General features: G+C 43.0%; 2 protein-coding genes across 2 annotated transcripts; both read right to left on the bottom strand.

The window, feature by feature from the left end:
* Nucleotides 1-304: 304 nt before the first annotated feature.
* Nucleotides 305-19,958, bottom strand: LOC144937998 (calcium-activated chloride channel regulator 1-like). The gene is made up of 14 exons (XM_078865694.1): nt 19,803-19,958; nt 13,790-13,927; nt 12,920-13,070; nt 11,354-11,459; nt 10,472-10,649; nt 8,365-8,583; nt 7,680-7,901; nt 6,197-6,374; nt 3,813-3,919; nt 3,160-3,384; nt 2,633-2,903; nt 2,113-2,283; nt 1,703-1,936; nt 305-710 (listed from the first exon to the last, which is right to left on the bottom strand). Exons 1-14 carry the CDS (start codon nt 19,956-19,958, stop codon nt 334-336), a joined length of 2,733 nt encoding a protein of 910 aa, XP_078721820.1. The 3' UTR covers nt 305-333.
* A 12,143-nt stretch (nt 19,959-32,101) lies between these two features.
* Nucleotides 32,102-54,734, bottom strand: LOC144938021 (calcium-activated chloride channel regulator 1-like). Its single transcript, XM_078865718.1, has 15 exons — nt 54,594-54,734; nt 52,307-52,447; nt 49,129-49,279; nt 46,350-46,455; nt 43,443-43,620; nt 42,268-42,492; nt 41,056-41,280; nt 39,586-39,763; nt 38,503-38,609; nt 36,090-36,311; nt 34,412-34,682; nt 33,966-34,136; nt 33,552-33,785; nt 32,579-32,860; nt 32,102-32,112 (listed from the first exon to the last, which is right to left on the bottom strand). The coding sequence occupies exons 2-15, from the start codon at nt 52,442-52,444 to the stop codon at nt 32,102-32,104; spliced, it is 2,499 nt and encodes an 832-aa protein (XP_078721844.1). The 5' UTR covers nt 52,445-52,447; nt 54,594-54,734.
* Nucleotides 54,735-72,089: the final 17,355 nt, after the last annotated feature.

Consider the following 72,089-nt stretch of genomic DNA (forward strand, 5'->3'; position numbering starts at 1 on the left):
AGTGAAAATTCACAATTTTTATTGTCCCAATTTTTTAAAAGCGATTTAAAAAGTGTTATTGCATTTTTTTTATTGTTTACAGCATATACAATTTATTTTCATCAAATGTAAAGTCAGTGATTTCTAAATACTAGCTGTATGATACTTTTTGTCTGCATGGTACTTTTTTTATTACTTGCAAAAAGTATCGAAAACAGCAGCAAAATTATATGGTTAAATTATGCATTTTAGCTGTTGCAAAAAAATAAGTAAAATCATTAGTATTACAAATTGCGTATTTTCTGACAACTTTTCCATACACACATTAAGTGTCTGTGACAGATCACAGGCTGTTTAAGATGTAGGGAACACCGACACTATTAGAGTGATGATGGTTACCATAAAGTACACTGTGCATGCGGGTTTAGATATTGTTGGTGGACCACCACCGTTTGGTGCCTTGGTTGGGACAACAATCAACGCAGGTGCCACGGACGCCACGTTGGAGTTCTCTCCTTTGTTGTTGTTCTTGTCGATGGCTCGTACAGAGAAATAGAGGCTGTTTCCTGGCTGGAGCTCAGCTATGGAGATGGCAAATGTTTCAGTGGAACCCGCGACCGCCGGGTCACTTGTGTTTCCCAGTGTGACGTTGTCTTCAGGCACGATCATTTCCTCTGTGCTATTCAGCAAGCCTTCGATGCTGTCGCTCGTGATGATCTCATATTTTGAAGCTGTGAAGGGGATCCAAACAACAGCATTTAACTGTCACATAGGAAAACAGCGAATAATGTTTCGTAATCATATAATTTAAAGTATGATCTATGAAATGGAGTATTAATGGTGTAAATTCATGGCTAATTGATAGTCAGTCATGTCACGAAGGACATTGTTGGCTATTCAATTCTACCACTGAATGAAAATACCATGGGATATTACCAGAGGTGTGGACTCGAGTCATGTGACTTTGACTCGAGTCAGACTCGAGTCATGAATTTGATGACTTGCGACTCGACTTGGACTTGCATAACAATGACTTTGTCCCACCTATGAGATGTGGACTCGAGTCATGTGACTTGGACTCGAGTCAGACTCGAGTCATGAATTTGATGACTTGCGACTCGACTTGGACTTGCATAACAATGACTTTGTCCCACCTCTGGATATTACCATGCTATAAAGTGGATGTTGAACATCCTAGAAGGTCTGTGTGATGAAGATAGTGAGTGAGTGAGTGAATGCCAATGTGCCTGCTGGAGGCAGTTTGTGAGTGCGACATGTATGGCTGACAGAGGTTGTATGTGCGTGCCATGTTTACATGTATGTATGTATGTGTGAATGAATGTATGTATGTGTGAATGCATGTATGTATCTGTGAATACATGTATGTATCTTGAACTTACTTCACACCGTACATAACCAATCGTGCTAATCGGAGGTGCAAGGGAAGGATAACAAGCTAAACAAAGAGCAGTTCTAAAGAAATTCGTTTTCAATTTAGCTCCAGTGGCTTCCTAATATCAGAAGGAAGAACATTCCAGACGGCCGCAGAAGTGCACCTGAAAGGGCGCGATACGGTGATCGTCTTTGTTCGATGGCCAGCCAAAAGCCGCTGCGAGGATTATGGTTTATGTTCCTTGGCAAGATCAGCAAGGTATGGTGGTTCATGTGTGGTCAGCTGTAAGCGCCGTGCGTGTGAGGCTGTGTGGCTGTGTGTCTGGGGCACCTTGGCCGAAGTCGGCGTCGTCCCCGGGCGCCGTCCAAGCCAGGTTGACGATCCCCGGTGCCAGCAACTCGGCCGTCAGGTCGAGCACGCGGCTCGGAGGGTAGATGTCCGGGGGCCCGCCCGGCGGCACCGTCGCCTGGAAGGAGCCTCCCGATGCCACTCGGCTGAAGTCCTCGCTCGGCACCAGCACCTGCCCACCCGCCGGAGCTGGCACCTGCGTTGCCACCAGCTCTCCTGGTGGGACAGAGCAGAGTTCAATATGACACAGAGCCACGGTAATTTATATTTTGGTAGAGATAGAGCGATTACAACGATTATCCTGTTAAATCTAAAATTTAATTAGTATTTACTTTCATTGTACTTCTACTTAGAGTGTAGGCACATGTTGCTGGCTGTTTAGCAAGGATCACCTTTCCCGTTTCGAATTCCCGGAATGAAGATGGCCTTGGAGCCTCTGCGTGGAGCCAGCCTCGTTGTCCCTTTACTTCCTGCCACTCTGACCTTCAGGCTGTAGCGGCCACTCGACGTGTATTGGGTGAAGTATCTGGAGTACACTCCGTCGTCCTTCTTTATGTCAGCACCTGCGCACAAGTGGAAATAATTTGTCATGTGTACGATTGGAAAATTAAAGCAAGGTTCTATGAGTAAAGGGTGGCCCCGAAATTGAATAGAGCAAGAAAAGACTGACCATTAAGCTCAGAGAAAAAAACATAAAATTACATTATCTCTACATAAAATATAGAACGGCATAATATCACTGTTAAAATAAGTGACATCAGCTATCTCAACAGAAACATGACCATTGTTTAAATATTTGATGATGCTATATTTTCAAGATCAAGTGGATGACAATGAGGTTGGCAAAAGCTGACAACATCTATCAAACAGCACCACCATTTTGTTTGGGAGCTGCTCACACCCACAACGTACCCGCGCCATTGTCCAGCAGCTCAATCTCGAGCGTTGCGCTGCGAGGTCTCTCGATCAGAGCGGTGACGTTTGCGCCGACAACAGGCGTGGTCCCACGCTTCACCTCGGCGTAAATGGTGAAGGCGCTCAAAGAGATGCCGCTGGAGGACCGCATGTGTGCCTCCACCGTGATGGGAGGCGCCCCCTTGCTGGACGCCATGCTGGTGACCGTCAGGGTAAGGGTGTCCGTGCTGGCAGCTTTATTGACTAGCCAGTATTTCCACGTCCCAACCTGAGAATGAAAACATATCTTTACTAGGGAAAATATGCATGATTTATTTAATGCACTTAATTGTACGGGAAAATCTTGTTTGAAAATATGACATTCACCGATTTTATAACAACGTTTAGTGTCTGTAAACTTCCATTCATCTAGGCCCATGAAATAGGGTAATTGATGATGCTCCATTTTAACAGTTGCTGCGCTGACGTGACATACTGGCTTTCCAAACATTTTCAACCATAAATAATTGTTGTACAAGACGTACCTTGGCACTTCCTGGAATAATTAGTCTTGCAGTTTTAAATGCTCGGTCAATGTCAAATTTTCCATTTTGGTAGGTAAAACTATTTGGATCAGTAATGTTCATCTCTGGGACAGTTGTTGACTGCCAGGTGACCACGAACTGCGTGTTGTTTCCAATGGAGGCATCGATGTTGACGTCTCCATCCATCCACTGATTCATGGTGAGAAGTTTACCCGTGCTCTCCAGCTGCCAAAGAAATCAGTCAGAATATGTATTCGGAAATTAATTTTTTTTCTATTGATCATTGATCATATATCTAGAAATATTGTTAATGTCCTACATGTGAGTGTCTTGTGGGTGACTGGCAGTGGTGTCAGGTAAGTGGTGAGTATCTGGTGACAGTATCAGGTGGTGAGGAGTGGTATGTTCCTGGTGAGCGTGGCCAGCAGAGAAAAGTCGGTGGCAATGGCAGAGAAACCAGTGGGGGGAGAATAGTTAAGTGAAGGGGACAGAGTATTTGGAGAAGATAACATTGTTTGTAGGACGGGCAGCGAAGTAGTAACCTGAAATCCCAGTTTTGTAACAGTTCGTTTCTATGTAAATGATTAATGTAGTCGACAATTTGTTATAACAGTGTATATTACAAAGATAGTAGTAATGTTGTGCTCCATTACCTGTATGACCAACACATCTGAGTCTCCACTGTCTTCAATGATGGATGTGAACGCATCCACAAGAGCATTGGTGCTCTCGTTGTCACTTGCATAATAGTTCAAACCACCTATAAAAGCAGAAACAATGGGGGGGGGGGGCGTTACGTCACAGTTCTTCCCTTAGTCTGAGACACTGGTTAAACTCCAAAATAGAGGGGAGAGTATTATTATGAAGCATTATGATGCCACCCTAAATGATACTAAAATTGTAGTTACACCCACAGCATTGGCGAGTGGTCAAAATAAAATGCAACTGAATATGGTTCAGGCCAAAGGCATGTTTTTTTTACTTTTGCATTTGCCAAATGTCCTTTTGGCATCTCTGCCATTGCCACCGACCATGGAGAAACAACCCCCTGAGACGCCGATCAAAACCATCACCTTACCATACATAGCAGGCGTTACCAAAAACATTTCCAAAATCTTAAACAAACACAAGATCCAGGTCCGATTCAGTACAGTACACAATCCGTGATCTAATCCCATCTGTGAAGGATGGCATTCCTTACATGCAATATCCTGGAGTCTACAAATTAAGTTGCACCTGTGGTGGGTGTTACATTGGGGAAACGAAACGACATATCTCGGACCGTGTTCGCAAGCACAAGTCAGATCTGAAACACGGCAGAACTAATACCTCCACCGTGGCTGACCATTGCTATAACGCTGTGGGCTCTCATGATATTGTTTTTTTCCGAGACCAAGGTACTCTGCAAACCTTCGGGCTACTATCAAAGGGTTGTTCATGAAGTTATCCAGATACATAAACATAGACATAACTTCAACCGAGAAGATGGATACAAATTGAGCAATCATTGGAAGGATGTTATTAACCAGGTTAAACCTTAACTGCTATATAGTTTGCCTTCATTTTTCCGCATCTCCAGCTTCTTCAGCTTCCCACTGCCAGCTCCGCTCACTTCAGCACTCCCCTACCCCACCTTCCCCCTCTCTATCCCTCCCCCTTGCTGCTCCCCCCTCTCTTACATATATAGCCTCCTGTTACAGCAGCCCTTTTGCCCACTTCAGCAATTGTTTCTTGCTGTGGTTGTCCCACCTGATGACGGACGCTTGTGTTGCGCCCGAAACGTAGTGATTTAATTTATTTTATTTTATACTTACGTGACTTTACCGAAAGAACCAAAGAGTATGTTTGAACGTCTTCAAACACGTGCCTCTCTTTATCATGCATCATTGTGATGGGAATTAGTTTTTTTAAGATCATCTTTACCATCGTCATGATCCTTAATGGAATTGCCCTTGCTACCCCTCCCTTCACGTGCTCTTTTTGTTATGGCAACCATAGCTCGTATCAAAACTGGCAATTGTGCTTAATGTTCCCATTTCCTTTGGCCATTCACAATGCTGAGATAATTACTACTGCGGTGTCGCATGCATTTTAGGAGTAGTTATTGTGCGCATCTCCTATAATCTGCAAACAAATGCGGACTACACCTACAGACGTTGTTCAAATCATGGCATGCGATGCAAGGTTTTCTTTTCGTAGATATTTTGAAGACGGATTATTGGGGTTTCACTGTACTATATAAATGTAGAGGTGATAACTACTCGCTGTTCGCAAGCTGAGAGAGCGGATCGTAAACAAGGTTTTCCCGCTCAATCAAACGGTCAGGGTCAAATGGGGTGAGGTAGGATCCAAACGCCAGATTGGGAAGGACCAATCGGAGGGTTCCACAAGGTGGCTGGGGACTGGACAACCCGGCCACGAACTAGTATAAAAGCCGGAGCGCTGAGAGCTCTGGGCCAGTTCTGCTACACGAAGACCCAAGTCGGCCGAAGACATCTAAGACCCTGGACCAAGCCCTCCAGCCCTTATCAGGGCTAGGGCTCAGTGTAACCAGTGGTCGGGGAGAGATCCCCTAGGTCCAGCCAGAGGACGCTGGGATAGCAGGGAGATTAGATAGCCTGCAAGGTCCGGAGGCTGCACCTCCTCAGGGTAACGGGTGAGGGGACCATATACCCCTTTGTGTGATAGGGACTGTGTATTAAGACAATAAACAGTGTGTGCCATGAAGAAGTTTAGAAGTCAGTCCTTTACAACACTACATAAGGATCAATTCGTTATGTAATGCATTCATACTAAATGTATTTGCTTTCTGAATTGCATTTACTGATACTCATTTGCATTGGTAGTCTTAACCCAGCAATGGTAATTCCACATTCCTATGGTAAAGTTCAGTCTCCCTATCGGATGTACTATGTTTCAGGCGTAACCTTAATCAAGCGTTATCACTTGGATTAATTGATTGTAGTACATTTGGAAGTGGAGGAGGGGAAATTAACACAATGTGTGTGTGTTTTTTAATCGAGCTAATAAAAGTCACCTGTTAATTTTGCGAAATTAACGAGGCCCTCCTCTGCATTTGGTCCCAAGGCGATGGTGTGAATGGTGCATCCACTATCGCGTGCAGCTTCAAAGCAGGAACTGAGGCTAGGATCCTCGCCATCGGTCATTAAGATAATTTCGTCTCCAGAGGCACTGCCGTCATCTGCAGACAAAACCTGTCCAGAGGGCATCAACATTGCAGTGTTTATGTTGCATCATGCATCCTTGGTTTAAATTTTTTATTCATATTGCTTTCATTTCCCTTGGTATTGTTTTTTTAAGATGTCTTATTCTCAGTAATAATAATGCATTTAATGACATTGCAATATCGGAAAATACTTCTCATGATGTAATTCCAATATAATGAGTTTTATTTATTTGAACAATTATTTATTTTCTCTCTCCAAATATAACATGCACTATCATACAGCATCATGGGTGATAAATAAATAAGCAAATACACAAACACTGCTGTAGTTTGTCCCTGGAGTTAGCAGTCCCTAACGAGCAATACAGCAGCATTTGTATGATCATGTCTAACTGTTGAAGGAACTGAACGTTGAAACTAGTCCAAGATTTGCCAGATTAAACAAATGCTGTTGGAAAACATTATCCCAAAAATATCAATTTTAAAGATCCACAGGATACAAAAGTACACTTGATTTGGTTTAACACGTAGGCTTTCGCGACCAATATCTATAATAGAGGTTTTTTGGGTTAGATCGAGTAAATATAAAAATGTGTCGTTAAATCCGCCACCACCCGGCCATACAACTAGTAAGGGTTGTCACGTGAACAGAACGTGGCCAATTCGTCACTAGTACAGTACTAACCAGTGTGTTGGACAGCCAAGCCACGCCATTTGCAATCTGAGTATAACGCATAATCAAATAATCATCAAATACTACATTGTTTCAATGCATGCCTATACAGGCCACCATACTTCAATAGGGATTATCGTTGGTAAGGCTATTTTATTACACACAATGGACAGGAAGGATAAGATCAATGGGCTCGTATAATGCACATGCAAAATGTACGTTGACTCATTAATCCCTCCCCCCCCCCCACTTTTCACAAGAAGAGCTCACAAGTGTGGTCACCACATCTACGCCTCTATATAAGGAACGAAACAGGTGGACTTCTCCACAAATCTGGCTATCGCCTGATGAAGCTAGTTGTAATTACTTGCGAAACGTCGTACTCAGATTGTAAATGTTGTGGCTTGGCTCTCCAACACTTGTGTGCTGTACTAGTGACGAATTGGCCACTTTCTGTTTACATGACAACCCTTACTAATTGGCTGTGTCGGGTGGTGGCGGGTTTAACGACACATTTATATATTTACGCGATTTAACCAAAAAAACATCTATTATACATTTTGTTTTCATGGTGAGTCATACTTCTGTTTATTACTAATGTGGCATCTATATTATGAAGATCCAAAAAATAAACACATCAACCTTAAATTATTAATTTACCTGAAATCCTCGTGCAAGACCTGCACATATATTTGTCCCGCCACCTGCATTCCTGGGCAAGAAAGACTTTAGTGTCTCCCGACTTGCGTTATTAATTTTGGTCAATTCACATTGGGTTTGGGCTCCACTATCGAAAGTGACAATTCCAGCCATTTCTCCTTCCTGTAAAATCTGCATGATAAAAATGTCGGCTGCTTGCCGCAGTCTCGGCAGACGATTTTCCTGCACGCAAAGGGAGAGAACAGGAGATTTGACCATGAGTACGTTTATACAGTACAATATATTTGTATTATAAAGAATTCAAATGTGACCACATCCCAAAAAGCTGTGCAATTAGGGGGCACTTGGCCATCCTGAGAGTTTTATTTCGGAGTGAGGTTAGAGAAGGAAATTAGAAACATTCCATACGAATTGCTATTATTACATTATAGAAATGTGAATACAGACTTAATAATCAGCAGAGAAGCATTGACAAAACAATCATTCGCATAATTAACTTCGTGATGCATGCATATCCGTGCATAATATCAATAGAATGAAAGAGGCACTCAATAAATCTTAGGATCAAAGTGACTTTCATTTCGTAGACGTGCTAGAGACAACTGTAACTGCTTGCATTAATGGTGACGCAAGATGTCTTGCCTCTGAGAACAGGAGAATGGGCATGTGAGTAGAAGTAACTCACCGCACTCATGCTGCCAGACTTATCCAGGACAAGCGTGATGACTCTGGCAGAGGGCTGCAGAAGGCTAAATGTTGGCGGTGTGAGGCCGCTGGCAGGGGTGTTGTTATTGAAATCGTCATGCTTAAGCATGACCTCCCAGGCGCTACTCAAGCCACACAGACGATTTTGTCGATTCGGAGCCAGTCGGTTGTGCGTTTTTGCAGTGCAGAATGTGTTTACCTGGGGTAATTCAAATACATAACGAAGAGTTTCATGAGGAAGAGTATAGTTTACCAACTTGAAATATTATTGCATAACACTAAAACATGTCAATTTTAATACATTTGTAAGTTTTAAGGTAAGTTAAACATTATTTTGAAGCAAAACTGTACACGTTTGTGTTTTACTATAATTTTGCATGCCATGCAAAAACTGTCGTGTATTGCATTTGGAAAAGTATTACCAATTATGTGCTTTAAAGTGAATAGTGTTTCAATCTACAGCCCACAAATTGTGTACATATATTCGTACATGAAATCATGGATCACATCCTGATTTAGTGAGTTCATGCTGATCGGATTGATCTAAATTTGTATCTTGCGTAAAATTTGTACATTTCAGAATATAGAACTCTTGCACGTGCGTGTGATGTCATGAAGGAGTGGAGCTTATGAGCGTGTGCTTTAACAGTTGATTTACAAAAATACGGTTATGGTGATTAAAAGGTGGTGTTTGTTGTTGCTCCTTTAGTTGTTTTTTGTACAAATCACTATATATTTCTACAAGAGTATCCTGAGTGAAATCATCTTAGTCTACATAATTTATAGGGTGCCCAGGAATAAATAAAAATAGACAACTATAAAAAAAACTAGCTTGTTTGCCCGTCCAAGGACGGGTGTATATTGCAGTAAATCTGAAATATTCAATAGAAAAGTGACGTCACCCGCTAATAGTTATTGTGGAGGGGTGCGGCATGTGGAGTGACGTCACCCGCTCATGATTATTAATGAGAAGAGGGGTGTGGCATGTGGAGTGCGCGACCTTGTGCATTAGTGTAAATTTCCACGCGGGCATGAATATTAATGATGGGGGGGGGGGCTCTTTTGCAGTGACGTCACGCACGGATGCAACACTGTGCTGCGTAGATTTATTTTTTACCGTCACTTTCTGTAAAGAAACGTCGTCATATTTGAAGCGATTTTGCGTAATAAATGATTTAATTCAGCTGGACCTTCCTCTGCGCTAGTGTAAAAATTCACCCACTCATGAATATTAATGAGGGGGGTTGGGCCTCATGTGGAGTGACGTCACGCGGGGGGGGGCCTCATGTGGAGTGACGTCACGCGCGGGACGGACAGACATTTCTGGGTGATTATAGTACGTAATTCCGACTGGTATGCAGGTAGTTCTACGAGGCTATACAGTGAGGCCCATTATTGTGTCGTTTTATTCCAGAAGGAGGAGCACTACTTATTCCAAGCAATTTTATATAGCCAATAAGCTCACCAACCGTGCGCTCAAAGCTCTCAGCAAGAAACCCTGAAGTGTTCCTCTCATGGCACTTCCAAAATTCCCTGGCTTAATATCTAAACAATTGTTGGTAAGATCTCAACAAGAAGTTGCTTCTCCAGCCATGGTGAATTCCTCTCTACACTAAATGTTCTTAGTTACCTGGCTGTTGACCAATGTTGCCAACATACCCATGAAGGGTTATTTTCCACAACTCTATAAATACTTCCTCTGCAAAGGTCCAACTTTGTTATATATATATACAAATATTGCAATGTATATGGGAAAATATGAATTGCAAGATTAAATGGATTGGGGAATTAAAAGTTATGTAAAACGTAAAAATTACGCATTTTTACGATTCATAATATATTTTAGGTCAGATTGCATAAATAAAATGTGTCAAACCATCCTCACGTGACAACTTTTTGTTCACGTGAAAACTTTATTATTCGGCTGTGTCGCAAAAGCCTACGTATTAAACTTGCCACATTATTTTGGATGCTTTTCCTAGCATGCGGTGTAAGGAGGATTAAAACAAAGAACGCACACAGACTTGTATTCTCACGTATATTACATGTGTAAAGCGCGCACCCTTTAATACAGAATGAACACTTACACTGTTGATCCATTGCAGACCCATGATGGACTCTTTTGCTGTCTGAACTTCGTCTGGGAGGAAGGAGCAACCCTTTTCAGGTAGGCCCGTGCTTTCTATCTTACACTTGTCCACCGTGCATGTACCATCCACTCTGCAGGTCACCTTGCCAATGCCGCCCGTGATGTCTTTGGAGCACCTGTAAATCAAAAACATGAAATGGCAAACATGCAATATATAACTGAGAAATGATATTACAGTGCACATTCAAACCTCGATGTGTGTTCTGGTTATCAAATGTCTCCAAAGTGGCTCGTTGAATGTGTGTTGTCCTAAATAAAATTGTATTGAGTGATAGGTGCATTGTGGGTAATAAATGAACAGGAATACCACCGTCTGCCTCCCTGCATACATTTTTAGACAATGGCACCATTGACCTTCTAGAATTATGCTATCCACCAGCATTTATTTAAACAAGAAAACTCTGGACTAGTGTTGACCGTTTGGGTATATGATCAGAGTTATGCTTGTTAATACAAATGTTGTTTGATTGTCATATGTTATCCGCAAGAGCACTCCCTCTTCATCTCTGTTCCCTGATGAGTGCTGTAACATCTTAGTGTTTGCGTATCACCTTCTCTGGCCATTTTATCAACACCTTTTCAATGATTTTAGCGTCAGAATTTCACAAATATTTAGGAGTGTGCCCTTTTGCAAATATTCAGGTCGGTATTTGGCTTGGTATAAGTACAATCCTGGCCACATCCAGTGAAATACTGATTTAAATAGCTTTGGTAAGCATACGGTAGTGAAATAATTAATAAAAGGTACAATTGCAAATGTAAGCCAAATCTATGTTGAATTCTAATTCAATGCATACAGTTTTGAAGCATTGATACCCACCTCGTGAATTCTGGATTTTTTCCATCCACGTAAAAAGGTTCCTCTTCACTGTACTCATCAAATAGACCCCAGCGAAAGTGGCCCCATTCATGGACAAAAGCCCTTCCTGTGAAATAACACACATGCGTTTTCTTCCAGTTTTGGAAAATTATACAGGGGGGGGGCGGGGTGGGGGAGAATATGCAATGTGGATAACTGTCTTTCAGAACCTGAAAGTGAACGTGCTGCTTTAAAATAATGAGAGGTCATCTGTAATATTATTCTGAATGGGTGGATGTGGTTTTCTGTCCTCTGGGCAGTAATGTATTGCTATGAAGAACTGTCTTCCATTTTATATTATGCGCCCCCAACTGATGCTTCAAAATACAGGGGTAATGTGCACCTTTAACAAGGAAAAAACGGTGTATCTAAGGTCTTAAGCTGTCCTTCCATCCAACTGCATGTCCTTTCTAACTCTCGATGCAAAACTGTCATGTTAACCTTTTTGGTAGAGATGTCAAAGTGATGGTCTCTGGTGTGCTGTCAATACACTTGTATGGTAATTTTTAGCATTATTACATTTCACCACAAGATAAAGTTGCAGACATGAACTTGTCTGTTGGGAATACAAGGGCTATTGAGGTAGAGTGAATGTGTGGCAACTCTGATTTATTTAGATGAGGTGACTTTGGTGAAGACCAAGTAGCACTCGGTAATATTACAGTATTTGTTTGTGATAGTGCACGCGTGTTGATGTGTTGTATGTGTGGGATTGTGAGAGTGTGTGGATGTGTGTATTTATGGTTGTCGTATTTGTAAGATACCAGATTTGTAAACGTAGGTGAGCATCTGGTGCGGTGTATAAACATCGCCACTAGGGAGACAAAGGTGGCCGGGCATAGTGTTGGCCACCCACACTCTTGTGTGCTGTGCCAGCCCCAGCACTTTCCCCAAAAAGTCTGTTAAAGCTATATGGAGGATCTTTGTTGTTGTTTGCTGTATGCGGACGTGAGTAGTAGTGGACTTACGACTGGGCCCTGTCGTCTTTACGTTTTCACAAAAATGTACACAATCCCATTGGTAAATCCTGTAGGGAATCGGAAATGGGCCAAATCTTGACCTATGCAATTTGGAATTGCGTAAGCCACTCGGTACTCGGATCACAGATTAGTTTGACTGAGCTGCCTGGTCTGCAGCATCTAAGCTGGTCAGAATGTTATAGGATTGGGCATTGAGCCAAAAACTTGGTCAGTAGAGAGGGTTGCCCATAAAATGAATGAGATTTTGGGAGGGGAGGATGCCACGCACGTTTAAATGGTTACAGAACAAATTTTGCCCCTCCCTGCACGACGGCTTTCATGGAGGATGAGGAAACATGTAGTGAGATGAGGGTGGTGAGTAATGGATTTGTGAGTGCATTGAGTTGACATCTCTTGGGGTGAAAATTTGAGATTTCACAGGTGTGGGCTAATATTTAATAACAGAAGATACCAATAAATAAGTACCCATGTATTACACATCCCTGAGTTGATTCAGTAGGTTAAAACAAAGCGCTGCGCATTATTCCTAAGCAGAGGTTTTGCCTACCTCGTGGTCCGTACGCTTTCAGGTTTTCGTCATCCAGGAGGAAGTTTGGGGTGAACTGAATGTATTGGCCGGGTTCACCGCACTGCCCGTACTGGTGAGTGTACGGCGAGTCATCCTTAGGGTCGTCCCACGGATGAACAAGCACATCCGCCTTCGTGAAAAAATGAAAAAAAGCGATTATGCAGATTTTGTAAAAAAAACTAAAATTCCAGAGGTTTCTGTTTGGGATATTTGCCCAATTTATATACATATCTGTTTTTTATTTGGAAAACTTTTAATATCCGAATCTGTCTAAACATAAAGTGGCTGAATCGTGTAGTATTTTTTGTATTACAATGCATGCAGGGGCCATTAGACTCTTATAGGTACCCACTGCATTTTTTTACCATTTGGGGGGCATGGCTAATTCATTGAGCTGAGAAGGCGTAGTGTCCCATTCCACGCGATTGATGTAGTGGTTTTGTTGCCACTATTTCGCAAATTTGTAGGTGGGGAGTCTGCCACATTTTTTGGGAAAAATTATAAATTTCAGTGAGTGCTGTATCTCACATAACCCTAACCTGAGGAACAAATATGAAATTATCGCATATTGTTTAATCCGTTTTTAATAAATCCAATCTTCACACCACCCCCCGGTACAGCTTTTCGTAATTACCAACCCATCAGGTGCATGCGGTGTGTATTGTTTAAACGGTATATGAAAGGGAAAGATTGGTAACCATTAATCTACTTGCCAGGACTCGATTTGAGAAACACCATTTTGAACACTGATTGTAGCTCATATATTCAATTCCATATTATAAAAAAATACGAGTACATCAACATGTTGACATGCATTCATTGCGTCTCCTCGTGTCTGTAATTGCTTACCTTGCCATAGTACTCGTATGTTGGCCGTGTGTAGTTTTTAGACGCCCAGGAAGATGGGATCAAAATGCTGACATTTCTAAAGAAAACTCGGTTGTTCGTGGCTGCATGCAGATAGGCAGATGCATCTGTCACCATTGCCTATTAAGCGAAATGTTAATAAGAAACATGTAATGGTAACACAACATTTACTGTTTTACCTTACTAATTCGCTGTAGAAATAATATTAAATTCGTGGAAATTAGACTCAGGACTTTAAACAGTAATTCATTCAGAAAAGTCCAGTTTTATTAAAACAATTGTGATGGCATTGTGATCCCTGCACAGTGCAAGCATGGCTCCTGAACGGGTGGACTGGAGGATTGGGTTTGGTCATGCATGGTGACATCATTTACCTTGCCACCTTCTAGCTCCCCCCTCCCTTTCTAACCCCCGTATCCTCAAAAACGTCCCTCGTCATCGGTTGAATTCACGCAAGCCCTTTTGAACCCATGCCCTTAACCTTAACCAATGCGAATTCAACCCTGATGTAGCTTGTAGAGCTGAATGGAGTTCAAAATAACTCGCAGACACCTTGTGAAAGACCCAACGCAGGAGATCCCTGGGTTGATCTTCCACGAAGCTAATGGTCAACCCTAAACTACATCTGCACAACCATGGCAGATGCGAATACCTGATGCTCAAATGGAAAATTTAAAACTCTCCAGTGTGCGACTGTGCTCACCCAGAACAGACAATAAAACATATAACGCCGCAATGCCCGATCCACAAATACGAAGGAGACATTGCAACGATACACTTCGCTGCTTCTGACGCAGTTATCTGGCTTGACCACCTGAATGTTAAATTGTAGCTGTTGCTCTGAATCTACATCAGCCATACGAGAGAAAAAAGCGCCCGTAACCACATCGTGATTGACCGGCGGCATTGAGAGGTGCGTGTCATGCCCATCCTGCATGTGGTGCTCACGTCCCACAGTGTGCATACAAATCGGTCGACACACCTGGCTGATGGGGAAAGCAACCACGTGTATCAGTGTGTTCTCAAAATATGTCAGCATTTCCCTTGGATTCCGATATGTGCATGGCGAGGCATTTTTTTGCATGGGATATCACATTGGTCAAGCAATATGTGAACTCATCCCATGTGAAAAGACCCTTTCGGTCCCTGAACAAAGGTGGGATTTATGATATGTGCACAAGTTTGGCAGCAGCAAGGTATTATTCATTGTTCTATAACTGCAAAAAACGACTGAAGCAAAAGTCTCTGCATTAAGTGGATAGCAGGAGTAGAATGCAGTACAGTTGCATTAGCAGTGCATAAGGATATGTATGTTGAATTTATTTCACACCGTTGGTAGCCAACCGTGTTAATCGGAGTTGCGGACATATATAACACATTCCTGCGGAGGGAGCTGGTAGGAACGTTGGGTTGCTCGGTCAATGGCCAGGGTCAACGGCGGCGTGGTGTATTCCGCAAATATGCCCGACTGTGAGGGCGGGCACAAGCCGGCGTGAGTAGGTTAAACGTTGAGTTTTATAAGGGCACCACGGGGTGACCAGCCCCTCCCCACCCAGCTCCACCCCTCCCACCCCCCACCCAGCCCCCCCTCCCCACCCTCCCCTCCCCACCCAGCCCCTCCCCACCCTCCCCACTCAGCCCCTCCCCACCCTCCCCTCTCCACCCAGCCCCTCCCCACCCTCCCCACCCAGCCCCTCCCCACCCTCCCCACCCAGCCCCTCCCCACCCTCCCCACTCAGCCCCTCCCCACCCTCCCCTCTCCACCCATCCTCCCCACCCAGCCCCTCCCCACCCTCCCCACCCAGCCCCACCCCTCCCACCCGCCACCCAGCCCCACCCTCCCCACCCAGCCCCTCCCTGAACGACGGACACAATAATCCCCTGTGGGCTGGTGTAACCTGGCGGTTCCTACCAGTAAGACTCAAGTATATAACGTACAGTATCTAATTATTCTATGAAGTGTATGTGCCATATTCAACAAACCTCATACAAAGCCACATTTTTAAGCTACGTTTACAAATTTTACATCAATCGGAAGCCTGTCGTCTGTAGATGTGCAAGCGAAAAAAAGTGTTTACGACCTTTCATTGCCGAGCCATGAGTGAGACACATAAACGTGCTCATGTGGACAAAAATCAGGGATCTTGCTGGAAGGCGTTGGACGAAAATGATTAATTTCATAAAACTAAACTATGTTTTATTTTACCAGGTAAGGCCCTCTGAGCTATAATGCTCTTTGTTAGAAGTGACCTGGCTACAGATGATAGCTCCACGAAGTGGCTTATGTGGACATTTATAGCAGCCTAATACTCTAAATGAGGCAAGGATGGGAATGAATGGGAGTAATAAGTGATTGAATTAGTGAGGAATGAGAGAAATTTTTACATCAAACACTTTTTGTTAAAATATTCACAATGATACTTATATTTACTGTGAAATTCAAGTATTGTACCATACCTTGCTTGAGTGCGTTTCAAAATTAAAATGTTCGCTGTTCGCCAGACTATAGTGTGTGCAATTGAGAAAATAAGTGAATAAATGAGGGACAAATCAGAGGTGAGAGAATTTAGTAAGTTAAATAATACGAGGATGAGGGAAGAATGTGTAAGTGAATAAGGCACGAGTAAGATAATGGGGAGAGAATGCAAAAATTTGAGAATTAGTAAATACAAGGATTGGGAGGTTTGAGTGAGTGAATGACCGAGGAGAATGATTGAGGGAGAAGAACGATTACCTAATCTATTTCATATGTATAGATTACCTTCACTCAATGTGCTTGAGATAATGGAATTATTTAGTTGATACAAGATTGAGGAATGAGTGGCAGCGACAAGAGGGAGATTAGGGATCACAAAAGGCGAGGGGAGACGTGAAGGAGTGGAGGGACGAGGGGAGAGAAGATATTGGGCAATAGAGGTGAGGCTTTAAGAGAGGGATGGGATGGTGTTAAGGAGGGTGCTCAATGTACAGGGGAAGTTGATTCCAGTGGAGGGGTGCAAGGAGGGAGAAGGACCGAACACGGGATTGGGCACAGGGAGGAGAGAGACAGAGAAGATTGGGAATGAAGATGACAAGAGGGGACATGGAAGGAGATGCGAGGGGCAAGATAATGTGGGGCAAGGCCATAAAGAGATGTAAAGAATAGCGTCAGGTATTTGGAAAGACTGCGATATTGAACGGGAAGCCGGTGGAGTTGAAGGAGGAGTGGCGAACTGAATGAGAGGAATTGATATAAATAATGAGGAATGTAATTGAATGAGAGGGTTGAGCAAAAAAAAGATCACCAATGAATGAGTGGAATGAGCGATTGAATGATAAATAAATTTGTAAATTTGGGAGGAATTGATGAGAGATAAATAAGTCAGCAGGTGTGTGCAATTTTATGGGGTAAGTTAGGTGATAAATTGTTAAGTAGTGCAGTAAAATCGTTTAGCAATGCACACAACGCCTTCCCCTAGCAACGCCTTCACCCTAGCAACGCATTCCCCTAGCAACGCCTTAGCAACGCTTTCATGAGCAACGCAATTCCTTAGCAACGCAACGGACCGCCCACGATGCAGCAATGAGGTGAGAATGAATGAGAGGTGCGGGTGATTTAATGGGGGTAAGAATGAGAATGAATTAAATTAATGAGTCGTTGAATGAGGTATCGGTGGTGAGTAGTGACAGGTGGTGTTTGGTGAGTGTTGAGAAGAGCTAAAAGACGAGGATTGAGCCGATGGGAACGATAACCTCGTCGATAGAACGGGATTCCATCTAGTATTCAATAATCAATTATTTTAACTTTTGACAAGTTAAAAAAGGTGTCAGTTTTGTTGCCAGATAAAAGGGTAAAAAAACAATTATCATATTTTGCTACTGGCAAATGAGGTTCCAAAGGTGTTTTGACAAGTTTTGATATCCATGAGTAGTTATAATGAATATGGTATTCATTGTCTCAGATAAATGACAATACAATTTCAATAAATGAATGTGTAATGGTTAATATCTATTTTAACCCTGTCGGATTATTCCTGTGAGTTCAGGACACCTATTTAATAATCTGGGCCAGGGGATCTGGTTTTTCTGACTTTGTATTCTGTATCTTGCTCTGAAGATGAGTAACATATTCTTGGTTCTTTCGGTAAAGTCACGTAGAAGGGGAGTAGTAAAATAATAAAAATAAAACAATAAAATTCCCACGACGTTTCGATTGCAACACATGCAATCGTCATCAGGTTTTAAAACCTCAGCAATAAAATTTGAATTGTGTTGCAATCGAAATGTCGTGATAATTTTATTGTTTTATTTTTAACACGTAGGCTTTCGCGACCAATATTATTCATAATCAACGTTTTTGTGTTTAGATCGCGTTATTTATAAATGTGTCGTAACCCTCCACCACCCGACACGGCCAATCAGTAAAAAAGTGTCACGTTGACAAAAGACAAATAGTTCACTGCTTTAGCCCACCGGTGTGTTGAAGCGTGAAACAACATTTACAATTTGTTGTGGTTTCACGCTTCAACACACCGGTGGGCTAAAGCAGTGAACTATTTGTCTTTTGTCAACGTGACACTTTTTTACTGATTGGCCGTGTCGGGTGGTGGAGGGTTACGACACATTTATAAATAACGCGATCTAAACCCAAAAACGTTGATTATGTTTTATTTTTATTACTTCCCTTCTACGTGACTTTACCGAAAGAACCAAGAAGATGAATCCCTGCAGTCAGAAAGCTTTAAATCGAAATGCGTAACATAGTTGCAAACGAAACATCGAATCTAATTGTTAAATTTGGTTTTGAGATTATCCTTCTACTTACTGGTGAGCTGAAACATTCATTGGCATTTTAAAAAATTGTCCGTATGATAGCATTATTTGGTTGCCTGTGTCTTACGTCATAAATGTGGCCAGACCATTGCGTGTCTTCTTCCATAAATCAAATGGGAATCATAATATTGGCTGTAAAACTCGTCTTGAGGAAGCACAAACTTGGCTAAATTTGAGTGTCGTATACCATTTTATGGCCCTTCATTGTCCACGATGTAAGCCTAAAACCCCTATGCCGCGGGAAAAAAAAGTCATGCACACTCCATATATACAGGCATCATGCTGTGGATGAAACCCATGACCTGCATACTAGGCAGGAGCGCAACAAGCTATTTCAACAGGGGTATGCAAGATATGAATGTGGTCCCCCCCCCCTCACTTTTACTGAAATAGCTACGGATGTTTTTAACCCGTATACAATACTATGATAATGCAATAAAATGTAGGCTATAACTCTTAACATATATTATTTTAGTTGCACCGTGTATTGCGTTTAGAGGAAGACAGTCTCACAGTGACAGTGTTAATAAAAAACTATTTAAAGGTACAATATTCACGATTATGCGTCTTGCTTTAATGCCGGCCCATCGGTTTAGGATATCCTCAAAGGGAGTGGTTCGCGCAACTTTATGCTCTACTTGTATGACTGCAATATTTTACTGTCTTTTCTTGGATTTTCTGTTTTCACATAGTCACTTTAAGATGTTTTCTTGTTCATGTTTTTGTTTTTTGTTTGTTGCGGTTGCACCCGATTCCAGAGCCGAATGGCTCTCAGGGCTATACCTAATATATTAAACTTGAAACTTGATGATAGCCAGATGCGTTTATCGGGGTTGGTCCATGGTACACCGCAGGTAATTTTACTTATCTTTTGATTCGCGGCCACTTTGTGGCCGACTGGACCCCTATGCGTCGCATACGCTGCTTACCCTATAGTTGCATCCCTGATACCAGGCAAAGGGAGTTTGATAAATTTATCTCAATTTCAAATTGCGGAAAGTGCTGTCATTCGTATAAATATCACCTGATAAATTGCATGGTCATCTGTAAGCATCCGTAAACATGTAACTCGTTGAAAGCAAACCATTCAACAACACAAGCACATTTTTAAGAAGAAAAAAAGGCCATTTTAAACATATATTTTAAAAAAATGTTGTGTTACACAAGGGAGGTGTTCACCCACCTTGATGGCGTCGATGAGCTTGGGGTCTTCGGGCACGGTGGGGTTGATGGCAATGACCAGGCCCTCATAGCCGTTGCCAATCAACCTCACTCGTGAGCTGTCACTCAGCCCCACGGCCGAGCACAGCACAGTGGCCAGAATTAGATAGGTAAACATTTGACGTGAAGTTTTGAACGACTTGTATGCGCATGCCTTGACGATGAAAGTGCTTATATACTCACTTTATTAGTACCTGTGGGTGTGCTTATCTTCGTGTGCGCAATACGTTTCGGCATGCTAAGCTGAGTTTGCTTGTGACATCGTAAATGTTAGTGGTAGTGTGGTATATGGCAGTAGTTACTCATAGACATCCGGTATGTAGTTATTATACATGATTTCACAACAAGTTCCATTGTTGCTAAATTTATGTTCTTCCAAAGCGGTTCTGCCGCATCATGTTGATGGCAATCTTGGATGCAAATACATTTTCTGTGTTGATTAACAGAACAACATTACGTAATGTACTTTTTGCAGAGGATGATATAAAATGTTGGTCAACTTCAGACAATTATAGAGAGATTACGATATGTAAGCTTGGAAGAACATGATTGTCAACTGTCTGATCAAATCTTGCATCTGGTGATCATGATGATATAGGACAGCATTAAGTGTGGTCACAGTTTATTCCCCATTTAAAAGCTGGAGTTAAATGTATATAATAAAAAAATGTAAGATTCTTTATTTTACCGATTGACACCTTGTATTTTCTTCAGCACAAACTTAAAGTTTACATATTAAGTCACATTTCACACAGGGCCATCATCAACACCATTACTATAATTTACATTTTAGTCACCTTTAAGTGCAAGAATTTCAAGATAAACATTTATAGGTTAGGAAAAGCTGAACGACCAAGGATATCAATGTATTTAAACCATCACACGTTATCGAAAAACTACTGGCAAGCCATTCCTATGCCATATCCTTATATCCGAAGATATAAAGATACTCTGAATATCGTCCCAAGAATATCAAAGAGATTTGAATGCACAAATAAATGTGTGCTCAGTACCACATTGAGAAAGATAAAGAATTTTGATTTAAAGCTTTCGTGACTTCAGGGATTCATATTCTTGGTTCTTTCGGTAAAGTGACGTATTTTTTATTACTTTATAATTTCCCTTCTACGTGACTTTACCGAAAGAACCAAGAATATAAAGATAAATAACTCACATTTAACCTACAATTACTGTTGGGGCAAGTGCTGTTAGTGAGCCCCCATTAAAGCCAGCATGACGCACAAGTGGGTGGTGTAGCTAGGACCGTGCCCGACCACGTTTGTCTCCCAAATGTTATGTTGAACACCACATTGGGTACTGATTTAAGGATGTATTGATCTATGAGCGGGCCAGGACCGCTTCAGATGTAATTTGCCTCTGATATTAGCGATGGCTGAGAATCAAGCCAAGTGGCCCGAGTATTGAATGGTTTATGCAATTCGAAAAATGTTTTAAGCCACGTTTTTTTTCTCACATTTCCCATTCGCCGCATGATTCGTGCACATGCATTGCGTACATTTATGCAAGAATGTACGAATGATACTGAGCAGCGTGAGTCTGTAATTCCTGTCTCACACGGCTGCGTGGAAAGATATGTTTGTGCTCGTAGTTGTCTATCACCAGTTATGCGTGGTTGTCTTCTCTGTGGTCGTTTGGATTTGCGTGTGTATGTTCTTGGCGCACTTGTAGTATGTACGTTGAACTTCTTTCGCACCGTACGTAGCCAAGCGTGTGGGAGGACAACTATAGACAAAAAGCACTTCTTGTGCTTTATGATTGTGGTATACAGTGGCAGTTGGTGTGGTTCTGCAGTTATTGTGGCATGCGGTTGTAGGTGGAGCAGTTGTGGTGTATGGTTGTGATTATTTCAGCGGTTGTTATTTATGGACGGGGCTAAACCGGCACGACACGGGCTGGAGAAGAGATGGACTGATGCGGTACGGGAGGATGTGGAGCTTGAGTGGATTTGCCGAAGACTGGTACCAGCGGTGTCATGATCGCCTCTGTGGAGGAGGCTCGTGAAGGACGCTGCTGCTACTAGGCAGGTTTGAGGCAGTCGCCCTCCAACAACAACGGAGGGCAGTGGAACGACGCTCACAACAACGAGCGGAGCGCCGGACAGATAAAGTGCAGTAAGTTGCCACAGTAGGGGGCACAGCTGGTGCATCTGCCAGGCATGTCGGTCAGCCAACCCATGGCACCTGCTGGGTCTGTCCCGTGACCTCGTGTCAGTGAGCCTTCGACACTTCACGTCGCCTTAAAGTGCACCTAGCCTGGCACAAGCGCTGTGGTGACGTCACCGCCACTTAGTGATGAATGGCGGCTGTTGTTGAGTTTACGGTTGTGAACGTTTCAACGGTTGCTGTGTACGGTTGTGGTTGAGCACTTGTGGGTGGTGTTGGTTGTTTCAGCGGTTGTCTATGGTTGTGGTTGAATGGTTGTTAACATTGTTTCTAACCATGTAATAAACTTTTGACACGAACCACATTGCATTCTACTATGTCAGCATTGATAACAATTCTCTCATGGTGAACATTTATAACGATACAATATACTTGACTTAAAGCTTTCGTGACTGCAAGAAAGCATATTCTTTGGTTCAAAGAAAATAACAAAAAACTACGACGTTTCGATCGCAACACAAGCGTTTGTCATCAGGAAGATGAACCTATCTACGTGACTTTAGTTTTCAGTTTCATTTATTTGGTATAGCCCTGTGAACCATTCGGCTCTTGAATTGGGTGCAACCGCAACAAACAAAAACATGAACAAGAAAACATCTTAAAGTGACTATGCGCAAATAGAAAAATCCAGGAAAAAACTGCAAAGTCTTCAAGAAAAAAAGCACCGTACACCAACCCTGTGCAAAAATCCCAGTGGGATGCAAGTCAAACAGCAACAACAACCACAAGGCAACTTAGATTAAAGCCATCATTCTGACTCCATACTGCAACAAACAAACATGGCCAAATAAAAAAACTTTTCGAAATCACCAAAATAAAGCCATAAGCAATGTAACAGTGATCATAGGAACTGTGACCGAAATTTCACAACAAACACATGAACAACATGTACCACCAAACCCTGTAGCCATAGCTGGCTGCATGAGTCACTCCACAACAACAGGAGCCTTAGAATATGATATAATATACTATTATAAAAACATCTTTAGAAAAAATGCTAGCAACTGACCAATCCCAAACATACACCACAACAAAGGTGCTCAAATAACCACAATCATAAACCACAACCGCTCAAACAACCAACGCCCTCCACACAACGGTGTACAAATGCTGAAACAATCTCAACCATGCCACAACAACCGCTGAACCAGTGGCGGCTCTTGCAAAATCTCTCAGGGGGGGCAAATGTTTGGATGATTGATAAGGATAAGGTCCACCCATGCAATGGATGAATTAACAGCTTAAGCATGTAAAGGCAACTTCACTACTTTAATATTAATGCAACATAAAGTGACTCTTACAATACATCTCCTTGTTTGTTTCTATACTCACTATTATTACACTACTTACATCACATTACTCGCTTAGTACACTGCTTACTTATACTGAAATTTTGCTCTTCTCTCTTTCAAAGTAGCAAAGTGATCAATTACTCTCTCATTGAAAGCAGGCATGTTCCTGACTAGTTCCCTCTCCATGGAAAGCATAGCCATTGCATTCAGACGTTCCAGTCCCATTACATTTCTCAGGAATATCTTGATTCTCTTTAAGGTTGAGAAACACCTCTCAGCTTCAGCAGTTGTCATGGGAGTGGTTATGAGGATGTTCAACAGAGCAACAGTCTCTGAAAAAGTATCCTGGAGGTTGTACTTCAGCAAAACCTGGTACAGCGCTAGTGCACCACAGCAGCCCTTGAATTCTGGACTCTCATAAATGACAGACAGTTCAGTCTTCAGCTTCGCCTTATTTAACATAGGGTATGCCCTGACAGTGATGTTCAGAGCCTCAACAGGGAATGTATGGGCATGCTGTTGAAACATCTCTCCTTGTAGCAGCGTGGCACTTACAAGGTGGTCGGTAAAGGAGAACCTTTCTTTGGTGTGCAATACAGTATATAATTTAATGTTGGATTTGTCTATGGCAGTATATAGTAGGGTGTAGACTCGTGTGATGTAAGAGAATAAAGTTTAGATGCAAGCATATTATATATATTTCTTACGACGTAGAATTGTAATGTATTACTTACTGTTAGTAACTCAGCGTATTGTAGAGTATATTTAGTATACTGATGATAATATGTAGTTTATACTTTAGTTATTTACGTGGTGGTTTTAGTTACTGCAGCTACATACTATTAACACTCCTTCCCTTCATTAATGCTACCCTTATCTCCTCCCTTTGATGCTGCTAATCCTGCATAATGCACGGGCATAAATAGTACTATTCACATACCTGCATTTCCCATATCACATACCTGCATTTCCCATATCCCCTCAATTTGATGCTGCTAATCCTGCATAATGCACGGGCATATGCAGTACTAGTCACATACTTGCATTTCCCATAAATATGCAAAATTCCTCTTGATATTTCATATTCTTTTGTTAAGGCTCCCCCTTTCTTCCCCCCTTCCAACCCAGCTTATATACATGCTCCAAGCACGTGTGCTGTTTCATTCAGACGCTGTCGCCTCGACAGACCTGGTTTTCACCTGAGGACGGATACTTGCGTTGTGGCGAAACGTCGTGAGAATTATTTTATTATGTTTTATTTTTATTATTTTATTACTTCCATTCTACGTGACTTTACCGAAAGAACCAAGAAGATGAATCCCTGCAGTCACGAAAGCTTTAAATCGAAATTCCACTAGGTGGCGGCAAATAATATTGTTGACTGAAACGTGCTGACGTATGATGACGTAAGCACGTTAGTGCGAGCCCTCCCGGAAGCCATAGAGAATGCATTGCAGCGGCTGCCGTTCGAAAAAAAAACATCTTTGAATGTAAGTCTATGGGAACACTCTGGGCGATTCTCAGCCAGAGTGAAATCGCCCAAAAAGAGGCGGTACTCCACAGAACGTGACATGACGCTGATTGGACTATATCCAGAGGCACAGTAACGGCTAGCATAGCTCTGTGGTTGAATGAGATTGTTAATGTGATTGAAAAAGTCCCTTTCACACATTGGTGGTGCGTCGCCCAATCGCCCTAATGAAGAAACCGCCCCTGCGCTGAACCACAACAACCTCTCCAACTACAACCATACACCACAACCAGTGACAACCACGACCATACACCGCAACATCAACCGTACATAACGTAAAAAAGCTCAACCACAACTATACACCAACTCGAAACGCAATCGTACAAATCAATAATGTGCGCCAACACAACTACACAGGCAAATACATTCCCTCAAACACAACTACAAAAAACCTCACAAACAGCGATAGCGAGGATACGGCTGCACGGTGGCATTCATTAGTAACAACTACGTTGTATATAGTGCCATTCATACAAGGCGCTCAAAGCTTTTTATAACACAACGCCAGTAAAAAAAAAACCCTTAACATTAAAACTGAGAGCAAAACAACCCTACACAGACAGCTATGCAAGCGAAAATAAGTGTATTTTTCGTAACTTCACGCACTCCACGTGCATAAATCGGGCGAGGATTTGTGTAGGCCGCGCACACGATACAGGAAACATTTTGATAACATTTTCTGTTTTCTATTAACAAAGTCATCGCATTGATAAAATAAAGTGACTTGGAAGTGCACAATCACATTACAGTTTTCTGTTACTGATCTTCTTTACTATGTCTGATGTAGATGCAGATCAACAATTTCACAAGCCAGATAACCGTGTCAGGAATATTTGAGTGTATCGTTGTGATATCTCCTTCGTATTTCTGCATCTGGCATTGCATCGTTATATGTTGTATAGTCTGTTCTAGATGACCACTGTCGCACACTGGAGAGTTTTTAACTTTCCAATTGTGCATCAGGTATCCGCATCTGCCATGGTTTGTGCGGATGCGGTTTAGGGTAGACCACGAGCTTCGTGGAAGATCAAACCCAGGGATGTCATGCGTTGGTTCTTTCACAAGGTGTTTGTGAGTTTTTTTGAACTCCATTCAGCTCTCTAAGCTTCATCGGGGTTGAGCTCGCATTGTTGAAGGTGAAGCGCATGGGTCCAAAGAGCTTGTGTGACTTCAAGCGATGACAAGGGACGTTATTGAGGTCCTAATGAATGGGAAGGCGACTTGATTTGAAGCTTTCGTGACTGCAGGAATCCATATTCTCTGGTTCTTTCGGTAAAGTCACCTGAAGAACCAGATAGTAGGGAAGGCGACTGTTTTCCTCGATTCCCAGGACTCTGTTACTGATTATAACATACGACCTTTAGGTTCTGCTTTACAAAGCACAGCAGTGTCGTAAATTATTTGCATAACTGGAAACTTATTGCGATGTAGGCTTTCTTACCTTTTTAGAAAAGTTTTATACCTAGATTAAACACAAAAATAAATAACTCTATCCCCAATAAATGTAAGATAGTTGAAATCGGCACCCTGCACAACCTCCAATGCGAATTTTCGTATGGCTAGATTAAAACACGAAACTAAGATTTATTGTCACCCACTTAAGGAGACTGAACATTTACTGTTTTGTTTCATTATGTGTAAATTGGAAGACAAATTTTAAAATAAATTGTTACCGTCACGTGACCTACTCGTTAAGTCGTTCCATCATCTCAACCAGGAAAGGGACAAAAACAAACTGAATGTTTTTTTTTCTAGCCTGTTACCTCGTTACAATCACATGAAAGAGAGATGCAGGGTAGGCCAGCTACACATGCAAAATAATGAATAACACTCAAAGGTCCATACGGATATATTCATAATCCATTGCAGTAGTCTTGCCATCTGAAAGCCCATTGGGTTTGGACGTTTCATAAATCTTCACGTGATTTACACAACCTTTCCTCCAAAGTTATTCATATTAGTCATTCATTTAAGGCTGAATAAACCTAGGAGAAACTCAGAACAGCATCTGAACCACTCGACACTATGCGTGCTATGGCTGGTAATTTAATCAAAACGCAAATAACTGGACTCCCCAAATTACACACACACATTATTAGGTAGTGGTGACAACCCTCCTTAATTACTTCTAAAAAGGAGTTCGTTGTGACCATCTTGGAGGAACTTTTGAGACCATAAACACTTCTTAAGACAAAAGTATTCACAATCAGGAAAGTTTTATCCTATTTGTCCTCCGCATTGTGGCATAGCCTCAAATGTTTACACCAACGGTGCCAAATAAGCATATTTGGAAGCAAATCATTGCAATTAATACAATAAGAAATCGCACAGCAATGTTACGGTTCTGATTGTTTCGACGGTTGTTCTATACGGTTGTGGTTGAGTGGTAGTTCTGTTTTTGCATATGGCAATATGTACGGGTGCTAAATGCCAACGTGGGAGGTCTTATATCCACAACAAGGCTTCATTCAGGACACAGTTCGATAGCTTGGGTTGCATGGCCAGAATTGCACTGTGGCTTGTTTTTAATTTTCTATTATGGAAGAGATGCGCACATCGACCTCTTGATGTTCTACAGTTGATGGTACACCATGTCGAAGCCAGGAGGTGTAATGTTTGTGTCTCGAATGAGGTATTCTGAGTGTGGCAGTATTTTAGGAGCACACTACTCAGGCAAGGTCAATGGGTAAACATGTAACGTCGTTAAACTGTATTTATAATATAGTATTTGGTGAACTGGCACTACTGTGAATTATTTCACAGTATTTGCCAAGAGACAATAAGCATGTGTCAATTAGGATCCTGCCTTGGTGTAACGGTTTGCACACTTGAATCGAAATCCAGAGGTCACTGGATCGATGCAATATCCTGGTACGGCAGTTGAAATTAATGGTCAGATTTCTTAAATCTTCCCACCTCTGTTCATCCAGCAGTATGAATGGGATTATCGGTTTGTAGATCGGCGACCGGTCTTGTGTAATGCGATCAAGTGGGTATTCCCGCCTTCTTTCAAGATGTCTGGTAAGCTTGGGAGAGGAGGCCAGACTATCCTTGAGAGAGGGGCTCTCTAAAGCTCCCTCTGGTGGAGGCCCTTCCATCAGCATGGTCGTGAGCAAGTATTTGCAGGGCTGTACCTTTACATTTTTAACGACGAATATTTAGTCCATTCCCCAGAATATGCCACTGAATTTTAGAAAAATGTAAATCATGGAATTTACTGAACATAGCGACTTTATTTATTGGTGGAGAGATGGCGTGGGAAGACATGTGGACACGGAGTCACGGTGAAGGAGACACGGGGGGTGGAGACACGGCAGGGGGGAGACATGGGAACATGGGGACACGGGGGAGGAGACACAGGGAGACACGGGGAGCAAGAGGGGATGCGGGGAAGTAGAGGCTGTCGCTTGGTGTGAGCTCTGCCATGGTGATGACGAGGTTCTCAATGGAGCCAGTGAGCGCCGGCTTGCTCGTGTTTCCCAGCATGATGTTGCACTCGGCACCGACAAGACCTCTGTGACATTCAGCATGCTGTCAAAGCCGTTACTTGTCATGATCTCTTACTCCAAGGCTGCAATGACAGTTATAAAAAAATAGCATACCATTTCAATGCAATACATTAGTTAAAAACGAATGTTAATGGCCATGGCATTTTTCTAGACAAGCTTTATGGAGGTTCAGGTTTATTTAAGGAGAGTCCTTCACTTGAAAGGTTTAGCCAGTGTGTTTTTTTTGCAGAGGCCCACAAGAGAATAACAGTAAAAGTTCTGCACGAATTGGGTTCATAAACACATTTGTTGTCCTGCCATTCTATGACCATGCCATAGCCCCACTGGGTTGGGGAGTTTAACACATCTGTGTGAATAGCGAGCAAACGTGGCCACCAAAGTGCTGACACACAGGTCCACACGCCCAGCATGTTGGCCGTTAACTTATAATGTTTAACTTATACTGGCTTAAACTCTTGACAATATGAATAAGATATGCAATCTTAGTTCCTGGTCAAAGTGCGCTTATACACATGACCTTGAACCCACAGTATGAGTAACTAGTGGTGTATGAACATAGCTCTGACACTGGCAATATCCGCGCCATGTATGAAGGCATCAAGACAGCCTTTGGTCCAAACATCAGGAGGACTGCCCCCCTTAAATCCAGCACAGGGGCCATCATCACTGATAAACGAGCAAATGGCCAGGTGGGTAGACCACTACTCAGAGCTCTACTCACGAGACAACGGTGTGTCAGAAGCTGCCCTTGCTGCTGTAAAGCCCTTACCAACGATACACGAACTGGGCAATGTTCCAAGCTTGAAGGAACTGGACAACGCCATCAACTCACTAGCCAGCGGCAAGTCCCCAGGATAGGACGGTATCACACCTGAGGTACTGAAATGTGCGAAACCCGCTGTCCTGACGAAACTCCATGAACTTATCTGCCAGTGCTGGGAAGAAGGAGCAATGCCTCAAGACATGAGAGACTCCAACATCATCATCCTGTATAAAAACAAGGGTGACCGTGGGGACTGCAATAACTACCGTGGCATCTCCCTGTTGAGCATCGTGGGTAAAACCTTTGCCCGTGTGGTCCTCAGCAGGTTACTAGCTGAGAGGACGTATCCTGAGGCTCAGTGTGGCTTCAGAGCAGGAAGGTCCACAATTGACATGCTCTTCTCCTTGCGTCAGCTACAGGAGAAATGTAGAGAACAGAGAATGCCCCTGTACTTGGCATTCATTGATCTTACAAAAGCCTTTGACCTCATCAGTAGGGGAGGCCTTTTCAAACTCCTCAAAGTGATCGGCTGCCCACCGAAGCTGCTGGCAATCATCTCCTCTTTCCATGACAACATGAAAGGAACAATACAGCACAGCAGCACCACCTCAGAGAAATTTCCCATACTCAGCGGTGCCCCAACACTGTTTGGCATCTTTTTCTCACTTATGCTCACACATGCCTTTGGGACAGCAGAAGAGGGAGTCTTTCTCCATACAAGATCTGATGGCAAACTCTTCAATCTTGGCCGTCTCAGATCCACAACCAAAGTCCGCAAAGTCCTCATCAGAGAACTCCTATTTGCTGATGATGCCGCGCTGACAGCTCACACAGAACAAGGTCTGCAGACACTTATCGACCACCTTGCCAATGCCTGCAACAACTTTGGCCTGACGATCATTCTTAAAAAGACCAATGTCATGGGCCAGGATGTCAGAGACACCCCTTCCATAAACATTGGCAGCAACACCCTGGAAGTCGTTCAGGACTTCACCTACTTGGGTTCCACCATCACCTGCAATTTGTCCCTCGTCACAGAGATTGACAAGTGCATTGGGAAGGCGTCTGCAGCGATGTTCAGGTTGACCAAAAGAGTGTGGGAGAACAAATCCCTAACGCTCAACACCAAAGTACAGGCGTATCGGGCCTGCGTCCTTAGCACCCTCCTCTATGGGTCTGAGTCCTGGGCAACATACGCCCATCAAGAACATCGACTAGACACATTCCACCTCCGCTGGCTCAAGCGCATCCTCGGTATCAGATGGCAAGATCGCATTCCCAACACGTCAGTCCTCAACTTGGCCAACACTCCCAGCGTGTACTCTCTACTCAGTCATAGGCGCCTGAGATGGCTTGGACACGTGCGCCGCATGCAAGATGGCAGAATACCCAAGGATGTCTTGTACGGCGAGCTGGCATCAGGCACACGGGTCACTGGTCGCCCAGTCCTGTGCTTCAAAGATGTCTGTAAACGGGACATGAAGAGCTGCGACATCAACCCAAATGACTGGGAGAAAACTGCCGGCGACCGACTCAGCTGGCAGCAGGTTGTGAAAACAGGCCTCAGGAGAGGCGAGGAGAAAAGACACACTGCTTGGCAGACCAAGAGGGAGCGACGTAAAGAAAAGGCAACAAACACCTCTGGAGCTGCCACCACATTCACTTGCAAGTGCTGTGGCAAGGATTGCCACTCAAGGATTGGCCTACGAAGTCATTCTAGGCGCTGCCAAAACCTACAGCTGACCTCGTAAGGTGCAAAATAATTCTCTCGAGACACAAAGGCCTATGATGGATGAACGTAGCACATATTTGCATTAGGTTGTGCAGCAATTTAAAACCATTCTAAAATAAATTATGGAGAAAACATGAATTAAAATTCATGAACGTTATTGTCCCAAAAAAATCATGTCCAAAGAAATCAGCAATTGCATTTGAAATAGCATACTTGCTTCATATACATACAAGTAACCTAAAACCAATAATATTGTAAGTGATTTATAACACTAGCTTCATTACACATTTTTGTCAAAACATGGCATTCATATATTTCTTCCAAAAATAATCTAAACAACAGCAAATCATATGGTTAAGTTATGCATTTTAGCTGTGAAGAAAGTAATAAGTCACGTGGATTATCAGTTTAGTATTTTCTGCCGCCATTTTTTCATCCACACTATTGTCTGTGATAGATCACAGGCTGGTTAAGCTGTAGAGAACCCTGACAATAATAGAATGATAATGGCTATCATGGTAAAATACACTGCATGCAGGATTGAGTATATTGGTGGACCACCACAGGGCAGTCTGGGCACAGAGGCCGCAATAAAGTAATCTCCTAAATAGTGTTTCTTGTCACTTGCTCCTACAGAGAAATATTAAAAATAAAATGGAGTTTGCATGCTCTCCCAGCGGTTACGTGGATTTTTCTCCGGGTCCTCCAGTTTTCCACACCACATTTATAAACATGTGTTTACGATTATTTGGCTGCTATACATTTCCACAAGATACGTCACTTCGTTGAACTATCTTTTGCAGCCAAGTGGCTTTTGAAAAATAAATACATAGTTCATTGGTCCTTACCTAGTCAAATAAATAAACATTGAGGCTGTTTTCTGTTTTGAGCTAATCTACGGAAATGGAAAACGTTTCAATGGAACCTGCGATCGATTGCCGGTGCCACGTGATTCCAAGTGTGGCGCGGTCACTTGCTACTATGATTTTCTCTGTACTACTCAGTAAGTCTTCAACGATGTCACTCATCGTGATCTCATATTATGAATCTGCAGAGGGCATCCGACTAACAGCATTTAACTGTTACGTAACGTTTTTTTTTTACGCGTGTGCATCAGTGTGGGCAGTCATGGTGCGGACTGCTGGAAGGCTGAGTTTCTTGGTTGCTCTTCATTTTTGTTGAGAATAAAGACTTTCATATTGTTACCAGACCATGTTAACTGAGACTATCTCTTACTGTACAGTTTTGGAATCAGTCATAATCTAGACAACATTTAGCAAAACAGTAAACAATACGTTTAAAACCATTCTAGAATAAATTATGAGGGAAACATGAGTGAAAATTCACAAGTTTTATTGTCCAAAAAAATCGAATTAACAACATCATGGTATTGCCGTTGCAATTAAATTGTCTTAATTGCTTACAACATTAAAAAATTATCTTAATCAAATGTAAAATCAATGATTTATAAACACAAGCTGCATGGCACTTTGTCAAAAGCTAGCATTCATATATTACTTCCCAAAAAAGATCAAAACTAATTATGCTTTAGCTGTTACAAAAAGAAAACTGGTATTTTCTGACCACCTTTTCTCATCCTCATCATTATTGTCTGTAACAGATCACAGGCTGTTTAAGATGTAGGGAACACTGTCACTATTAGAGTGATGATGGTTACCATAAAGTACACTGTGCATGCGGGTTTATATATTGTTGGTGGACCACTACGGTTGGGTGCCTTGTTTTGGTCAACAATCAACGCAGGTGCCACGGACGCCACGTTGGAGTTCTCTCCTTTGTTGTTGTTCTTGTCGATGGCTCGTACAGAGAAATAGAGGCTGTTTCCTGGCTGGAGCTCAGCTATGGAGATGGCAAATGTTTCAGTGGAACCCGCGACCGCCGGGTCACTTGTGTTTCCCAGTGTGACGTTGTCTTTAGGCACGATCATTTCCTCTGTGCCATTCAACAAGCCTTCAATGCTGTCGCTTGTAATGATTTCATATTTTGAAGCTGTGAAGGGGATCCAAACAACATAATTTAACTGTTACATATGAATACAGCGAACAATGTCTATAACAAAGGGTATTGGGTTAGATCGCTTAAGTATAAATGTGTCGTAACCGTCCACCACCCGACACAGCCAGCAAGTTTTGTCACGTGAACAACGCGTGCCAATTAGTTACTACTTCAGCCCACCGGTGTGTTGGAGAATAAATCCACAACATTTACAATTTTAATAATGCTTTGTAAGAATATAATTTCAAGTATGATCGATGAATTGGAGAATTATTGGTGTAAATTAACTGCTGAATTATATGCAGACTTGTCAATAAGGACATTTCCAGTTATTGGTTGTTAAAATATATACGAATTAACATACCATGGGGAATTTCCATGCTATGAAGTGAATCGTAAAGATCCTGGAAGGTAATTGTGATGAAGGTAGTGAGTGAGTGCAATGTGTGTGACTGGTGGAGGCCATGTATGTGAGTGCCATGTGTGTTCCTGACGGAGCCAGTTTTCATATCTGGCTGATGGAGGTCACGTGTGAGTGCCAAGCGAGTAAGGCCGTGTGTGTGGCGAATTGGGGTCGTGAGTGGTGTGATGCCATGTGTGTGGCTAATGGAGGTCGTGAGTGGTGGGATGCCGTGTGTGTGGCTGACGGAAGCTGTGAGTCTGTGTGGCTGTGTGGCTGGGGCACCTTGGCCGAAGTCGGCGTCGTCCCCGGGCGCCGTCCAAGCCAGGCTGACAATCCCCGGCGCCAGCAACTCGGCCGTCAGGTCCAGCACGCGGCACGGAGGGTAGATGTCCCGGGGCCCGCCCGGCGGCACCGTCGCCTGGAAGGAGCCTCCCGATGCCACTCGGCTGAAGTCCTCACTCGGCACCAGCACCTGCCCACCCGCCGGAGCTGGCACCTGCGTTACCACCAGCTCCCCTGGTGGGAGAGACCAGAGTTAATTCTGATGATACAGAGCCACGGCAAAGTTCATTTGGATACAGATAGAGACACTTAATAATGTTACCTTGTTAAATAAAGCATTTAATGGGAATTTACTTCCATTGCGTTTCTGTTTAGAGTGTTGCCACATGGTGTTGGCTGTTTAGCAAGGATCACCTTTCTCGTTTCGAAAGCCCGGAATGAAGATGGCTTTGGAGCCTCTGCGTGGAGCTAGCCTCGTTGTCCCTTTACTTCCTGCCACTCTGACCTTCAGGCTGTAGCGGCCACTCGACGTGTATTGGGTGAAGTATCTGGAGTACACTCCGTCGTCCTTCTTTATGTCGGCACCTGCGCACAAGTGAAATAAAGCCCTAGATCAATAAAGCATCCCCTTTATGTATCTTGCATAAATTTGGTGGATATGAAACAACATTACTTTTCCACAAAATTTGTTTTGCTTTTCAGCGCGATGAGCAGTTTTAGCAGACACATGGCCTCATTTGAACATTATTGATGCATTGTTGTCACAGTCAGTTGGGTGGCAATGAGATTGGTAAAAGCTGACAACGTCTATCAAACAGCACCACCATTTTGTTTGTGAGCTGCTCACACCCACAACGTACTCGCGCCATTGTCCAGCAGCTCAATCTCGAGCGTTGCGCTGCCAGGTCTCTCGATCAGAGCGGTGACGTTTGCGCCGACAACAGGCGTGGTCCCACGCTTCACCTCGGCGTAAATGGTCAAGGCGCTCAAAGAGATGCCGCTGGAGGACCGCATGTGTGCCTCCACCGTGATGGGAGGCGCCCCCTTGCTGGACGCCATGCTGGTGACCGTCAGGGTAAGGGTGTCCGTGCTGGCAGCTTTATTGACTAGCCAGTATTTCCACGTCCCAGCCTGAGAACGAAATATGACGTTTGGTTTGAAATGTATTTGTTCATAATACAGGTTTTTTTGGGTTAGATGGCGTAAATATAAATGTCGTTAAACCCGCCACCACCCGACACAGCCAATTAATTATGTTAGTCACGTAAACAGAACATGCCGATTCGTTACTAGTACAGCACAATGGTGTGTTGGAGAGCAAATACACAACATTTACAATCTGAGTATGACATTTCGCCAGTAATTACAACTAGCTTTATCAGGCGACAGCCGTATTTGTGGAGAAATCCTCCTCGATTTGTCCTTTAAATAGAGGGATAGATGTGATGACGTCACTCGTGAGCTCTTCACGGGCGAAGGGGGGGGTTAATGAATGCATATAAATTACAATGGGTATCCATTGCCGGTTGGGTTATTCATATGGTAATCAACGTACTTTATGCATGCACATTGTTGTTGTACCTCCTGTCATTTGTGTGCACGAAAATAGAGTACCTGTAATTGTCTGTGCACAGGTAATCCCCATTGACTCATGGTGACATGTATAGGCATGCATTTAAGCAATGTATTATTTGATGATTCGCTTCCAAGCAGCACTAAGCCAGTAGCTATCTGAACGGTTAAAATTATTTTTATTTCTCTAAATTTCGATAGATTTTTTAATTAGTCTTGGCCAGTAGTAACTATTTTGCACAAAACTTCAAAATGATCAAAATGAATTGAGTGTCCGTGTTGGCACACGTGTTCTGCCACTGCCGACAGTTGTATTTGGGAGTATTTAATATTCCATTGGTCTTCTTTTAGTCTCATGCTGATCATTCGTCCTGTCTGCCCAATATAGCATTTGCCACACGTGCAATTAATCCGGTACACACCTTCTGTTGATAGCTTCATTAATACATCTTTAGTGCCAGATATTAGTTTCTGTATTTTATGTATCATGCAAAATCTCACTTGGATGTTTTGTTTTTACAAAAATCTGGATAATCTATCAGTTACTCCCACAATGTATGGTATTTTAATAATTTTAATGACTTGGTCAGTTTCAACGCTCGTGTTATTTGATTTAGTTTTGGCATTCAGTGCCCTGTTGATTTGTGCATCATTGTAATCATTAAATTACAGCGCTTCTTTAATGTTTAATATCACTCCTCAGACTATCACCATCCGACACTTTCTTATCTCGATGTATGTATGAGCGTCTTGATGAGCGTCTTGAAAGCCTACATGTTTGAAACCAAATGTATTTGTTAATTACGCTTAGCTGTTTAATGAATGAGGCATGTTTGAATGAACCGCAATATTAACCCCTTTCGTAACAAATCCCAGCATCTATAATGTCCCACTTACCAAGTCCCATCAGAGAGGGTAACCGATGCAATAATTTTTAACCCTGAAAAATCGTGATACAATACGTACCATAGCTCTTTCTGGAATGGTCAGCCTTGCAGTTTTGAATGTTCCGTCAATGACGAAGTCTCCGTTTTGGTAGGTAACATTATTTGGATCAGTAATGTGCATCTCTGGGACACTTGACTGCCAGGTGACCACGAACTGCGTGTTGTTCCCAATGGAGGCATCGATGTTGACGTCTCCATCCATCCACTGATTGCTGATGAGAACTTTACCGGTGCTCTCCAGCTGCCAACAAGAGTAGTAGAAATGAGCAACAGCCGATGCCAAACATTGAAATGTTTTGACATGAATCACTAATCGACAATCTAAACCAGGGGTCTCCAACCGCCGGGCCGTGGACCAGTACCGGTCCGTGGCCTGTTAGGAACCAGGGCGCACAGCAGCAGGAGGTGAGAGCGGTGAGTCCCCGCGTGGCCCACCCCCATTGTTTTATTTACCACTCTCGTCCGCGCCTCTTTCCCACACTGCGCACTTGTCTCAGTCACAGTTTTGGTAAGCCCACAAGCTCTAACACCATAGCCAAAATGCGTAAAAAACAAACGTCGCTGGAGAGTTTCTTTGAAAAGGGGGAAAGACCCAATGATGAATCCCCCCCCCCGGTCCGTGAAAAAATGTACTTCCACGAAACCGGTCCCTGGTGTCAAAAAGGTTGGGGACCGCTGATCTAAACGATTTAGACGATATCTCTAATAGTGATTGCCGTGAAGTCCCGTCGTTCAACCCCCAGCAATCTGGAGACCATGAGCCACCCACCTGGAGATGGAGAGAATGTGGTGGGGAGCATCACTGAGAGATGGGCACTTCCTCTCGTACTATAGTTGTAGATATTCAATGAGCACATCATTATTAAACATGTATGCCATTTTTCGATTTAAAGCTTTCGTGACTGCAGGGATTCATCTTCTTGGTTCTTTCGTGGTGGTGTTTCATTCTTCACCTGAGGACGGCTGCTTGCGTTGTGGCCGAAACGTCGTGAGATTTATTTTATTATGTTTTATTTTTATTATTTTATTACTTCCCTTCTACAAGAAGATGTATGCCATTGTTATTGACCCTAGACACTGCATATACAAGCATATTCTTCACACATATTCCAGGGTTAAACCATTGCTTTTCTAAAAGACTCAGCTCAGGTGTTATTTGTCAACATTGAGCTTTCCGGTATTCTCTCGTTATTCATGAACTTGCTATCTGCGATTTTGGCTAACCACAAATCGCAATCTGGAACTCTACACGACTGCATCTAGAGAGACAAAGAGACATAAAGTGATGAGATAAAGTGGTGAGATACAGAGATGTTATTATAATTTCCACGCATTTAAAAGTTTATTTACGTATTTGACGTAATGCATTAATTTGATATTCACAAGCATCTCCGGAATGTATCCCTCGCTAATAACGAGGAGGCACTATTTCTCTCACCCTTCTCCCAGCCTCTTGCTCTCGCAAAGTCCCCATGTAACCGCTCTCCCTTGCATTGATCTGCACCCTTGCTCTCTAATTTTTGCCTTTCGCACCTCTACCTGCGCACGTTCAAATCATTGGCCAATCCTCTCCCCCTAGTTATTTCCCCAACCGAGCAACCTCCTTCAAATTCGTCTTGGCGAATCGTCGCAATTCCTTCAGGTCGGACGACCAAGAACCCCAGCACCCAGAATAGATCCAGGTCTCCCCCCACGCTGAATCCGTTCTGTCCTTAAATACACGGAGTATCGACACCCGACAAGGACTTCTGCGGATTGATTCATCCATGTGAGTATGCGAATCATCAGAATGTGTGGCGCGGTTCATTATAATTTAATAAACAAAATTGTAAGAGAAGTGTTATGATATTTTATGTAGTGCCACAGATTACGCGTGAGCTGTTATGGGAAAACGCATGTCAAAGTACAAACGGCTCTTGTTTTATAACTGTGCACTTAGATTGTGTGTCATGGGCTCTCTAACATGAATGAAGTCTTGTTAACAAAAGGCATTTTAGAAACGTCTCACTTTCATTCGCAAGGTCGTACATGTAGCTTCATGGCACTGGCTACATCGAGATGTATTGTGCACACTGGAAGCCATTCCATGTTGGCTATGAAATCCAGAACATAGCATGACATTTTAAAAAGATTGTTGCAGGAAATATGATTTTGAAATAACAAATCACAGCTCTTTGTCAATTCACTGCTGGATGAAGGCCTCCCATCACAATGTTGGTTGTGGATGTTACTTAACCATTCTTAGCCATGCAGGGCATTGCGGGTTGGTGAGGGATGCACCCAGGAATGGTTGAGATATCACTCGCCACTGATGATAGCTGTGGCCAGGAATCGAACTGAGGTCATCGGTTGTATGGCCCAGTGTAATAACCACCGCACCGCCATGCCACCTGAGTTATTTTAAATGTTTTAGTAATGTTGTGCTGCATTACCTGTATGACCAAAGCATCTGAGTCTCCGCTGTCTGTAGTGATGGATGTGAACGCATCCACAAGAGCATTGCCGTCCACGTTATCACTTGCAAAGAAGTTCAAACCACCTAAAAAAACAACAAAGGCAATGGGAGACGTTATGGCACTGTGCTTCCCTTATTCTGGGACATTGGTTTAACTCTGGAAGATGGGAGAGAGTATAATTGTAGAAACCATTGGGTAGTCAGCATAACATGCATAGTTTAGTCCATTATTGCTGCTTTTATCTCTCACAATTTTGTTAAAATCACGCGATTGGCATCATATGAGATAAATATACATTTCCACTGAAACGCTAACAGGCAGCAGTGCACTACTTGGAGTTAGAGAACAGCCCTGGATGATGTAACAGAACGACTTCTAAACGTATCTTTATTGGGTCTGTTTATCAAAAATAGAGGCACACTTTCACAAGCCCTGTTTATCAAAAATAGAGGCACACTTTCACAAGCCTTAAAGTGGGCATGTATTTTTACATGGCAATAAAATTTCATTGTTTTTACTCCTCTAAATTTAGCAAAAAACGACGTTTTACTTGTGCTGTCATTTATGGAGCTAAACATCATAAACTTGCGACACGGAAAAAGTCCATGCAATCGCAGGCGGTTGCTTTGATCAGAATCCAGCATTGCTAACTCGGTGTTTTTGGCCTCCTGAGGCCATGATGAAATGGAACTTCACAGCCTTTTTGTCAGTCCAATGCTGGATGAAGGCCTCAGTCCTGGGCCACCCCCTTTCTCCCGTCACGCTGACAAGCATGGCGAAGTATGGTCAAACAACGCCCATAACCAGCGCTGCATGGAGATGATACTGTATGAACATACATGATTTCTGCCTTGCATTTATTGCTGCTCATATTCATTGGCAGCCTTGAAACAATCATAGTGATTGCACAACCCTATGACGTACGTGTTGTGACTCTTGCAGGTGTGGCCTTAAACCAAGTTTCCTCCTTTGGTTTCATTGATTGTAGCTAATTTGGGGTGGAGGATGTGGACAATTTGATGAATGCATATTTTAAAATAGAAATTTAAAAAAATTCACCCGATAATTCTGCGAGCTTCTCGAGTTCTTTAACTGCACTTGGTCCCAAGGCGATGGTGTGAATAGTGCATCCGCTGGTGCGAACGGCTTCAAAGCAAGAACTGATGCCACCATCCTCGCCATCGGTCATTAAGACAATTTCATCTCCGGAGGCACTGCCGTCATCTGCAGACAAAACCTGTGCAGAGGGACGTCAAAATGTAGCGTTTATTTTGACGTGCATCTTTTGCTGAGAATACAGTCATATTCCTTGCATTTCCCTTGGGATGTCTCGTTATGCATTTAATGACAGTTCAAATGAGTAATATATTGTTATGATTGATGTACGTGTCATTTATAATTGAGGCATAATTATAACACACAACGCAGTGCTTTTTTCCAACAAAAATTATGCCAAATCAATATGCGCCATTGTTTAGGGTCACGTGTCATCATTAAACATATAAACAGCCAATTAGTTAATCCATAGAGTTATCGGTCCCCGTAGCTTTAGCAAAACCCTCTAGACAATAACATTTGTATTAATAGGCATGATTTGCTAATAAGAATCTCAAAGTTAAAACTGGCCAAGGATATCCCATTATGCACAAAAGACTGCTGTCAATTATTTGTTCCAGAATACCCATTTGCTGATGGGCAAAACAAATGCATTTCATTTTTACATGGTGAAACTCCTGTCTGCAAGAAAACAATCTAATAATTTGCGATCCAAAAACCCGTGAATCTGTGTAATTCGTGAGTAATTGGCGGTTCAAGACTCCTCTTCTGATAATCCACAGAACACCGCAGCCAATTAAAACCTCTTCACAAACAGTAAACCGAGATCTACAGAAATGGGTGGGGCGAACTCGGAGCTGCGGAAAGGTAGCTACTGCAAGGAAAATACGGAGGTAAGATTTGTATCTTTTTTATTTGCAATGTTTATTTTGTTGTTTATTTTTGCACAGAGGAGCTGTGGTGATCCAATTCGTTTTTCAAGGACGTGACATTTGTATTCCTTAAACTTGGATATCACGTCCAGCAAATGCAAAAAGTCCTTAAACATAGACCCATATAGAAGATATGCACCTTTAACATATGGCAGATATACACCATTTGGTCTTTTACATTTTTTTAACCTTATAATGGGCAGATTTATTTCGGATTAATTTAGCTGCCAGTCACATCCCGCACTTCCCCTGTAATCTGCAACGTTCTCACGGATTAATGGGCTCACGTGGTGAATTCTTCCCATACTTCGCTGTGTACTGCTTTGGCACCAACATTTTTATCACGGATTACAAGTCTAACCTCAGAAATTCGCCACAAATTAAAGGATCTGCAACACGGTCCCCCCTATAGTATTGTATTTCTGCTATATTTTGTATTGCTGCTAACACACTATAAAGGACACATCATCACATAGTTGCCATATTGTGACAACTGCCTTTGACGATTCAGAAAACAAATACGTCAGACTTCACAACTTACCTGAAACCCTTTTGAAACACCTGCACATATATTTGTTCCGCCCCCTACACCTGTGGGCAAGCAAGACTTTAGTGCCTCCCGGCTTCTAGTGTCCGTTATTCGTGTTAACCCACATTTGGTTTGGGCTGAACTGTCAAAAGTGACAATTCCAACCATGGCTCCTTCCTCCAAAATCTGCATGATGAATATGTCGGCCGCTTGCCGCAGTCTCTGCAAACGACTTCCCTGCACCCGAAGGAGAATACAATAAAAATAGAGAGAGCAGGGGATTTTAACACACGTACATTTATATAGTACGACACAATTTACATTCATAAAAAAACCCATCTAAATGTGACCGTATCTCAAGATGTTGCGCAATTAGGCGAAACGTGGACATCCTGCGAGTTTTAAGAGGGGGTGGGGGTTGGAGAAGGAAATGAGTAGAATTCCATAGGAATTGTTTACATAACAGAAGTGTGAATGAAGACACTTCATAGAGATTTATATATGTAGCAGATAAATATTGAACCTAGACAAGTGGGAGAGTCTCAGCGGTGTGAATGGCCAGATGAAGGGAATTTCAAACGGTGGGAGTAGCAGCAACAACATAGAAAGCATTGCCTCTCATTGAGCAAACGTTGAATGAGACTTTTGATACGAGCCTTGGTGGCTCAAGTGGAGAGCACATAATGGGAGAGTTCGGCAAGGACAAGTAAATGAGGGATCTAGAAGATGATGAGAGCGATCTTGTAGTTGGTGCGAAATTATATTTGGAGCCAGAATAAGGATCTGCTTATTTGGGGCAAGGCCTTAATTATGGGTGCGGGTGAGAACGCGTGTGGCATTTCGGATCATTTGGAATTTTGTGGTGAGGAGTTTGATAAGGCCATAAAGGAGAGAGTTGCGGTCCTAGAGTTGCCATGTGATGAACACATGGATAAGGGTTTGAGCAACGGATGGGATAAGGATGTGGAAGCTGCAGGCATTGTTCTGCATAAATAAATTACGGTGGGGAGCGGTTCTGCAGAGCTGAGAGATGTTAGAGGTGAAACTCCTAGTTTTTGGACACATTTTACACAACTCCTTACATAGTTAGGTTAATCAAGTTAACTACCTTTTATATGTGCCACACACACTGCAGACTTAACTGCTTGCATTGTTGGCCACGCACATGCCTCGACTCTGTTTTAGAACGGGAATATCTTTGTTGTGCGAGTAAAAGTAACTCACCCCACTCATGCTGCCCGATTTATCCAGAACAAGCGTGATGACTCGGTGGGATGGCCGCAGGAGGCTGAATGTCGGCTGTGTGGGCACGTCGGCGGGGGGTGGTTCGTTGTTATTAAAATCTTCATGCTTCCCCATGATGTCCCAGGCACTGCTTGAGCTACACAGTCGGTTTTGCAGATTCGGAGCATTTCTGTTGTGCGAGTTGACCGTGCAGAATTCTTCCACCTGCAGCCATACCGTCATGCATTTGGGCAAGGAATGTTCTTGATGTGGGTTGGTGCATCACCAACAGTGTTAGCTTGTCAAAGAAGAGCATTAATAGTCATTCAGTTATAATGGATGTAATTTCAACATGTAACTTGACAGTATTCACTTACTCTCGACGAGACAAGGACTAGGAGATGCAAGAAACCACAGACCAGTGGGACGGCAGCAGCTTGGCGTTGAGCCAGCACCAACATTTCCCAAGCTCTACAGCCGCCTATATATTAAGATGTTTCCACCCAAATAATAAGTGTTTCAATGCGGTAAGACACCGGAGCATCCGGAGATAACCCACGCATGCAAGGGGGGGGGGCACTATACCAGGCAGATGGAACAGGTGGAGTTAACATTTTTGCTGTACTGCCTTTTGGCAAGCCAGAGGATGACACCTCGATACCCACGGGAAAGGAGTTTCACAACATTTGTACGATCCACTAAACATCGCCTCCATAGTTTTGAATTACAGGCGTGCACCACTGCCACCCCGCTGCTACTCGTTACTTTATCGATGCTGCACGTTCTTGTTTGTAACCCATTTATTACAATGTTTGCATAATTTCAGAGTTTGAAAATTGTACAGAATTTTGGCAACAATTGAAACCACAAAAAAAGTTACACTGAGACCTTGCACAATCACCACTTGATTGGTTTGAGCAATTAGCATGAACATTGCATTTAATTGTCTTCGCACTATACGTTTGTCTGATAATTTCAGTTGTCTCGGATATCATGCCAGACAGTTTAATTCAATGCATCACATGTGCCATGGACTCCAGTAACCCATTGTCCATTTATTAATGGCAAACATAACGTTGCAAATTTTATCCCCGTGCACAGTCCGAAGTCCCTTTCTTTTTTAAAACCCATTTCTAATGCTGTAACAGAACAGGGTTAAAGAACATCGGACTCACGTTGTCAAGCCATTGTAGGGCCATGATGGACTCCCGTGCCTTCTGAACCTTGTCGGGGAAGAACATGCAGCCCTGTTCAGGCAGTCCGTTAATTCCGACCTTGCACTCTCGCACTTTGCAAGAGCCGATAGAACTGCAGCTCACTACTCCAGTGCCGCCTGTCACGCCTCTGGAGCACCTGTTATAGACAAGACGATGCCATCTTCTTGGTTCTTTCGGTAAAGTCACGTAGAAGGGAAGTAATAAAATAATAAAAATAAAACATAATAAAACAATTCTCACGACGTTTCGGCCACAACGCAAGCAGCCATCCTCAGGCGAAGAATGAAACACCCCAAGCTTGGAGCGTATATTTAAGCTTAGAGTCGCGGCATCTCTTCAGAAAGGTGAGAGACTCGATTAGCTGAGCCTTCTTGTCCCGGAGCTTGTTGAAGGATCTCAAAGTTATGTGGAAACCCTCCCCGTAGAGGCGGTTAAATTTCGATTTAAAGCTTTCGTGACTGCAGGGATTCATCTTCTTGGTTCTTTCGGTAAAGTCACGTAGAAGGGAAGTAATAAAATAATAAAAATAAAACATAATAAAACAATTCTCACGACGTTTCGGCCACAACGCAAGCAGCCATCCTCAGGCGAAGAATGAAACACCCCAAGCTTGGAGCGTATATTTAAGCTTAGAGTCGCGGCATCTCTTCAGAAAGGTGAGAGACTCGATTAGCTGAGCCTTCTTGTCCCGGAGCTTGTTGAAGGATCTCAAAGTTATGTGGAAACCCTCCCCGTAGAGGCGGTTAAATTTCGATTTAAAGCTTTCGTGACTGCAGGGATTCATCTTCTTGGTTCTTTCGGTAAAGTCACGTAGAAGGGAAGTAATAAAATAATAAAAATAAAACATAATAATACGCTCCAAGCTTGGGGTGTTTCATTCTTCGCCTGAGGATGGCTGCTTGCGTTGTGGCCGAAACGTCGTGAGAATTGTTTTATTATGTTTTATTTTTATTATTTTATTACTTCCCTTCTACGTGACTTTACCGAAAGAACCAAGAAGATGAATCCCTGCAGTCACGAAAGCTTTAAATCGAAATTTAACCGCCTCTACGGGGAGGGTTTCCACATAACTTTGAGATCCTTCAACAAGCTCCGGGACAAGAAGGCTCAGCTAATCGAGTCTCTCACCTTTCTGAAGAGATGCCGCGACTCTAAGCTTAAATATACGCTCCAAGCTTGGGGTGTTTCATTCTTCGCCTGAGGATGGCTGCTTGCGTTGTGGCCGAAACGTCGTGAGAATTGTTTTATTATGTTTTATTTTTATTATTTTATTACTTCCCTTCTACGTGACTTTACCGAAAGAACCAAGAAGATGAATCTCTGCAGTCACGAAAGCTTTAAATCGAAATTTAACCGCCTCTACGGGGAGGGTTTCCACATAACTTTGAGATCCTTCAACAAGCTCCGGGACAAGAAGGCTCAGCTAATCGAGTCTCTCACCTTTCTGAAGAGATGCCGCGACTCTAAGCTTAAATATACGCTCCAAGCTTGGGGTGTTTCATTCTTCGCCTGAGGATGGCTGCTTGCGTTGTGGCCGAAACGTCGTGAGAATTGTTTTATTATGTTTTATTTTTATTATTTTATTACTTCCCTTCTACGTGACTTTACCGAAAGAACCAAGAAGATGAATCCCTGCAGTCACGAAAGCTTTAAATCGAAATTTAAGACGATGCCATGTCAGAACACTGAACGAGCGCTGTTGACACCTTGGGTTGAAACCTGGGACCTCCTCCTATGATTAACTTTGGCTTTCAAGCGTAGAGAATTGGTAGGCTCAGCCCAGTCATCAGTGCGTAAATAATATTAATATTATATGTGATTTCTTATTTTTAAAGTATATTTCTAGCTCTGATGATCACTGACTTCTTGCAGTTTAAAGTCCATGTGCTTAACTTGTACTATGTCGATAAAATGGAATGAATATGCCTCATGATGAATGTCATCTGCCACATGCCATTCTCTACCATGATGTATTTATATTGCTTTTTGCATTTTTTCAATAGAAATTTCTGTATCTTATGACACAAAGTGGTATAAAATTTGGAAAACCCAATGTTTTTTTTAACCATTATACAAAAGGGCAATAATGTTAGCTTACAAACTCAACAGGCACACCTATAGAGACGAGTATCTTCACCAAATAATACAATCCGTGACTCGCAAGGTATTTCTGTGTCTCCTCCCATATTTTATTTTAATAAAATCAGCGTGAGTGTCGTCGTGAGACGAAAAATCCACGTGGATCTCTTGCAGAGCAGTGTTAGAGAATGACCAGTGGAAGCAGATTATACAGAGCTACTTCGGAGATCCCTTCACGTAAACTCTAGTTCATACACTAGGAGACAGACTTGCCCACACTACCCTGCTACAAAGGATGGAATTCAGATCAACATTTTAATTTCTCACTTTTTGAAGAAAACCAAAAGAACGCGAAACACATAATTTAATGTAATAAGGAATCCGTTTTATTTAACCTCCATTCTCTGAGGATCTCTCTGGAGTCACTTGCCTCGCCGATATTTATCTGCACTTTTTTCTGACGGAACAAATGAGGCCTACGTGGTTGTAGGAGTGCAACTGTAAGAGATGTCAGGGGTAGGGATGGAGATGGACAGTGGGTTAAGGGGCACGCAGAGCGTTCCCGCCAAAACAAGGGGGATTCCCACCAAAAGGAGTGAGACAGTGGGGCGGGAGCAGGGGATAAGGGAGGCAGCAGGCGAGGAGATATAAGAGGGGGGCATCGGGGGGCTCGAGAGATGATGGGGGGGGGACGGGGGGATGGACTGACTGAGGGCTGTGAGCAAGTGTGGATAAAATACATGCCCCCCCCCAACCTCGTGTCGGCTCATCCTCTACAAAACCAACCTTGTGAACTCGACATTATTGCCGTGCACGTAGAAGGGCTCATCTTCATTATATTCGTCGAAGAGGCCCCATCGGAGGTGCCCCCACTCGTGGACGAAGGCCCTTCCTGTGCATCGACACACAAACCTGCTTTCAGGTTCACGAGTCAAATGACATGTGACCCTCGGTCAAAAAAAAATATCACACGTCTTAAATGTAAAGGTACAGACAAGAAATCGCTCTTTCGCACTACTGCTGTTGCAATATTTGACTTCACAATTGTAACAATCGGTAACTTATTTATCCTATAACTTCTTATGGAGATCTCACAACTTAGCCACTTACTTTCCTCTCCAGGCTTAACTGCCTTCCAGCTGCTATTTAACCCTTTTTTATCGACTCTCCTGCTCCCTAAATTGCCCCAACTGACAGCCTCGTGGCTGTCCGTTAACCCTCCCAACTGACAGCCTCGTGGATGTCCGTTAACCCTCCCAACTGACAGCCTCGTGGATGTCCGTTAACCACCCCAACTGACAGCCTCGTGGATGTCTGTTAACCACCCCAACTGACAGCCTCGTGGATGTCCGTTAACCACCCCAACTGACAGCCTCGTGGATATCCGTTAACCACCCCAACTGACAGCCTCGTGGATGTCCGTTAACCACCCGAACTGACAGCCTCGTGGATGTCTGTTAACCACCCCAACTGACAGCCTCGTGGATGTCCGTTAACCACCCCAACTGACAGCCTCGTGGATATCCGTTAACCACCCCAACTGACAGCCTCGTGGATGTCCGTTAACCACCCCAACTGACAGCCTCGTGGATGTCTGTTAACCACCCCAACTGACAGCCTCGTGGATGTCCGTTAACCACCCCAACTGACAGCCTCGTGGATGTCCGTTAACCACCCGAACTGACAGCCTCGTGGATGTCCGTTAACCCCCTCAACTGACATCCTCGTGGCTGTCCGTTAACCCCCCCAACTGACAACCTCGTGGATGTCCGTTAACCCCTCCAACTGACAGCCTCGTGGATGTCTGTTAACTGCCCCAACTGACAACCTCGTGGATGTCCGTTAACCCCCCCAACTGACAACCTCGTGGATGTCCGTTAACCCACCCAACTGACAGCCTCGTGGATGTCTGTTAACTGCCCCAACTGACATCCTCGTGGATGTCAGTTAACCCCCCAAACTGACATCCTCGTGGATGTCCGTTAACCACTCCAACTGACAACCTCGTGGATGTCCGTTAACCCCCCCAACTGACAACCTCGTGGATGTCCGTTAACCCCCCCAACTGACAACCTCGTGGATGTCCGTTAACTCCCCCAACTGACAACCTCGTGGCTTTCCGCCAATCACAAGCCATCTCACACCCACGAGCTGTTGGAGCGGGGCTCTGTACCACTCAGTGGTCCTGATAACGTTCAACATGCGGCACCACGAGTCGGGAGTCTCATCCCTGCAGTTCCTCGTTTTGGTGTCACATCCTTTTATCATTTAGTCTCTCAATTTTTTTTTATGCATGAGGATTGTGTTTCACACGAAACGTAAAAAGGGATAACACAAATCCACACGGATACATTGAAGAAGCAATTTGCCATTCTGCCATATACGTGCCACCTCACAGCCAAATGGGTTTGGCAGTTGCACAAATCTGCATGTGATCCAGCAAACCTTGCACTTTATATTTTGTAATACAGATTAAGTATCATAAAAGTAGCTTGTAGATGTGCCATTACAATTGTTTTTTGGCCACGGAGTGCTGTCATGCTCCGGTTTTATCGCTTGAGATCCCAGGAAGGTAGCATGTAACATTCCAGTCAGGGGCTGACTGCCCATCATCTCTGGGTTCATAAAATGATAACACTTTGTGATAAGTCACCAGTGGTAAGTTTTCGAACAACCTTTCCTCCACCATAGAAATGTGGAATTTCCATCACTTGCCACCAACAAGACATGATCACTGCCCACATTGAGCAATTGGGTGGGGAAACAAATTGACTTGAGGTTTTTTTATCCACCGACGACTATGGTTTACAGTTGGGCCCACCAACTGTGTAGAGTGACTTTGTTTAAAGGTGGGGGCTCACACAAACTCAGGGGGTGGGGGAAGGGAGGGGTTCGACACATTCGATGTTAAACAAACATTATACACGTTAAAGTGCTTTTCATGAACGCTCTTCAAGAGTAGAAAGCCACTCGAGTAGAACTGCTTTATGTTTTAAGTTTGTTTGTCCTTCCCTCGCACCTCCGCTTAGCACGTTTGGCTAGGTATGGTGCGAAAGAAGTTCAACATACGTACGATATGATTTTGTCCTGAATTCTGGCCTAGCTCACACCCCCTATATATATATACAATGAAAGACTGCGACACACATCACTTAATTGTTCAAATGTTTCCATTATGTCCAGTTCCCTCCGACTACCGCAGACAGTTTGTATATCAATACCAAACGAATCTCACGAATTAAAAGTAGGACACTGCAGCAAATCAAGTGCAATTGATGCTGAAAATTTTAAGAAAAACTGCTGCTGGTGTCCAATATTGTACCAACGTTTTTTTTTCTACACGACTACAACATGTTTCAACTGAGGTGCTCAGCTTTAAGGGGTGGGGTTCAGCCCCCTCCAGTCCCTCAGAGTGGTGCTGGGGTGCCCCCTAAGAAGAGACACTTGGACAACATGCTTGTAACGCACAAAACGGCAGATCGCACGCTTGACCCAAGGTCTAACCTGCACGAACGCGGCGTTATTTTATCTAAAGTGCAAGCTTTGTCCCACAGTATGAACGTACCTCGTGGGCCGTACGCGTCCAGGTTTTTGTCATCCAGGAGGAAGTTGGGGGTCAGCTGAATGTACTGGCCGGGTTCCCCGCACAGCCCGTACTGGTGAGTGTACGGCGAGTCATCCACGGGGTCGTCCAGAGAGGCGATACGCACCTCCGCCTGTGTTTTTTTTGTGTGGATGGAGAAAGAAATGAGGGTGAATCCATCCTTTGGTCAATTGACATTTGTTGCATAATCATGATGATTCCCTAAGGCCAAACTTTACTTTTCTGGCATAAAAATACCTGACACCACTGAATGCTGCTGGCTGACTACCATTTATTTTACCATTAAGCCCTGTAATTGCTTGCTCTAACCACTGCTCGTGAAAAGGCCTCCGCTAGAGGGAGCTCTAGAAAGCCCCCTCTAGAGAGTATTGGCCGACTCTCCCATGCTAACCAGACATCTCGGAAGAGGTATGAGTACCCACAATATTGGCCCAGCGCACCATGACCTGTTCATCTCATTACTGTGCCCATTTATGCTGTTGAGTGGACAGAGGAGGCGGGGAAATTCAAGAAACGTTCCCCATTGTTTCAACTGTTACGCTGGGAGTAAAACGTAGACTTCTGCATTTTAAAGCGTGAGTGCAAACTAAACTTAAACTCAAATATTTGTGTTTTGCAGGTAAGGCTTACTGAGCTATATAACTCTTTTTCAGAAGCGACCTGGCCACAAATGATAGCCCAACGAAGTTGCTTATCACGTGGAAATTAATAGCAGTCAAATACTCGTAACGCATGTTTCTAAATGTGGAGGGAAAAACCGAAGGACCTGGAGAAAAGTCCACGTGGCCACGGGGAGAACATGAAAACTGCAAATATATAAGCGTCAGGGTCGTGATTGAACCCACGACCCTCCTGTATACCAGGTGAGGTCATTAACATCTCCTAGCCACGGAAGCGAAATTAAAACGGGATCCGAAGAGAATCTCACTTTTCCACATGAATCTAGAGTTTTCCTTTTAAGGATACGCAATAATTTGATCCGTTTTGTGTTCACTTCCAGTAGGAAACACATCTTCTAATCTTCAAACAATTCTTCACGAAAGCGTAATTGATGATGTTTGCCTTTAGAGCTGCCCAAACGACCTTGCATTCTTACAGTAGTGCTGTCCTCCGAGCCAGGCTCCGTAACCTCAGACGAGCATTGTGCTTCTCTTTCACAATCTCATGCAGTAAAACATATTCCCAGGGTTCAAAGACGATTTGTCCCCTACCCCGCTTAAAACACAGGGGAGGGGGTTCTATTTAACAAATTAATTGGTGGCATTGGTCTAGAAAGCACAATTGACAAATAAAAGTCCACACGCTCGTTGACAAAACTGCCGGAGAAGTTAAACAGATGGTTGGTAACGTTTCGGGCCAAAGCCCTTTTTCACAGGAATGGCCCTTCTGCTTTGAGGAAAGGACTTTGCCCTAAACGTTTCCAAGTGTATATTTGTTTTCTCTTTGAAGCCAGTGTTGTAAACGAGTGTATCGTGGTTTCTATGTTCCGTGGATCCAAGTATTTTATCAAATATCTAATCTTTATGGATGTATATATAATACCGTCCAAATAAAAGAGTCGTGTGAGAAAACATTCTACGAATTAATCAATGACATGCATACGTCACATTTAAGTGGTTTGAAGAGTTATTAATTAACCTCATGAAACACCTTTCTTGTGTCTGTGACCAGATCACCCGGAATGCGCCCGGTCCTATAAGATCTCAGAAGTTAAGCAGCCTTGAACCTGAAGAGTGCTTGGATGGGTGACCATAATGTGCATTAAGCAGGGGCAGTAGGCGCTGTGGACAGTATCGAATGGCAGTGCAGCAAAAAACATCGCTCTGTATCCCCCCCACCTTCACCAACATGGTGAAGTATTTGTTAAACAACCCTTACGACCCGCACGGTGTACGTATGTAGTGGTGATACGCGCTGGGGTAGCGATCAGGGGTCAGCGCGGGATCGTGGGTTGTGTGGTGTTGATTGGCTGGGTGCCGGTGACGTGCTGGTGTGGGAGTGATCGAGTGGCAGCGCGGCGTGATTGGTTGGTGAGTGGAAACACGCGTTGGGGAAAAAGGATCGTACAGATAACGCGTTGTGATTGGTTCACTAACAAGCGATGCTCGCATCGAGGTCCGCATCCGCTCCGTCTCCCGGGAGGAACGACTATATAAGGGGATGCGCACAGGCGCACGGGGAGAGTGTAACCAGCGAAGACTGAAGACGGGAAGAAGAGCCAGGGCCCTGCGGTACCTAGTCCCGCTGTCCTGCGAGGACCGGGACTCTGTGTAACCCAGAGGCGGGGGTAGTGTGAGCATGCAGTGTCAGCATGCCGAGTGTGTAGCCGGGGCCTAGAGTCTACACGAGACGAGTGATATGGGTGTAGCCAGAGGCGTAGGGTCTACACGAGACGAGTCTACACGAGAAGAGTCTACACGAGACGAGTGATGTGTGTGTAGCCAGAGGCATAGGGTCTACACGAGAAGAGTCTACACGAGACGAGTGATGTGTGTGTAGCCAGAGGCATAGGGTCTACACGAGAAGAGTCTACACGAGACGAGTGATGTGTGTGTAGCCAGAGGCATAAGGTCTACACGAGGCGAGTCTACACGAGACGAGTGAGGCGTGTGTAGCTAGAGGCTTGGAGTCTACACGAGTTCAGTACGGTGTGTTATAGGAAGAGAAGAGGTTACGAGTTGTACCGGTGTCTGGTGACCGTACGCGGAAGAATAGAGACTACACGTTGTATCGAGATAAGTGAAGAATTAATAAAAGAAGTGTGTTACCCGTCAAGGAGTTTCCTGCCGTCATTTCCAATACTTCACGTATAGGCCCTCATGCAACAGTGTATTGACAAATGGACTGCACATGGTTTGATTCTTTCCATCAAAATTGTGTGCGTGCACACAATTTTAATCAAACCATACCACCAACTTCCGGTATTCTCTCATAAGCATTACTTCAAAAGACTGTTGCTTCAGCACAGATTGAAACATGCAACTTGTTACTTTGTGCTTATGTTATTTGAATATCAAGAGTTGTGTTAGCCACGCAAACAAGTTTAAAACATGAATGGAAACAATTTATCACCACTGTCTAAACTCTGGAAACGCTACTTGTGCTGAAGAGTTCAGTTTTTTTTAAAATCAGCTCTTACCTTGCCATAGGACTCGTGTTTGGGTCGTGTGTAGTTTGATTGTGAGCTCCAGGAAGATGGAATTAGAATGCTGACGTGTTTGAAATACGCCAGGCGGTGCGTTGCCTTGAACAGGTAGGCAGAGGCATCGCTGACCATATCCTGCGAGAAACAGTTTTCAAGACAGCAACAAATATCTTACCGGTTGTAATGTTTTATGTCAAGTCCAATGCTTCTTATGCAAATTGGCTAAAACGACATAATCATTCTAACTATCTTTTATTTTACCAGGTAAGGCCCACTGAGCCATAGAGCTCTTTTTCAGAAGCGACCTGGCCACAAATGATAGCTCAGCAAAGTGGCTTGTCACGTGGAAATTGATCGCAGACAAATACTCAAAACGCATGTTTCTAAGTGTGGGGGTGTGGGGAGGGGGGAAATCGGAGGACCGGCGAAAAATGCGTGCGACCCTGGAGAGAGAGACATGCAAACTCCAATATACAGCAGGCGTCAGGGTTGGGATCAAACCCACGACCTTCTGCATATCAGGCGAGGAAGTTAACATCTCCTAGCTACCGTGGCGCCAACATTTAGTACACGTACAAATGAAACAACGCGGATCACAATGATTTGATGTGTTCACCGTAGCTATTGCAAGCTTGTTGAGATTCAGAGCGCACGTACAGGAGAACTCTTTATCGGTGGTGATGGTGATGTGGGTTGGGGGGGGGTCAGACGGATCCTATTATCCACAGCACAGGATTATCTACTTATTTTATTCCACTTATCCAAGGGGGGAAATAATGAAGAATATGATAAATAGGCCCGTTTGTGCAGACCCCACAGCTCTCATGGATAATATGAGTTGCGGGTATTAAGATGATGGATGAGTGGAGTTTTCCTGTAATTAAAATTATGCAGTGTGCAGCTGTCAACTTCATCTGCGACAATTTGTCCGCCAGGACGTTGAACGTGCAACAAGCAAACTGCCTAATTCTATAGAGAGGCTTTCACGACCAATATTATGATTCATGATTACATTATTTTGGATTATATCGTGTGGGTATAATGTACATTCTTTAATTAATACCCTCCACCATCAAACAGATCCAATCAAATAAATCTGTCATGTGGGCAATTATGTTAATTGATTAGATTTTTTATCAAACTGCTGCCATGTTGACAAGCAAGTAACATTTTGACAATTTTTGTACTTATATTCTTGTATAAAATTGTAAAAAAATGCTTGCTTGCATTTAAGCATCGCAGCAGTTTGCTGAACATGAAATCAATTTGCATAATAGCCCACGTGACAGATGTATTGCACTGGCACTGTGGAGTGATGAAAGGATATTTTAAACATCGACAGTATACTTACAAAATCTACTGCAAAAGAAACACATTATGAATCTAAATAAACTGCCTCGTATAATGATATGTATAAACATGATTGCTTAACTTATTCTTTGGGTCTTTCGGTAAGAAAGAATTTAAAAATATGCCCAACAATCCTTTAATAACTTGCAAAAAAATAGAGCAAGCTGTTAAAAAGTGGAAGGCCAAACTTTGGAAGCTAAAAGCAGTATGCCCATGGCATCAGAGAACTAGTAGAGTTATTCCAATAACCCCAGTCAAGTCTTGTTTGCAGCATTGTGAGCCCTGATACAGTCTGACTGGAGCAGTGCAACAATGATAGCTTTAAAAAAAAATCCAGTCACTGTAATATTGTGACTTTTTGTAAACAAATTCAAATAAAAAAACACTGCATTAGCAGTGGTATACAAGCAAAAGCTAAAAACAAAACCACCACCTTCATCAACACTGCCTTATTGCCGAAAAAACACATTAAGTAAACTACTATATAATTACTGTATAACATAGTTAATGATATTCTTGGGTTTTTTTCGGTAAAGTCACGTAGGTAAAAAAATGAAATTAATAAAAGTAAAATAAAAAATAAAAATCACGACGTTTAGGAGGCAACACAAGCTTCCGTCTTCAGGTGGAACCGTCACAGCATGCTTGCTGTACTTCGTCGTGATTTTTGATTTAATTTAACTTTTATTAATTTTAATTTCAATTTTTTACCTACGTGACTTTACCGAAAAAACCCAAGAATATGAATCCTTGCAGTCACGAGTACTTCAAATCTAGAAATAGTTAATGATGGTGGCAGGTCTTTGGCTTTGTGTGTTTGCTAATAAGCAGTTGCTGCAGGTTTTTTTTTTGCTCTGAAAATTCAAATGGACCTTCATCGAATTCGATTAAAAGCAAAAAAGCTTCACACTGCTGATCTCCATCCACTCACCTTGATGGCGTCGACGAGTTGGGGGTCCTCCGGCACGGCGGGGTTGATGGCGATGACCAAACCCTCGTAGCCGTTGTCGCTCAACCTCACTCGCGAGCCGTGACTCAGCCCCACGGCCGCGCACAGCACCGCGGTCAGAGCCACGACGATGTTCATGCTGCGCTAAGTCAATTGATTTGACAGCAAACCTTGGGAAGAGGTTAAATGCAATGCACTGATTTACCTCGTTGCCTTATATTCGCAAGATCCCGTGTTCACCCACCCATCATTCCTTTAGCACCCACATCTAATCATCAAGATAATGTTGATTGTCTTTCACCTTTGCTCAGTTGCATTATTTGCTATCTCAAGTTGCTGCTTGGAATGGCAGTGCAATCTGGGTGCAGGGTAACGAACCTGTTCCATGTACCGACGCCTGCTTCTATAGTTGGGTCCTATTTTGCTCCGTTTAATGACAGGGCTTGTGTCGGGGCAATACAATTCCACTGCCAAATTCCGACACTCAAGGGGATCACCCCGAGTGCTAAAAACCGTTGAATGCAAAAGTAATCTAATCCAAGCTGTTCGACATGTACATCTTAGATAATCTCGTTGGATGCTGATAACATTAGATCAAGTCACTTTTAAATAAAGACTGCTATTGTCACCTGTCCAAGGTCTTGTATAATGCAAGACTTGCCATGTTCGCAGAACTTAAAATAAATAAAAAGTCTAAGGTACAGGTGATATCTACCCGTTTTAGTTTTACCATCAAAGTGTCGATAACTAAGATCACACTAAGCAGTATGATAACGCACTCGCAGCTAGGGTCGTGGCAATCTAGTGATACTTTGATACACCACAAACAATGTATCGTTTGTTGTGCAACATATAACACTGTCATTTATGCTATTTTACTTTTATTAAGTATTTGATTTCCTATCAAAGTAACAAAACACCAATAATACAAACTCTAACACGTAGGCTTTCCTGACCAAAATTACGATGCACATTTCTGACAAGTGCCTGGTGATGCTGGTTGTGACTACAAGGGAAACATCTGTAGTCAATTGTTCAATGTTGTGGATCGGCTATTTCCGACTAAATTTATCATTTGCAAAAGTTTTTCCAAAGGAATTGACATCATGTACATTATGCCACTTTTTTAAATATAGTTTAACCACTCAATGTTAACGGACAGCATGTGCAGTATAACCGTTATTGATTGTAAGTGTGTTTACGGCAGGCTTTTGTTGAATCACGTGCAGTTGAAGAACTTTGAGGTCATATTTATTTGCTCGGGAAGGATGCAAAAACTATCCAAAAAAATGTCTTACACAATTGTAAATTGTAACAATTGTCATTTGTAAAATTCACTGCCTAGGCTGACTACCTACTCACAGCCAAGGCTGACTTCCTACTCACTGCCTAGGGTGTAACTACCTCTTCTCAGCCTAGGCTGACTATTTACTGAGCCTAGGGCCATCGGCTGACTACCGTGCAAATGGCCAAGACAACCACTGCTCATATTATCTTCACCTGTCACCAACTCGCCCCCCAAATTGACAAGGCCACGTGGTTGCTAAAAATGGCAACCCACGTCGCCTTTGTGGTTGCCATTTTTGTTGTCGTGGTAGACTGTGCGTGCAGAGTTCTGGTGTGGGGCTCGCATTGTGGTTTATTGTTAATACTGCGGTGCACCGTAGTTGTGTGGCGTTGATGATGGAATGCAGTTGTAGTTGATAGTGTTGGTGTATGTCATTGGAGTGAACTGTGAACTGCAATTAGTTGACACCTTGTGCGATCATGGGACATTCCTTTTGTCAGGTAGATAGATACCCTTGTCAAGGGTGACAAAGTACGATTTCAAAAAGGTCCCTCACGTCTGTCATGAATGAACAACGGACTCCAGTCCCTCACTGGTTCCAGCAGTTGTGATATCGTTGGGGTCAGTGAAGAAGCAGAGGCTGCTAAGAATCACTGGGTCCGAAAAGGGACACCTGGACAGTTTAACACGCAGGCTTTGGCCACCAATATTATTCATAATATACGTTTTTTCTTTTGGGTAAGATTGCGTAACTATAAATGTGTCGTTAAACCCACCACCACCCGACATAGCCAATTATAAGGCGTGTCACGTAAACAAAACGTGCCAATTCGTTACTAGTCCAGTACACCGGTTGTGTGTTGGAGAGTAAACCCACAACATTTCGAGTGTGACGTTTCACCAGTAATTACAACTCGCATCATCAGGTGACAGCCAGATTTGTGTTGGGTGGTGGCGGGTTTAACGACACATTTATATTTATGCAATCTAACCCAAAAACCTCGATTATGGAGGACACCTGGAGTTGATAGTAGCCCTGTACAATACGTAGGCTTTGTTTGGCAAGTAAAGCGTGACGAAAAATCGACAGGATTCGAGATAAATAAATTGGGACATTTGTTGGACTCAGTAAGGTGAGGGAAAAGGTAAAAAAAAACGACATACATTTAAAAAATAAAAATTAAATTTGGATTTGAGAAATAAATACGTGCATTCTCACACTCTTTGTTTTTTCGCTAAAGTCACGTAGGAATTATTTTTTTTCATAAAAAAAATTATCACGACGTTTCGGGCGCAACACAAGCGTCCTTCTTCAGGTGGGGACAATGTAGCAAAAGCACAACCGCTTAAGTGTGTACATTCTCGTGTAGAAAAAAAACAATAACCATCTCAGATGCTCTGGCTGTTATGAACTGGAGGAAATTTTAGACTAACGTTATAAAGTGAGGCTGCAGGGTTGAGTGCAGGATAAACGAGAGAAGAAACAAGGTGGTAGACAACAAGTCCACTAGACAATTGCAGATGTCTGTTGGAGGGACACGACTGGAAAACAGTGGAAATGTGTGAACCTATTTAATCGCTTGTCACAAATAGCTCTCTCTACTCACTACAGTGATTTTGCTGTGGCTGTTCCACCTGATGAAGGAAGCTTGTGTTGCCTACGAAACGTCGTGATTTCATTTAGTTATTTAAAAAAAAAAATCATCTAAGTGACTTTACCGAAAGAACCAAAGAGTCTGGGAAAACTATTGAAGGCGAAACAGGAAAAAAAAAATTACCTGCAAAGAGGTGGATGAGAACAGATTGGGGTGGTTTTGTAAATCCAAACTTGATCACGAAACAAAATAGAGAAATGTGGCCTGCAGACGATGGTGTTTAATCAGTGTGTATTGCCTGCTATTACACTTGCTTCAAAAACAAAGTCATTGACAAACATAATTTAATAAGAACTTAGAAGTGCTCAATGGAGCGTAGAGAGATACCTGCTTGGAATTGCACTGAGAGACAGAGAGAGAGAAACGCGTGGACTGGAGGACACATTCAGGTTAATGAGGCAATTAAAACTGTCAAAAAAGTAAGTGCGGCTTGGGAAGGACAAGTCACGAGGAGGAAAGACGGCCGATGGTAAAGTATAATAACGGAGCGGTGGCCAAAGAATGGTACACGCGCGAGAGAGTTTTCACAGAGAAGATGGAGTGATTACATTGGCTAGTGTGCAGTTACTCCCGTACCTCCAGTTAGCATATTTTGCTACGTACACCGCGAAATAAGTTCAATATACTTGGTGGATTATTACATACCATGATCACGAGAGATGCATGTATGGTGAACTTCTTTCACAGACAACCGTGCTAATTAGAGGTGTGGGGGAAGAACAACAAACTAAACACAAAGAACAGTTCTTCATAAAAGAGTTTTCAATCTACATTTAAAAGTGCATAACTCCAGTGGCTTCCTAATATCGGAAATATCGCGGTGCCTTGGGGAGGCCTTCATACAGCCATGGATTGACAAAGGACTACATTTATTTGTGATCCAGTGCTTTGGGAGAAAGGGTGTGTTGATCTTGCAATTTTGTTTAGAGATGACCACTATGCAGCACACGGAGTTAATAACCAGTCTGTGTGGCCTTTCGAGTGTCATATCCCTGTGTAGTAAGTATTCAGGAGGCTTGACGACGGGGTCGGAGGCACACTTATTTATTAACACCAACTTGTGCACAGTAACGGGTACACACAGTACTTAAGGGGTTATCGTTCCCTTTACCGGCTAACAAGGAGACACAACATCTAACCCCGCTAACCTAAGCCCAAGTCCTCCTCTACGGAGCTAGGGGAGGCTACCTATCCCAGCCCTGGTCAAGCTGGGATCCCGGCACCCTGAGTCTCCAGACTGGCTCGTCAGTCTGGGCTCTCGGGGCCACGCCACCGGCTTGCCCTGGTCGGCCCTGACAAGGACAGCGAGCCAGGGGAGCTCCGGGGCCTATTCTAGCTGGTCTTCAGTCTTCGCTGGTTTAAGCTGATACTCGACCTCGAGCCCTCCGGCTCACCACCTTTTATAGTACTCGGCCCCCGGGAGGGGCCCGTGGGGGATGCAGGTGCGGACGTCGGTGTGAGCACCTCCTCTGTGTACGGCCCTAACCACGCCCCTTGTGTTTGTTAGCCATCCGCGCCCATACACAATTACACCTCTACATCTGCATGAATCAGGGTGTATTGTTTCCTCCCACATAAAAAAAAACCCCGTTGAACATGAATCCTTGAAATTGGCCAAACAACATTAATTCAAGGCGCTTCTGAAAAAGGGGTCGAGAAACTTAGAGACGCTTTCACAGTGATAACCTGTGTGACATTTTCAAGAGCAGGTAATTATGTATGACTGTGATGAATCGTTGGAAAAATAAATAACTGATCTAGCGATGACATGAGTCATTGCAAGTTTTGTATCAAAAATGTTTCCACATCCAAAGCTACAGCCAGCCTTTTTACCCTGCGTACCGTTTGCATATTTATACTTCCTGTTTTGCAATATACTGTTCGACTTCCTTTTATGCAAAGTACCGTTTTTCAACAGCAAATGTTGATCCAGTTGTTGACCAGTGGTCTGATTGACATATCTATACAGATTTTATAGCAATTTTGTTTATGCATACGACTATAGATTATATCTGCATGGCAATGGGAAAAAATTGGAGTGCAGAAAAGTGATTCGAAACGTGACCCCAAATGGCGACCATTTCTAAAATCCTGGAGCTAGCTAACGGTTACATATCGTACCTATGTGACATATTCCAGTTCATCATCAGTAATGATTCGGCCATTGCTGGATGAAGACCTTCCCAAGTTGTGACATATCCCCGTTCACGCTGTTACAAATGACGTTACGTTGTTATATGGAACTACGCCTACGGCACACGAGAAAAGGCTTGTACACTCATCTGTTTCAATCAGGGCAATTCATCGACCGCGTATTGATCCTTTACTCATAAATACGTCATTTGCATCAGATGACGTATTTAAGGTCAATACAGCAATGGGGAAATGCTGAGCATAAAGGGTTCTGTATAAGGTTAATTTGCGATATCAAACTCACAATGACTCATGTGATTGTGTAACAAGAAGTCACCTTAAAATAATTAATGTTTTCCCAAGGTGGCCAAATGCAGTATTTATTTTAAATGATTAGCGGGTGACCAGTCATCCTATCAATCATTGTGACACAACAAGTGGCTTCCTCATATATACATTGATATGTATTTCTGTCGAGTAAACATTGCCAATGCATCAGTTAGTTTCCATGCATGACGTGCATTTATACAAGTGACGAAGTTGCCATTGTCTAACGGTTGGCACGCAAGACTTTGCAATTCAGGGGTGGGTAGTTCGATTTGATCTCCCAACAGGGCAGTGAAAATAATACGATTCTTAAATCCACCCCGCTCCACCTCTGTCCAACAAGTGAGTTGATCACCACAGTCAGGATAAACGGATACTCTCTCTTCCAAGACGTACTGCCAGTGAGGAAGAGTAGACCAAAAGCCCTCTGGAGGGGCTCTCCAGGGTTTCCTCTAGTGGAGGCCCTTCCTCAGAAACAGTGAGGCAAGAGAAAATATTTTCAAGGCTGTACCTTCATCCTGATACCAATTATGTGCATGACATGATGACACACACACACACAGGTTTAGCTTTAACATGTAAGCTTTCGCGACCAATATTATTATTATTATTTCCATTGTCATGTTTCGCTAATTCATCTTTGTGATCGTGAACACATCGTGCGCTCTTGTCATTGGCGTAGCGCGGTGGGCCCTGGTGCAAGAAATGCAAAGGTGGTCCCTTGTCCAATATATGCCGCCCCTTCATGGACCCCTCTCAACCGTGGGTCTCAACGCAGTTACACTTCCCGAATGCTCGATAGCAAACCCCACTGGCGAGAGAATGTATGGAAATATATCCCAACGGTTGGAAATGTTTTTTTTTATCAATGCTATACTGATAAGACTTTTACCCGGGAATCAACATTTTGATGCACATATGAGATGGTGGAAGACGGCTTGGGAAAACGAGCTCGCTTGGTGTGCTCTGGAAAAATGTTGAACGATCCTTCAAATTTCCTTCAATAGTCTTGGGTCTTTCGGTAAAGTCACGTAAGATAGGTTCAAAGGCAATAACAAAAAAATAACAAAAAAACTACGATGCTTCGATCGCAACACCAGCGTTCGTCATCAAGGAGATGATGATGAGCGCTTGTGTTGCGATCGTCATCATTGTGTTGCGATCGAAACGTCGTAGTTTTTTGTTATTTTTTGTTATTTTCTTTTAACCTATCTATGTGACTTTACCGAAAGACCCAAGAATATGAATCGCTGCAGTCACGAAAGCTTTAAGTCGAGATTCCTTCAATAGCTTACTGTGGCCAGAAGGCTGCACCAGAGCACAGGGTAAAGTACTCATTTAGTCCACATAAGCAGATGCCCGACCTCTGAAATCACCACCTATCGTCATGAACAAGAACAGCTTTTTCACTAAAGAAAAAAATATAACAAACTAATATTTCAGACAACACACCCTGAAAGAAAACAATGATAAAAATAATGGTAATTCAGCAATACAGCATCATAAAATTATAACAATTGACATTCCTTTTTCAATTCACTGCTGGATGAAAGCCTCCTTACATTGTTCCACTCATGAAGATTGTTTAACCATACATCACCAACTTGATCAGCGAATATTATTTATTTATTCTTAGGCTGGTTTGCCCAGGAAAGCCTCACTGATTCTCGTCACTGTTTCTCAGGAGGGCCGTGCCACTGCTTCCAATAGGTCTGGCCAGTGTTGACGGGCAGGCCGAATGCCCTCTTGAGGGGCCACTCTCGAGCTCCCTCTAGTCGAGGCTCTTTTGCCAGCAGTGGCCTGAGCGAGCAATTGCGCGGCAGCAACTTGCCGTCAACGGCTTGGTTAAATCGGTTTTAAAGGACCGGTTGGTTTCCATTGTGTAAAAAAATTAACCCGTAAAAACAAAGTTTTTCACAATAAATCCTTTATATGCGTGGCGGCGAGGGTCCTCTCGTCCTCTGGCTTGAGATGGCTGCCACCTATGGGTCAGATGATTGCCTGCCACCATTAAGCAATTGGTAATTAAATATCATTTTTTTCCCCTAAAAAGTGTCAAATTTCGGGAAAAAAATTCAGGAAAATAAATTGTCACACACAACGAGTCTGTGTGCAAAATGTCAGCTCGATTGGATCACGGGAAGTGGGTTAAAAAACGAAGGAAAGATTTGCACGGTCGTAAGCGCGCAAGCAAGCAAGCAAGTGAACTTAATATAAAGGATTTAAAAAAGGGGCTTCTGTTGTCACTTCACCAATAATATTGTTTACGATATATTTTTGAAAGCCGTGCGAGTAAATACTCACACGAAAGCTGCTACTTATTCTGTGACATGCACCATTTTCTAACTTTTTGCAGATATGTTCCCAGACCTGTGCTGTGCATTAACACATTAAGGTGACGACGACGACGATGATGTTGATTATGAAATGTAAGACTGGCATGTACATGGCACTGGGTTGTTTTAATTTACTTTTGTGAACTTCTCCAGAGAAGGTCATCACTTTGGTGCATCAGGTAAGCCAGGGCCACTGGAAAGAACACAAGTGCATTTTAAGGACACACTGGAAATTTACATTTTCATACAAATCAGAGCCAAGAACATCCTGTTTAATAAAACAGAGTGTGTGTTGCATGTGGTACACCACACGTATGATGTATGAGTCTCCTAAACAATGAATAAAGATTCACAATTGTCTTTTTTTGTGGTTGCACTCCTTCATATTTGCTTGAGATACGTAGACGAATCCACCACATTTTCTGATTACTTAAACAGAAAATGTCTTGAGCAGACACACGCAAAATGTATTGTTTTTGTTTAAATTTCTGTTTAATTCCAGTAAACAATGCAACATGTTTTTTTATACACAGTGGCATGTAGAAATATAGCCTTGTTTGAAAATAACTATTTATATCGGTGAAATAATAAATACTATTTCATCTTGTCATGAAAAGTGTAGCAAGCAACACACCCTACATCACAACAACACGATTTGATGTTCAGAAACAGATACAAATACAAACACAACGCTATTAGCGAGCCCCTATTCAAGTCTGTATAGCACACAAGGGGGTGGTGTGGTCAGAATCATGCCTTGCTGCCTTGTTTATCTCCCCAACTTCTGATGTTGACAGCACACCAGGTACACATTTTAAGACTCAGTCTCACACACACGTACACACGTACGTACGCGCGTGCGTGGCCACGCACATATTTACAGATGCCACGGAATCTTCGCCGTATATTTTAGTCTATTTTTGAAAGGGTAGCAGAGCTGCAGTGTTAAAGGCAGTTAGTGTTTCCACAGATTTCTGTGAGCGCCGATTATCGGTGCCGGTGGTGCGCCTCGGGTTACGTCCGGATGAAAGCGCCTGTCACAGGCGGCGAGGCTCCATTTCCACGGCGCTGACACGGGGGAAGTGATTCGGCAGGCATAGACGCAGACTCGGCCGTTCGGCCGCACAATCCCCACCTTTGTCGTTTGATTGAAGAAGACCAAACTCCATTTCCTGAGCTCAATGAAATGTATCCCTGTTTTCTTATTTTTTTTTTGCCTTCTCCTGCTTCTTTTTAAGACCCAAGCTAAAGCTGAAATAAAAAAGAGAAGCTTTTGGGAGTGGGTTGGGGTGGGTTGTTGGGGGTCGCGGTTAGGGGGGGGGGCACAAAAAAGCAAAGGTAAATGGTACAGAGGTCTTGTGTTACACAGTCTTTGCAGCACATCTCCAGACGGTAGGGGGTGGGGGGACGCGGCCGGGTGTTTGGCAAGCCCAGAGGATTTTCGGGGTTTCATCCAAATGCGCCGCAGCAAAATCTGTCCTTTGGGGTCCTCGTGAGCCATTACACACAGGGCAATGTCCTCCACCAATGAGGTTTCTATTTACAAAACGAGCATGTATGTATTTCCCCCGTGGATCTACCTCGGAATGGAATAAAAATGTATATAAAAATCTCGCTTATGTCAAGTTTTCCTAATTGTCTGCATGTGTTACATTTGCCGACTTCGTGCTTTAAGACGTGTATTTGCTAGGTTTACTTTGTTGTTGCATTTAGCGAATAAAAGACAGTGCAATGTGCATTTATATTCCATAATACGTGGTCTTCTTTTTATGACACCTATTATGAATTTATATATATTAATTACGTCACTTTGACACATCATGATATAGCGTAAAACCAAATCAGCATAAATGTGCCTGATATCCTTGGATCTCAAAAGCTAAGCAGATCTTGAACCTGGTCAATACTTCACAGATGTCCTACTGGAACGACTGGTCATCTGTGAAAAGAGCTTGGTAGCTCATCGGATTCCTCCAGTATAAATAAAGATGATGATGCTTGGACGGTTAACCAGCAGTAGTTGCCCAGATGTTGCAGGCATGAGGTTACGAGCTCGTCAGGGGATGGCAGTGCTGATTGTGACCTCATTCGCAATTGGTTTTCTCCACATACCCTCGTTTCCTCCCATGTAGAGCAACGCATTCATTAGTGGAAACGAGCAAACGTCCCAGTGCACAACCCCTCTAAATAAATTCTCACGGAGGTTTCCCGCTTTGTAAATAATTGCCTTTATTATATGCTTATACAGTGCATACCCATGGGGTCTCGTGGCGCAGTGGTTAGTGCACTGCACGATAAATATGATTACCTGACTCCATGGTTAACATCAATGGGTGATGACAATTAAACCATTTTTGGGCCACCCCTTCAACAATTAACTGTGACCAGCATGGTGAAGTATGGTGAAACAAGCCCTATGACTGACACAGAGTGGGGAGGCCGTCATTCAGTAGTGGATTAACAAAGGGATGTATTAATGTATATTGTGGGTGTATATTAATAGAATACTCCATATACATAAATGAAAAGATTGCGTACGAAGATTGCAGAACACAAGATGTGTTGTGCTGTTGCAGGAGTGAATTGTGGGTAATAAAGTTAATAGCGAATATTATTTTATTTATATTATTATTTCTATACATTTTATTATTTATTTTTATTTTTACCTACGTGACTTTACCGAAAAAACCTAAGAGTATGAATCATTGCAGTCACGAAAGCTTCAAATCTAGAATTAGTGAATATTTATCAGATTTTACTGAAGAAACTTAGAAAACCAATAGGCTGGTGGATTAAGACGTTGTTTATTTATCGTGTTGTGGTTAGATAAATACGTGTACGGTTTGTATATTTTAACCACTGATATTGAGTGACACGATAATGAGGTGTTGGGCAACTGTCTTGCTTGTGACCATTGGCCGTCACTCTCTGTGCTCCAGCGTACCACATCAATCGTGTATCCTCTTTATGTGCTTGGCTTACGATAAACCCATCGATGCCGGGTCACGAGGCTCAGAGCTGTTCGCTTTCAGTCTCTGCTTCCCGAGCTGCTGAAGTCAATCGGAGGGACAGCCGAGACCTCAACACCGCGACGGAGGTCAAAGGTGTGATGGTCAGAACTTCAGAAAAAGATTGTTTTTAAAAAGAAAAAGCAATGTTTACCTCAGCTTGCGGAGAAAAAAAAGACTTGCGTCCGTAAATTCAGTAGACACCTGCTTAACATTTCGTGTCAACCCTTTTTGAGATCAAGTGAGCTTCAATTGAGCTTGGAGGAATGTTTGTGGTATGGAGTGGGTTTTTTCTTTCACATCCCCAAAAAAATTCCCGCGTGCATGCCTAATGGCACTTCTGGTTAATAGCGATGAGATTTGTTTTCATTAAGCGGCTAAATGATGACATTGATAGCGTGGATAAGCTTTAAGACTCCTACTGATATCCAGATGAGCGAGCTACAGCGGGTTTTGTGAATGCCTCACATTAAATGTGCTCATCGGAGAGTTGATAAATGATCATATAGAGAGTACCTCAAGAGTGTCTCTGAGTGCCGACCAGTCAGGGGTAGTGATGAACCGACTTTGAGTTTGACAAATATATATATGAGAACCAAAAGCCCTCTCTATTAATGACCTGCCCTGTGCATGGCCTGCTGGTTATTTTCTAAACCTACCTTAGACAGTAATTGCACTTTAGTTTGGAATGGGAATATTTAGGAATGTTCCTTAAAATGTGCAGCAGCAGCAGCAACTTCATCGTTAATATGTCTTAAAGCTTTAAATCAAGGTGTTAAGTGATACGACCCATACTGGTGGTGGTTGAGTTTTTTGGTGCGATACAGGGTACATATCATCAAGAACATTCTGCAGTAATGCTCACTTTAAGGGGTTACCAGGACGCCTTTTAAGGGCCTGAATTCTGTCTTCATAAAAAAACAACAGATCCATGGTATTTAATGTTTTCCGGGAGTACATCAATCTCACTCTATCTGCCACTGTGTTCCTTCTCATTGCCCTTCAACATTCCCTTGTCAATCCTACCAGTTTGATACCACTGACGAAAATATGAGGAATAATTCTAACGCGTAGGCTTTCGCGACACATATTATCCATAATAGGGTGTTTTGGGTTAGATCGCATATATATCATTTTGTCGTCAACCCTGCCACCACCCGACACAGCCAATTAGTAAGGCTTGTCACGTAAACAAAACGCGACAATTAGTTACTATTTCTGCACACCGGTTGTGTGTTGGAGAGTAAACCCACAAAATTTAATGAGGCTATTTTTTTGAATTCTGATGAAGCTGTGAAACGTCGTACTCAAGTTGTAAATGTTGTGAATTTTGTGGGTTTACTCTCCAACACACCAGTGTGCTGAATTAGTAACTAATTGGTACGTTTTGTTTATCTGACAAACCTTACTAATTGGCTGTGTCGGGTGGTGGTGGGTTAACAATTCATTTATATTTACGTGATCTAACCCCAAAAAAACTTTATTATGGATGTGAAATCATCTCATGTGCTCCCAAGTTTTGAGTGGAACTTTAAAGTCAAGTTATGGTTGTTGTATTTAAATGAACAGAGGTATTATTTGTAATATAATAGCAGTTTTTTGCACCTTGCGTCACAGAGTTAAATCCAGATATTCACGTTACACTTGACTTTTAGATAATTGCTCGTGGGAGTCTCTGTATATATAAGGTGATCCATCTATAGATCCCCACTGATTTCTAATCGCTCTCCCTCTTCCACTTTCTTTATCTTACAGAGGAGTGTGTCAAAATATGTAATACATACACTGAGATTGGTTGAAGACATGTAAAGGGTTTTAAATCAAACGATGCTTTCTATTTACGAAACTGTATGCTTCCGTATTATTTTTGTGGAATATCTATAAAGGTTAGGGTGCTTGTGTTACTTTACAAATGTCACGGACATAATATCATCAAATAAATATATAAATATGTAAATGCAGTAGCAGAGCCTTCATATTTTCTACAACATAAAACAGTCGTTTGTTTTTTTTAATCCTTTATATTAAGTTCGCTTGCTTGCTTGCGTGCTTGCGTGCTTGCTTGCTTGCTTACGACCGTGCAAATCTTTCGGTCGTTTTTTAACCCACTTCCCGTGATCCAATCGAGCTGACATTTTCCACACAGACTCATTGTGCGTGAAAATTAATTTTTCTGAAAAAATTTTTCCAAAATTTTACATTGTTTAGGGAATTTTTTTTTTTATATTTAATTACCAATTGCTTAATGCTGGCAGACAATCATCTGACCCATAGGTGGCAGCCATCTCAAGCCAGAGGACGAGAGGACTCTAGCCGCCACGCATATAAAGGATTTAGAGTGAAAAACTTTGTTTTTACGGGTTAACTTTTTTACCCCCAATAAAAGCTTCGCTGAGCCTAAAAAAATATTTTCCAAGAGGGTTTCTACCTTGGACGTTTGCCCAATTTATTTTTCACAATGTTGCAAGACGAGAAAAAGCACCGCAATTTTCCACATATAGGTCAACAACCTGCTTGCTGTACTACGTCTGATGTGCACCTAATGTCCCTGCAGGTGGATGCATCGAGCAGGCCCCCGTCATTGTGTGATCCACCAACTCGAACCCCAAGCTGCTGTTTTACAGGTTGACATCTGCACACCTGGCCCTGATTTTATATTTTAAAAAAATTGCTGTGGACCGCCTATTGCTTTGGCGTAATGATGTGCGTGTGTCACAGTCTTAGCCGGACGAGTTACAACCTTATAGTTGGCAACTCGCAAACATGGCATTACATCAGTGTCAAGTTCATTACTGCGAAACGTTATGCCTGAAAATACCTTCCAGGCATATTGCGTGTCTGCCCAGAATCTGTAACTGCATTCACATGACGTGCTTTCTTTTTTTTTACTAATACCAGTGGTAAATAAAGTTATAGATAAACCTCTGTCATGCATGTGCAGTCGCTTTGTGTCGTAGATTGGCCAGAGAGGAAGGCTTTGTTTATTCAAATAGTGTATGTGTTACTGCTTTAAAAACACATTCCTGGGAGGGAGATGGTAGGAACGTTGGGTTGCTCGGTCAATGGCCAGGGTCAACGGCGGCGTCGTGTATTCCGCAAATATGGCCGACCGACTGTGAGGGCGGGCACAAGCCGGCGTGAGTTGGTTAAACGTTGAGTTTTATAAGGGCACCACGGGGTGACCAGCCCCTCCCCACCCAGCCCCACCCTCCCTACCCAGCCCCTCCCTCCCCACCCTCCCCACCCAGCCCCCCCACCCTCCTCTCCCCACCCAGCCCCACCCTCCTCACCCAGCCCCTCCCCACCCTCCCCTCCCCACCCAGCGCCTCCCTCCACACCCAGCCCCTCCCTGCACGACGGATGGACACAATCATCCCCTGTGGGCTGGTGTAAGCAGGAGGTTCCTACCAGTAAAATGACCCAGTACTCTGTCCTCAGTGTGCAACGGTTGCTTAGTGATCAGAACACTGTGGTATGAACTTGGAGACCTGAGTTAAATTCCTGGTCAGGGCTAACATCTGCAGTGAGTGACATCTGCACCGGTCCAGGACTCTCCATCACCAAACCCACCGAGCGACATGATGCAGTATGGTCAAGCAGCCGCCGTGCCAAAAATGGCATGATGAGGCCTTCATCCAGAAGTGCAATGACAAAGGCTGTCAGGGAAGGCAAGGCACTATGATCCTGGAAATATTTAATGAAAAATTTTGTTTTCAATTAGGCCTCGGCAAGGTAAGGTAATTTACCCTTTTTACCGGGTAAAAGGGTAAAGGTAAAGGGTAAAGATGTCGACATGCCAAGGGGTAAGGTAAAGGGTAGGGTAAAGGTAGCTCGGAAGAATCACCCGGTAGGGTAAAGATAGCGCAAAGTATTACCCGGTAAATACGGTACCTAGTTTACCGCTAAAAGCTCCGTCGCGCAGTCCGTGGCCTACATTTAACAAGTAATATTAAAACAAACTTGATAAAAAACACGCTTTTATGAAATGTACGAGTGATGACAACTCCACGACTCCAGGAAGTGGCCCCGAAGCTTGCCACAACGTAAGGGACCGTGGTGATTTACAGCCAACGTCAGTTGAGCGTGGACAATTAGACCCAAGCCGAAACATAACAAATAAAAAAAATTGTTTAAAAACATATAGATTTTTTTTATGATAGAATATAGTATTGTCATCAGTATGACCTAAGTATACCAAGTTTGCAGTCGATACCACATTAGGAAGTGGGTAAAAATTGAGTTTCAAGATTTGAGGATACAACAACAATAACGACAACAACGACAACAACAACAGACAGAGTGAGTTAAAAGAAAGCGTGTAAAATTGGAATAATCGAGAGTATTCTATATGATTAAAGCGCTCTACCTAGCATTTACCGTTATAAACCTTGTTCATGTGTAGTTGTTCCCTAGTAATTACCCTGTAATCGGGTAATTTGTATGCGGTAAGGGTAAAATGTAGGGTAAAGGTAAGCTCGTTGCTTTTTACCTTGTACCTTACCTGCTAAAGGGTAAAAGGTAAGGGTAGAGTGATTGTATTGTGGTAAGGTAAAAGGTAGGGTAAAGGTCGGCTCGTTGTTTTTACCTTTTAACTTTTACCTTACCTTGCCGAGGCCTATTTTCAATGTAAATACTTAGAACAATGTGAGACATATGGGAGAGTGTGATTATTACCTTTAGGTCAAGTTTAAATATAAAGAGTAGGGTTAAGGGAATCAAGAAATTAACAATTGCAATGGGCTGCACTTGGCTTAAATAAAAGGGGGGGAAATCCAATATAGTATTTGTTATCTCTCTCACTCTCTTAAGGACTCTTAAAATGATGTAATTCATAACCGTGACAAGAAGATAGAGTGTGTGATAAACGATGGAAAGGATGTACGCTTTAACTGCTGAGTAATGGAGATTGATGATTGCCATGAAATCTGCAGAAGCACCGACTGAGCAGAGGGTAGAGGTGAGTCATCCAGAGACAAGTTACGAAGCATTCATCAGTGGAAGTTGATATCTGCAAGTTCTCCAGCGCCCTTTCAACGTGATTATTTATTTATCCATTGCCATCCTACTCCGGGAGTTGAGGTTATCTGCTTTGAGTGCAACCTGCTTTCAATAAATGTCGTTCGCTTGCTTTAGAACAACAATTTGTTGGGTGTTTTGTGTGAAACAAAACGGTTATATCATAAGTGGAATAGTTTCCTTTAGTAATAGGTCCTTTTCAAAGGAATGTTAAACCATATTTATAAAGTCATCATCATTACCCACTGGTGAATGAGGGTTTAGCCGTGCTTACTGCCATTCCTTAAGTTCCTGTGATGCAACAATCCATCTCACTCCCATGCGTGAATTGATCTCATCCTCTCTGTCTCCACAGCGGTCATTGATTGGATCTTTACGGTTTGGGTAAATAATATCGGAACCTCTTATGTAACCACTTGACTGGGTGTAACTTGACAAGGCAATGGGTTTCTGGGTCTCATTATTTGGATTTCAAATGAAAGCCATCGCTTTTCCACAGACTTTAGCAAAAAAAAAATAGTTCACACTAATTCCCTCTTAAAACCGGTGGCAAGAAAGCGAAGGGTTAAAGAAACCAGATGATCTTCAGATAGCACATTTTCAATTTTCATCGCCACCATAATCATAATTACCATAATAGGAAAATTGGAAGCACACGTGGTTGGTTATTTCGATACAACAATGTCTATATATTCATCAACAGCCGTAATGACTGCATTCCGACTTCAACATTAAGGTAAGGAAATCATTATGGCATTCCACACACTGAAAGACAGAATGTCAGAAGATGAGCCAAGTCTTTTGGGGTGGCTTCCAGGAAAGATTTTGGCGCCGGGTCATCACTGGCCGTGCCTCAGTATCGGAAGGGGCGCTCCTCCAAACACAGCCGTGCGTACTGTTATGAAAGCTGGATTCAGCTCGGAGTAAATATAAACATGACGTGCAAGTCACGCGTTCTGTAAAGGAGTCCGGAAACACCTGTCCATCTTTCCAAATAATGGAGCCAACGCACAAATCGCATGCTCCTGTTTTCAAAATAAATGCCAGATGTTTGTTGCACATGTAGACTCTAAAGATGATTCATAATTAACAGCAGTGTTATTTGATTAATTAACCCAAAAAATAACTGAGTCACAACAATCTATTTCAGGAGGGTTTTGCTGGAACGTTTGGTGTTACATTTTATTAAAAAATTTTCCATAATACAGGTTGTTTGGGCTAGATCGCGTAAATATAAAATTGTGTCATTAAACCCGCCACCAGCCAATTAGTAAGGGTTGTCACGTAAACAGAACATGCCAATTCGTCACTAGTACAGCACACCGGTGTGTTGGAGAGCCAAGCCACAACATTTACAATCTGAGTACGACGTTTCGCTAGTAATTACAACTAGCTTCATCAGACGACAGCCTAATCTGGCTGTATTATGGATGATATTGGTCGCGAATGCCTACGTGTTAAACTGAGTTTTTTTTTTACTTTTACATGTGATCCTACTTGCTGTACTACTTTCTACAGACATCCCAATGCTATCTCATTCAGGCACAATCAACCACCCCTATCCTCCGTTCCCTGGAGTGTAGGTGTGCATCATCACACATCACAATGAGTTACAGAGGCTTTGTAACGATAGATTGTTTTCCCGTGTAAATGTTTGTCCTACCTATTCATCTCCACCTTTAATCATCTCAGCGGGATAGGAGTATTTTAAAAAG

Source organism: Lampetra fluviatilis, chromosome 20, assembly GCF_964198595.1.
Source record: "Lampetra fluviatilis chromosome 20, kcLamFluv1.1, whole genome shotgun sequence".
Classification (NCBI taxonomy): Eukaryota; Metazoa; Chordata; class Hyperoartia; order Petromyzontiformes; family Petromyzontidae; genus Lampetra; species Lampetra fluviatilis.

Excerpts from the sequence above, each read along its gene's own strand:
- LOC144938021 (XM_078865718.1), bottom strand. The coding sequence starts at position 52,444 with ATGGTCAGCGATGCCTCTGCCTACCTGTTCAAGGCAACGCACCGCCTG. Across the intron at positions 49,280-52,306 it reads AACACGAGTCCTATGGCAAG|GCGGAGGTGCGTATCGCCTC; the intron begins GTAAGAGCTGAT and ends AAAAAAACACAG. Across the intron at positions 38,610-39,585 it reads GAAGCTCGCAGAATTATCGG|GTGGTTTGAACTTCTTTGCA; the intron begins GTGAATTTTTTT and ends TTGTTTTTTTAG.
- LOC144937998 (XM_078865694.1), bottom strand. The coding sequence starts at position 19,958 with ATGTTTACCTATCTAATTCTGGCCACTGTGCTGTGCTCGGCCGTGGGG. Across the intron at positions 13,071-13,789 it reads CATACGAGTACTATGGCAAG|GCGGATGTGCTTGTTCATCC; the intron begins GTAAGCAATTAC and ends TTTTTCACGAAG. Across the intron at positions 2,904-3,159 it reads TTATTCCAGGAAGTGCCAAG|GTTGGGACGTGGAAATACTG; the intron begins GTACGTCTTGTA and ends TTTCATTCTCAG.